Here is a 72,089-nt window from a genome sequence, read left to right on the forward strand (position 1 = left end):
AGCATCTGTAGGCCTGTGCAAACCTCAACACCATTCCTCCTCTCCCACATACTTACTTGCTTGCAGTTTCCCTGTCAAAGTAGGCACATGAAGACAGCTGACTCAGCTCTTCCTAGTGAGAAATAAAAGCATACAGTTTGGTTTTCATTTTTTGCTGACACTATGTACTTAGACATTTTAGATGGGAACAGATGCCTAAGTCAGAAAGTTAGTTGTCAGTAGCACAGAGAAAGCAACTAAAATTGTACTTTTTGGGGACACTGAAAAATTGTGCCCATTTTGCTGTAAAACCTCACATCTCCAAGTTTTGTGAACAGCTCTAACCTGCATGGCAATGGAAAAAATGTATTCTCAGAATCCTTCTACCTTCTTTCAAAAAGTTACATGTGCATTTTTCTTACCTATAAAGTCATTTTGCAGTTACCTAAGGTCCATGGTGAATCCTTCCTCCAACAGTGTTGGTCCTCACGGTCACCACAAAACAGCAAACTAGATGCAGCTCATTATAGAGGACTTGGGGTGGGGGTCATTGAGTCCTCACACATCACTTTGGGATACCTCTCCCAACAACAAAAACAAGTATTCAATCTATAAACAATGTGTTTGCTATGTACAATTAACATGTTTGTAATTCTTCTATTATGAATTCAAAGGCCCTCTACTATATAGATTTCAGAGATTCCATCTCCCTGCAATATTTGGTTGTCTAGGTGAAAGGATAGTTTTTAGAATTGCATAGTAATAGCAACTTCATAGGACTTTTGAAGATTCAGTGCATTTCAGTAGGTCATAAATCTAGTGTTGTTCCTGATAGGTAGTGTTTGTTAAAATTGTTAGTTCTCTAGGTTAGTTTTCCCTAATTTCCCTGCAATACAAGTACCCTCTAATAAGCCAGATCCTTGAATCCATTGAATCAGTTATGTTGCCTGAAAGGGAGCAAGCAAAATCCAAAAGGGGAAGAAAATCAGTTTCCTGATTAGAAATAATTTTCCCAATTACATATAATTGTGGTGTTTAATGGCAATTAACCTTGAAGTATGGTATCATGGACAGTAAAAAAAATTAAGTGAATATATACAGAATAAATTCAATAAAATAAAGTCTGAATCCCTAAGAATGTGTTGATTTATACAATGTACTTTTCATCTGTATTTGTAGATCTTTTGCTTTCAGTTGTGATATCTATTGCTAGCAGTATGAAGAAGGCTCATTCCAGAGTCCAAATGACTGCCAAATCCCAGCTTTGTTGAAGTGGTTGGCAATTTTTGGAATAAAGGAAATTCCTCCTTGAAGGAGCTCATTTGTTCTTAGACTTAAGCTTGTGAGTTGAATCCTGGAATTTGTATATGAAATTACTCTTAAAGGGTAACATATATGGAAAACCAGTTTGTTCAAACTGAACCTAGAGCAACTGAACAGACCTGTGAGTGGAGAGGGGTTGAAAGTCTAGATCAACTTGCCAATAATATCTCAGACTATTCAAACCAGATGAACATGCTCATGGCAGCAGGAATCACCCTGGAGGAAACTAGTTTCAAAAATAATGATCTGACAGTGTGAGGGTATAAAAACCTTATTTTCTGAGGCCAACTCATTTTGGCAAAGCTGAAAAAATTCAGTACATTGTGGAAGTTTGTGTGTATGTAAATTAGAAATCTGGAATACAAATGCTCATGTCTAGCTGAAGATTGCAAGCTTGAAAATGAGTTTCAACAATCGAGTACTCTACTAACCATGATAGAGAACACAGTATATTTTTATTGATACCTGATGATGGGTATATGGTGAATACCAATGGATCTGAAGACATTAGTCTCAGGTTCTTGTATTTTGAGGTTTAGGAGTGTGTCTGTGTGGGTGTGTGTATGTGTGTTTATTTCGATGATGTAATAGAAAATTATTGTTTTCCATTATATGAATGAAAGTTCCTTTATAGTGGTAATCCAAAACAGAAAGTTGCTTTCATAACATGCCTTGGATCAATTTGGATTAAACCAGGACTGGTTGTATTCATGGTGATTTTTACAGAAGGGATTAGTTCTTTATGAGGCCATGAGAAACACTGTAGCCAGAGCCTTAATATCTTAATCCATAAAGCAGAATTTGTGTCTTCTTCTGAAGGTTGCTATGGATGAAATGAAGACGATGTTCTTAAAGCACCTGAAATTTAGTAGGTGTTCAGTAAATGTTAGTTCTCTCTCCCCTCTGAACTTCTGTCCTGCATTTCCTGGAGATATACTGAGATACAAAATAGGTATGGAAAATCCAGTCAAGACAGTTAACTTCTCATCGTAAGCAAAATAGGGAGAGTGGTTTTAACAAGTTTTTGACATCTGTCAGCTATTTAGAAAGTTATACTTAGTTTTGACTCCAGATTTATTGAGAATTTACTCATAAATTTGAGTAAATTTGTGTAACTGGATTGCCTTATTAGTTTACAGCTTTCTGGGATTGACCTTTTCATTAATATCCAAGTAAGAATTATAAAGCCCTGTTTGCTGACAAGAAATTATTATAGATTTCCTTCTCAGTATTTGCTGGCCATTTATTACTTTTTAAAACCACCCTTTCAATTCTTGACTGTCACTGGTCATCTGTCCACCATACTCCTTTACTCCATGTCTACCTTTTCCCTCTTCTTTATAGTTCTCCAAAAAGGGCAGAGCTCTTTCCCTCGTGTCCTAATGGGAAAGTACTATATTACAGTGGTTAACAGAAGAGTTAAGGGATTATAAACTGCCTGTGAAAAATCTCTTCCTCTTGGTTCACTACCCATGCTCTGGAGGGATTTCCAGTTGTTTCTATCCTCTCTCTTGGCACTCCATTCTACCCCTACCAACTCTGAGTTTTTGCTAGGCTCAGCTGTCCTTCAGGCTTGATGTATTTCCTTGCCTTCTCTTTTCCAAGGCCCTGACTTTGATCCTCCACTACTTTATCCACAAGGTTCACAGCATTCAAGATAGTTGGGTCTATGTAAAGACTGTTTAGTGTTTTTCCTCACAGCTTTAAAATTGGAATATCTCCAGAGTAAATATCAATTACAAAATCTGGGTTTTAATTCTTTTAATCCCATTAACTGAGAAATTTTAGTCATTATTTCTATATCATTATTTTATGGAATTTAGGATTGACTAGCAGAGATGTAGATGTGAGTTTTAGGAGATGCAGGTATGTGTGTGGGTATGATCTACATATAAGGAACCTGAAATAGATGCATAGAAGCAGAGAGTAGAATCGTTGGTCAAGCACTAACATTCAGAAATGAAGGGCATTAGTCGAAGGTACAAAGTTTTAGTTATGCAATATCCATAGACCTAAAGATCTATTATACAACACACTGTCAGTTAACAATACTTACAAATTTGCTAAGAGGGTAGATATTATGTTGTGTTTTTATTTATTTATTTACTTATGTAGATAGACAGAGATACAGAAGTGGGACAGTAGGAAACTTTTTGGAGGTGATTTAGAGCATAGATTGTGGTCATGTTTTCTTACTTTTTTACTTATCTCCAAACACATCAAGTTGTACACATTAAGTATGTACTGCTTTTACATGTCAACAATAACTCATAAGGTGACTTAAAAAAATAAAATGATCTCTATGGTTCCTTCAAATTCAGATTCTTTGTTATTCTGAGATAAGATAGTCTCACTTCCTTTGCAGGTGAGGAAATGGCAGGTGGTTGACTTAAGAGTCATCTCAGGTTGCTGGCTCCTTACTAAACCTGATTTCTTCTTATCAGCTCTTGTCTCTTGATTTTTAACTTTTGAGCAGTAAGTAGCAGATCCAGGCTCTGGAAGGATTGAATTTAAAAGAAACAAATGTTTAGCAGAGAAACTTTAAGGTGGCTCCATGACCTCTGCCTTCTGGTGTTCATAATTTGCATAAATCCCTCCATTGAGTGTGAGGGGAATTAGCAAAGGTGATGGCTTGTGTTGCTCAGTTTCTTTTTTCCTCCCTTGCTAGCTTTTGAATAGGTACCCGGCTAGGTACCCCACTATCAAAGGGAAATGTGGCAAAGAGCTGTAGTTGGCTTGTAGGGACAGATAGTGACCTCTAGCTGAAGCAAGTAAGAAATGAGGGCCCTCTGTTCTACAACCACAGGAACTAAATGCTGTCACAGCCTTGATGCTTGAAAGTAGATCATCTGCTGAACTTCCTGATGAGATCTGAGCTTCCAAGTGAGAACACCTTGGTCATAGCCTTACAGAAACTTGCAGGGCCCTGGCTCCTGATCCATGGAAATTATGAGATAAAAATGTGTATTGTTTTAAGCTGCTAAGTCTGTCATAATTTGTCACACAGAACTATCAGTGTACTACACATGTGATGTTTAATCCAACTAATCTAGTTTTAGTATTACGTAGTGTTAAGACAATAAAAAAAAGTTATTCCCTCAAATGTAACTCATTTATTTTACAGATGGGGAAAAAAAGACCACAGAGAATAAACAACTTGTCTGAGAGCACACAGAACACTAGCAATTAGAATCCCCCTCCTGTTTCCTCTTCCTGCTGTTCTGTTACTCTTCCTGCTGGATTCTGCTGCCTTTTAAGCACTACACAAGTTATCTTCAAAAAAACAAACAAACAAAAACCTCTGTTAGTGTGTGTAAATAATTTTCTACAACTTTATTCTAGCTTATTGACACTGAGAAATTTTCTTCTTTTGATCCATATAGGTGAGACTTAGAGTTTCTATATTAGGCCAGAAAAAAAAAGATGAATCTTTTTTTACCTCATCCAGAAGATCTGCTACTGATGGGATTCATTTAAATTCTTAACTTGCTACTTGTGGTAGCTTTGGTGGTGGCAATGACCTTGCATGTTTAGGGAAAATTCTTTCAAGTCACTCATACTTAGCTCATTTTAAATCTTTCATGTCCAGTGAAGGCGACCCTTCTCTTTCCATAAATCTTTCAGAAGGCTTGCCCTCTTCATGTGACTTCTCTTGGGAAACACAGTCACAGTAGGGGTCACTGAATTATTACTATTATTATTATATATTTTTTAGATTTATTTATTTGTGCACACAGAACTGGGGTATAGGCCACAGGTGCAGGGGCGGTGAGAGGATTCACCGGAGACAGAGTAGGATGAAAGAAAAAAGTCAACATCTATGTGTAGTGGACAAGCAGGTATCATTCCATAGCGTATACTGGGAGGGTGAGGTGACATGATCCTGTAAACAATTATGCTTTGGGAAGCTATACATTGGACTCCTATTCAGTTACTTGAGTACAAGCCATATAAGTAGTTACATTTCATGTGGATATTTATAGTAATTCTGAAAATAATTTGAGATTTTTAAGTTTTCTCCATTCTTTTTGTAGGGGTGATCCTTGCACTGAATCTTGGCACCACCCAGCAAAAACACTTTCTTCACTTGCTGGGATCATGAAATTAGAAAATTAAGAATTTTATCCTTTGCTTTTTTGTTGCTTAACTAAAAATTAAATAACCCAGGAATGCTAACAAATGAAGCTTTGTCAACTATACATGAAAGTAACTCAATTTCATTATTTTCTGGATGTTTTGCTGAAATGTTTGGTAGTGGAGGAAGTTATGTGGGATTCATTAGAAAGAATATGTGGGAGTCACACCTAGGGAGGGATGGGTAAAGGAAAACAGAGCTCAGAAGACCAGAATCCAGCTCAGTCAATCATCTGCTCAGCCAGGCATCAGCCTGCTATGATCTCAGCCTGGCATCTCTTCTGATTTTTGGGAGAGATGGCAAATGACTGAACAGGCTCAGAGACCTAAATAACAATTACGTGGTGCTAAAGACCACACCTTGTTACACATTGTTTAGTAACATAAATATTATTCTGTAAAGTTCCATGTATTCAAAGCTTTTAAAAGCACACTGTAATTTCAGGTTACTTAAACATGTCCTATGGTGCTACCTTCTTGACTGATGAGAAAAATTGTCAGTGATATGTAAATTTTGCTGTTTTAAAGATGCATAAATGTAGTTACATTCTCTAACCTGCCTCATGTCTGAGCTAATTTAATTTTCAGTCTGAACATTTTACACTATATTTGATAACATTGCCATGTGATTGAGTTGGTCCATTATCTCAAGTAAATGATTAAGTTAGTAAAAGATTATGTCAATTTGGCTATTTTTTGTTCTGTTGATTAAAACAAGTAAATATAAACAAAATTAATCCAAATCAGAACTAAAGTTCCAGTAAATACTAAGCCTACCAGTTAACTTGGAAGAGTTGTGGTGTAGGCTAAAAAGATGATAGGTAACATCAGTGTGAATTTTTGTGAATCTACCAAGAGCTGAGAGAATTTGAATATGATTAAGAATTAGTTCTTAGAACATATTTTTAGATATGTAAAAGAATTACTTACACAGTTACAAAGTTTAAAATGTCATTATTTATTTGTCCAAACCTGTAACTGTGCAATATGCAGTGGAATTCTTATATAGTATGTATTTTGGATGATAATTATGTGTAAATGTATGTTCAGTTGGACAAATGTATATTCAGGTGGAGATACTGATTATGGGAGGGTCCATATATATGTGAGGGTGGATTGTATATAGGAAGTCTCTATACCTTCTGCTCAGTTTTGCTGTGACCCAAAACTGCTTTAAAAAATGAAGACTATGGCCCTCCCTGGTGGCGCAGCGGGTTAAAGCACAGCACTGAGAATCTAAAGCCACTTCCACATGAGTTAGTTAAAAAGTAAAAATGTTCGTTCTTGACCCAGGGATACTATAGAGAATTCTGAGTACTTGCAAGTACCAAGACGATTATGTTTTGACTATAAATAGATGAGCTTCCTGAAGCTATGCCAAACAATAGGACCAGGACATGTGTGCATGCATACACACATACATTCATCTCTTTATAGGGCTTATGGGTCCAGTATTTGAAACGAACACTAATTGAAATGACAAAATCAAATACATAGCTCTTTCTTGCTTAATTTGTTTTAGCTCCCCATTAGTTAACATAATAAAACTGGGCATTTTCCAGCATGTAAACTTTTGTAAACATAATTTTATTTATTAAAAATAATTTTGCAGCCCTTCTGGTGGTGCAGTGGATTAAAGCACCGCATGAGTTTGATCCCCAGCCCCTGGAGGTGATTCACATGGCATGGCAGACCTCTCCTGACCCGCCTGCCGCTCCCCTCAGCAGTGTACTTAGCCTGTTCTGCTCCCCGCTCTGTCTCTGGTGAATCCTCTCACCACCCCTGCACCTCTACTAGTACCCCAGTTCTGTTTGTAAAAATAAATAAACCTTTAAAAAAATAATTTTGCAGGCCCTCCCTGGTGGCGCAGCAGTTTAAAGCACAGCACTGTAAAGCTAACGCCGCTTCCGCATGAGTTCGATTCCTGCCTGCCCAGGAGGTGACCACATGGCGTGGCAGACCTCTCCTGACCCGCCCGCTGCTCCCCTCAGCAGTGTACTTCGTCGATCTGCCTGTTCTGTTTCCCACTCTGTCTCTGGTGAAGCCTCTCACCACCCCTGAGCCTCTGGCCTGTACCCCAGTTCTGTATGAATAAATAAATAAATCTTTAAAAAATAATAATTTTGCAGGTCACTTCATATCTCTGCTGGGCCTGTTTTTATGTTAACTGTTTTTGTCTGTCATCTCTGTTTTGAACTCTTTAGAATAGTAAAATAATATTCTGTATTAGAGACCACTATCCATCAACCTATTTTTCTGATGTGATACACCTCTTTTCTCCCAAAGAAAACATTTTCACAGTTTTATTACAACTTTGTATTATTTGTAACAAACTTCCACTACAAGTATCAAAAACTAAGGTGACAGAATAGTTTCTTGTTTTCTTCTGAGTCAAAAGCTGGTTCAAGTCTCAAGGTTTTGATATGTGGAATTCCACTTAGTTCTTCCAAATGCTTTGAGTTTTGAGGTAACTTTTCACTGTGGGTTTTCTTAGACTGTCCTCTCTTCCTCACTCAGGTAGCTCATACCAAAGTAGTTTTGTTGTTACAGGAACAGCCAGGTACTTACTAAAATAACTTTCTGTAACTATATAATTTGTTTGAGAAAATTGAGATGCCTAACAGATTTTTTTGTTGTTAATATTTTGGCACAAAATACCCATAGTTATAACTATTAGTTGTTAGTAAGCATACTTTCAAATATCTGGCAGTATACAAATTGGGACAAGTTATATAAATATGACAGTGTACAAATTATCTATGTAGAGATTATTCAGAGAATAAAAACTAGTCTTTCCTCCTAAAGCCAGTTATCTAGTTTTCTCAGATGCTAAATAAATAGTTAATGCCTACCCTTGAATTAAATTTAGAAATTCTCATTTTTATAAGAAACTCTGGCTTTCACTAGCAGCTTTTAATGAATTTGGCCATGTTGGGTGAAGATATTTGAATCTAATAAACAATTAGTCAAAATGTACTCCCTACACAAGGATAGAATTTTTCTTGTTATTTAATTGTGTTTTCTTAATCAGAAGCTTTGTACTGAACAGGTTAACATCATAGCTCTGACCAACTGATTTGACCTTAAAGCTGCACAGTACTGTAATTATAATGTTCTATCCAAACGGAAGCAAGGAGCTCATAATTGTATTTAATTTTAGAACATATATGTATATATAATAATCAGGTTTGTGAAGGGTACAATGAATCATTGGCTACTGATGGTTTCATTTTTTAATAAACAACCATTTATCATGATTAAAAGGGATTATGCTGTTTTTGCTTCCATAGTTAAAAAAGTAAGAAAAACATAAAATATATTTTAATAAATGCAAGTTAATCAAATAATATTTAAAATACAGTTTCTGTGGAGTAAAAATTGCAAAATACCTCATTATTTATCCTTTAACAGGATATTTTTCCCAAAATGACAATCCAGATTAGTTATTTTTTGTAATACTGTCCTTTGCAGTGTGTCTGCCACAGCCCTCTGCATAACTCCAGCCTTTGGAACAAGAAGAAAGAGGAGGGCAGCTGTTAACCATGTCTGTTCCTTTTATTTGAAAAGCAAAAAATTTCCCTCTTGCATATTTCTGCCATATACCCTGCAAAAACTATGTCACATGTGAGGGACTTTGGGAAGTTACTCTAGCTTTTCTTGATTTCTTGATTCTAGCATTGACTTTTGCCTTTTTGGGTTTTCTCTTAATTTTTTCCTTCATTCTAGTAATGAAGACAAGTAGATTTGCATCAATTGTGAACTAGGCCTCCAAATGCTATTATTCAAACAGCTCTCAGGAAGGATGTCTAGAAATGACTGGAGTACTAGTAGCGAAGGCTGACCTGGATCTGAGCAGCAGAAGTGGAGGGAACATCAGAGTATACCATATTACACCTTATTTGAGAGCTTCTGGGTTTTTCAGTACTAGAGAAACGGAATGAATTTCAGTGACTCCTGAGGACGCAGGTTTCTTTCATTGAGTTTTGATGTGCCCTTTGATTCTGGACTTCCTAGAACTACCAAGGGATTCCTAGAATTGACCTAGGGATAGAGATTGCAAGTCTCTGTATAAAGGCTAAAGTTTTCATCATATTTATCAGAGATTGGCTTTAGTAAGCAGAATTAAAGTCACACTGCTCTTGAACTTAATGGCGTTCTAAGACTCTTACTACATTGATCCTTTTACCTGGTAGTATATTTCATTAATTTTCTCAATATAAAGATTTCATTAATTGCAAAAAACATTAGAGACCAGAGAAAGGCTTTAAAAATTGTTATAGTCAAGCCACCTGGGGCTGTGTAAAAATAATAATTACAAATTAGAGCTGTAGATACTTTTTTAGTTCTTAAAAACTATAAAGGTTTTATAAAATTATTGAAATAATTTGATATGAGTGGAAGTGCTTTCAAGTCTTTGGATAAAAGACATCTTGGTAAATATAAAATATGAGTTATTAAGTTAATAATAACAGTGAATTAGCAATTTTATATGAGGAGTTCAATGTATATTAGGTATATTAAATATCTAGTAGAGAGTCTTTCTTCCAAGATGACTAAACAGACAGGAACTGACTCATAAAAGTTCACAGAACAAACAACAACAATATTTGATTTTCAACCTGTCACTTATTCCCAATCCACTTCAATACCTATGACTTACAACTATTAGGCACATTTATTAATCAACATTTATCACATAGTGACCATATACTAAGTGCTGTAATAGTTTTGAATAAAATCTAATTTTTGCCTTTAAGAAACTCACAGTCATTTATTGCTTATCTAATCATCCCACAGTAGCCCACATAGATATTCTGGAAATAACAATTACTTTTTGAATCTTGCCTTGATTTCAACTTAGGAATTTATCATGAAATCTACCTAACAAATATGTTTTAGAACTAGACTTGCTTAGGCTATTATGTATCATACTCCAGAAATACAAGTGTGTGTAAAGGGTATTTAGACAGGATCAAGACTTTTTTTGTGGAGTGTGGAAGTTTCCAAATATTATTAAAAATCAAATAATTGATCTATTTAAAAATATCTTTTATTCTTTACAATGAAATAATAAATGTTCTTTTGTTCTCCAGCCAGTTGGTTCTAAGCCAGGGGTCTTGCCACCTGGTATGATCCCCAGGTTGGCTTCCTTGTATGAATTTATTTTATGTTCATTTCTGACTTTGAAGATCAAAGGTTTTTAGAAAACCTTTTCCCTCTTCTGTGAATTAGGTCATTCTATGATTGGGTGTTAGCTTTTTTGACCCCTAGACTCAGAATACTAAGTTTTAGACTGGAACAAACCTTGGAAATGGATGCTTCTCAACTTTTACATTCTCTCAGACCTTAATCGATGCCTATGGCTGCATTGTGCCTCATCAGGTCCCATGAAGGCTGAGCCTATAAACCTTGAAAGGATGAGGGAAATATCTAACAACAACAATCCCAAGGTAGTAATTTTTACTGCTTATTAACTTTTCATATCATATCTTGATATGGATCTTATACTGTATCCATTCCCAATTAAAATTGTTTTGTAAAAAGGCATTCTGGGTTATCTTTACTAGGGGACAGGTAAGAGATGATTATAGAGTTGCCCATGTCACTTGAATGAAGTTTGGGCTTACTTCGTAATGTAGGAGAGTCATGCTAGAAATTTGCAATAATTCAGATAAAATAATGAAGTTTTACCTTGAAAGCCATAACAGAACTGCCCGTTTTCCATGTCCTGGGCCTTTGCTTTGCTCTGTCTTACTTTTTACATAATGCGGGGGATGGCCAGCATCTTCATTTGCTTTAAAGAAACGTTAACTAAGCAAAGATTATTTCCTCCATTCCCATCCTGATAGCTTGCTATTGGTTTCTCTCTTCTGTGTGTGTTTGAAAGATTGAAGTTTTTACTCTAAATAGAAGTGATTAAAATCTGTTTCCTGGCCCTCCCTGGTGGCGCAATGGGTTAGGACACAGCACTGCAGCCTGGCTGTAGCCACTTCAGTGCGAGTTCAATCCCTGGCCAGGAGGTGACCTTTGACGTGGCAGACCTCTCCTGTCTCACCAGCTGCTCACCTCAGCAGTGTAGTTCATTGATCTGCCTGTTCCGCTTCCCGCTCTGTCTTTGCTGAAGCCTCTCGCCATCCCTGCACCTCTGGCCTGTACCCCAGTTCTGTACAAATAAACAAATAAATCTTTTAAAAATCTGTTTCTTTCAGTTTTTGCTAGTTATGGAATCGGTGGAGGAAGAAGAAAATATCATGAAGCTGTGGCAAGAAAAAATTTCTCTTGCTCCCAATTCTGGGAACAGGTAACATTTATATATGTTCTTTAAATGACAAATAAAAGTATTTTTTTTTGAGATCCAAGTATTTAAATATTCTGTATGTTTGATGGAGATGCAGTGACATTTTTCTTCCTCAATATTGAATTGCTTCTAAGGAAATTACTTAGCCAATTAACAAACTTCTTATCAGAGCTTATCTAAATATGGCTCACTTATTCCAAATAGAAGGCACATCCACTGGAGAATTTCTTTTGTCTCACTAAGCTAACTAAATTTTTCCCCTTTACTTTTGTTTCTCTGAATGTGTGTCCTTTAAGTTTTGAAAGGAAAACAGTCCCCATTTTTTATTTCTTGGATCTCAGTTTCTTTCATTTTGAAGATAAGGGCCAGCCAGTCACTGCTGGAATCTATGCTGTGATAAAAGAACTTCTTCATGCTTTTTTGTTTGTTTTATAAGGAATGTAAGAAATGGAGCGTTTACCTGAAATAGCCCCTCATGCTACCTTAAATTCTTTAAATAATTTTTTTATTTAGGCAATATCCAGGCATTGTTCCCTTTAAGAAGGAAAGATACTTTCCTATAGTATCAAATAATTTCATGTCATACAGTAAATATTAAATATGAAGCGTTTAAAATTATTTTACTAAAAAGCTTTAAACATAATTTAAAACTAGTGTTAATTATTTACTTTTTCTAAAATTATTTCTTGAATCTCACCCATGGACCCAAATTGTTGTATTTGAACATCTCAAGGTATTTGTATAATTTAAAAATTTTATAAACCACTGATTACAGTTCATATTGTAGTTCTATAAATTTAGAATACAAAGCAAGGAGGATATCAGGATTATTCAGTTATCCTCAATTATATCTGTTACATTCACAATCAGCTGGGTGCAAGAGGCTCTGAGGGAAAGTTCAGAGGCTTTTACACAGTGTGTACTCAATAGATGTCAGTTCTCTATCTCCCCTCCACAACATTTCCACTCTGGTAGCTTAACAGATTAATATTTCAAATCATGTGTTTGTTATAGTGGATGTCAGTTTCACGGGCACAAGGATCTTGTCTGTTCTAGTCACGTCTACATTTCTACAACCTGAAGAATGTCTGCTATGGAATAATTGCTGTGGACTATTAACAGGCAGCAGAGATGTGACCTCCTCCAGCTCTGCTAAGGAACCTGTAGAAGGCAACTCTCCACTCCATCCCCAACTCAGCTTATGCCTCAGTTCCCCTCCTATCTTCTCCCAGCCTCTTTGGCAGTTTCAAGATTTATGGGAAAGTCCCTCCCTGGTGGCACAAGGAGTTAAAGCTCAGCACTGTGAAGCTAGCTGCAACTGCCTCACCATGAGTTCCATCCCCAACCTGGGAGGGGAACCACTTGGCCCAGCAGACCTCTTCTGCCTCACCTGCTGCTCCCTTTAGCAGTGTACTTCGTTAGTCTACTTGTTCTGCTCCCCACTCTGTCTCTGGTGAATCCTCTCATTGCCTCTGTACATCTGGCCTGTACCCCAGTTCTGTATACACAAATAAACATAATGTGTAAAAATAAAACAATAAAAAATAAAAACTACACTCTGTATAGAGATTGGTAAGTCTTACCTCATATTTCTCCTACTTTACCATTTTTTTAAAAAATTCTCTCTATTTTGATCAACAGCTTTTTAAAACATTAATAACAGAACACAATAATTGAAGCCGAATTCCATAGTCCTAGTAGCTCCTAAAAGAATTCCATAGTCCTAGTAGCTCCTAAAATGCCATACTTTTACCAAAGCAAAATAATTTGAGTCTTGTTGGTCAAAGATAAAGTTAGCTGCAGGGAATTGTTCTGTTTCTTAACTTGTAGATCTCTACCTTCACCTTCACATGGCCTTCTCCCTGTGTGTCTCTGTTTATCCAAATTGCTCTTTCTGTAAGGGTAATAATCATGTTAATTGCAAATCCTTCTCCCCCCCACCCATCCCCTGCCACTCACTCCATTATAACCTCATCATGACCTACTACATATGCAGTGACCCTTAGACCTATTATATATAAGGTCACATTTTGAGGTAGGTTAAGATTTCAACCTATGAATTTGTAGGGAGGAGAGACACAATTCAATTCATAGAAATTATGACCCTCATTTCCCATTTTCAAAGGCTCATGAGCAAAGAGACTTTCTCTTTGGTCTGTATCTTACTTTAAAAAGCATGAAGAGGCCCTCCCTGGTGGCGCAGCGGGTTAAAGCACTGCACTAAGAAGCTTAAGCCACTACCGAATGAGTTCGATCCCCGCCTGCCCTGGAGGAGATCCACATGGCGAGGCAGACCTCTCCTCACCCGCCTGCTGCTCCCCTCAGCAGTGTACCTGTTGATCTGCCTGTTCTGCTCCCCACTCTGTCCCTGGTGAATCCTCTCACCCTCCGCATCTCTGGCCTGAACCCTAGTTCTGTATGAATAAATAAATCTTAAAAAAAAAAAAAAAAGAAGGAAAAACAGTCACCAAACAAAATAAACAAATGAAACCACTGACCAACTAAACAAACCAGTGCTAGCCCAGAAATTGTGGTGCTCATTTGACAACCTGGTTAACATAAGCTCATTATTTAAGCACAGCTTCAGAAATGCTCTTCTTACATAGATTCAAAGAATCTAACGAAGAAAAAAATGTAGTGTGTAAAATAAGTTTTAAAAGAGACTAAATTAAAAAAACAAACAAAAAAATCAAATTTGATAATCTTCAGATTTTATATAACCTATTTACTAGGAAACTGTAAGGTGCCACCCTTCCTGCACTCTGTGGAATTGTTCCAATCTTTCAAAGGAAATCTTACAGCCTGTGAACTTCACTGTCATATTAACAAATGCTTAATGTTTATTAGCATGGTAACATCAGTTGTTGATTGATGATGACTTTACTACTCTACCATCTCATTTTTGCCTGGTACATACTGTCAAGAAACATGGAAAATCTTCTCATGAATAATTTAATTTGGTGGTTGCCTTTCACAGAGTGTAACATTTAAAAGAAAGTTGCTTTTAATTTTATATGTATTGGCTAGAGATGAAGTAGAGATTAGTGTTTTGGTTTCATCACCCTATTTACTGATATATATATATCAGTGTATATATATATATATATATATATATATATATATATATATCAGTCTATTTTTTATTGATTATTTTATGATTTTAAAAAACATTTATTTATTTATGTGTACAGAACTGGAGTAAGGCTAGAGGTGCAGGGGTGGTGAAAGGATTCACCAGAGACAGAGTGGAGAGAAGAACAAGCAGTTTGACAAAGTACACTGTTGAGGGGAGCAGCAGGCAAGACAGGAGAGTTCTGCTGTGCCATGTGAGTCACCTTTCGGGCCGGGGATCGAAGTGGCTCCAGCAAGCTTTGCCGCGCTGTGCTTTCAACTTGTTGTGCCACAAGGTAGGGCCCTATAACTGCTTTAATGTAAATACATACACATTTTAAGCTGCAGTTGTACTGGAGAATAGAATATATATGTTTTTATTCTTTTGTTCAAATTATAGTCTTTAGTTCTCATTTAAAATTACTGGAAACAAGTGTTCTGGGGGAAGGAGACATTTTACTTTGAGACATCTAACTGTGACATGGTAATTTTTAGTATTTTTGGTGTTTGATGTTCATCAGCTAAATCAGAATATCCAAAAGCTATACAACATTATTTATACTGATAATAACAATTTGGAGAACCTCACAAAGCAGTAAGACTCCATCAAGTCATAACTGCTACATGGACTTCCTAAAACCCTGTACTTCTTGATTTAAACTGAAAACAGTATTTATGAGACTAAGCTCATATTTTCACAAATAATTTCGAAAGCCTGTATTTCACTTTTTTGAGGGCTTTATGATACTCTATAAATAGTACCTAAGGTTTCTGTTATAATAACTTTGAAATTTTCACTTTTTTGATTCTCTATTTTGTTCTTGTGAATGTTATTTAGTAGAACAAATAAAAACTTCAAGATATTCTTGAGCTCACAATAAAAGAAACTTTCAAAATCAGCCCAGATTTTAATTTATTTCTATTTGTTGGTATATGAATGTACTTCTGGTATATCATTAAATCTTATATTGACTATGCCAAGATTTTACAGTCTCTATTCTACTGAAAAAGAAGTTGAAATTCTCCTTTTTCAGAGTTAGTACCTCATCATATAGTTAATAAGAAGTCATTTGGATGAACTCAGATTTGTCTAATGTAGATCAGCTTGTCCCTTTACTATGCTATACCACCTCTTTAAAAACAAGGAAGAATGATTCATGGACTGTTAGGTTAATTCCTTCTGGTTTTATAGTCTTGTTCTTGGAAATAGTTTGAAATTAGTGTCTGACTTATTAATAGCAGAAACAGCCAATTAAAAAAAAATCTAAACTGGTTTAAAAAACTCTAGACTATACATCAGCAGATAATTTCCCTTCTTTTAATTTAAAAACAAATGAATTTAAGTAGAAAGGATTTCTTCCTCTTCAGAGGGTGATAGTCATATAGGGCTAATTTAAACATCTACTTAGCATAGAAGTATTTTAGCCAATAATCCCAATTTACAACCCTTTGTTGATTGAGGAAAAATTTGCATGAATGAGTGGACCTTAAAAGGGTAGTTGTATAAGTGGAACTGTCTTTCTATAGACATGTTTGGCAGAGAACTTAATGTATTTTGAATTGAAAATATCCAAACAACAACAAAAATTTGATCTTTTCTATATGAAGACAATAGCTAATTGATTTGCTCAAAAGTAATTTAAGGCACTTCTGCCATTTGTACTATTTGGTCTTTATAATGCCATTATGGTTTGCAAAGCAGTTTAGAATAGAAAGCATTGACGAGACAAGCAGTCTCTGTAACTGGTGAACAGGAGAAACTACAAGAGTTTTGATATACTTTTACTTTAAGAAATGTCAAAAATTTGAAAGAGAAAATATGCTGGATTTCCCCTGGGGTCAGGTAGCATAGTCATATAAAGATAAATGCCAATTTAATGTTATTCATGAGATTTTAGTGAGAAACTGTTTCCTAAGTATCTAATTACCAGCTTAGTATAAGCTCACAATGGGTAGATGAATACACTTAATTTACTGTGACTACAGTTTGAGCTAATCAAGTCCTTAGAAAATGAGACTTTTTTAGTAGACAGAGACTATACTTAGCGTTCAACTTTAGCTTAGCTCTGTGAAGAGCTGACACATGTTTAGCCATCAAGTTATATCCATCCACATTTACCTTGCACATACAAAGGAAAAACAAATTAGGCATGTCTAAAGTAATTGGTACCATGAAGGTACAACTAAACTTGTTTAATGATACCCTACATCCTCATAAACTAATAATTGTAGTCTAGATGTTTTTCATTTGCAGTTTAAATTAGTCAAAATATTAATGTTTTCCAGTGTGACTTCCTAGTGATGAATTATTGTTTTTTCAAAGGCTGGAACCATCTTAGTGCTGAGGAGAACACAGAGTAGATTATACAAAAAGTACATACCTTGTGACCACAAGAAATGGATACTGAGCTTGCCACAGCACAGCAATTAGGCAATGTCTAGCAGGGGCGGATAAGGGAAGACTCACCGTGTTGTTGGAGGGTCAAGCAAAGGTAAGAAACTAGTCCTTGAAGAAGCTCAAACCTGCCTAAGTTGTACTGCCATCATCAAGTGAAACATAAAAGTTCAAGGACACATTCTTTGAGGTTCATGACCTTGAAAGTATTTCTGCCAGTTGGTTCTTGCAGCATATTTTACATATTTTTGGCAACTCTACATGGTGAAAATCAGTCTTCACACAAATGGTAGGTTCTTGTGTAAGCAAAACTTCAAATATTCACTGCTACATTTCAGATAACACACCGAGTAAACAATTCAAAAAGAATTAAGCACAGAAGCAGCAATATAATTACCAAACTAAGGTCCTTTATTTGGTGATATTATTTTGCACATTATGAATATCTTTATCTAGTATATAAATTGAGTAGTCTAAAACTAAGTAAGAATCATATGTTGCTTTAATGAATACTTCAGGATTCCCCACAGGCATAATAATGGAGTAAATTTAAATATAAATCAAGAATACAAAACTATAACCTATTTTTCTCATCAATGAAATTATATATTTATGAAAGAGTTATTGAAATTTTCTTCAAAACTATTAATATAACTCAGACTATAAGCTGAATTAATATAGGTTCAATTAGTCTAACTAGTGTTTTATAGATGAGAACCCTTGAAAAGAATTTGAAGTTAGCAAGGTTTAAAGGCTGAGACGGCATAAATGGACACTAGAAAGCCTTCTTGTGGTTAAAGAAATTAAAAGCTCAGAAAATTCTAATTAATCTTTTTGTCTATATAATTGTCTTTAGACATTTTTGAACTGACACTTTCTATTAGGCCCCAACTTTTAAAACTGTTTACAAAATTCAGCAGTAAACAGTCTAAGAAAGCAAGCAAGCACAACTTTTATTTTGATTTGTTTGCTCTTTACATATCTAAATATATACAATTGAGCTTTTCTCCAACCAATTTAATTGTTTAAATTCATTTTATAGCCATATGTCACCCTTAAAGAGGGATGCACTATCAGCTGAACTTGGATTGCAGCCAGCACTTGTATATTCTGTACTCAGTGGGTCCCACCTTACCAAAAGAATGGGAAGTACCCCTTACTTCCCTCCCAATTCCCCACTCCCCACAGCTTTATGATGACCTCCTTCATCAATATTAAGTTAGTTCTCAAGATTCTACTGGTACTGAGTCCTGCCATTTTTGAGGGAGCTCACAGAAAGAAAACCCTATTTATGCATAATAGCATCACCAATGTTGTCCCAGTCTTGCTAAATGGCACAGAAAAAAAAAAAAAGGCAGAAAGAACAAGAATTTCATAGACGAGTCTAGATTTAAATCCTAGTTCCACCCTTTTCTAAGTGACCTGGGGTGAATTATTTAACCCCACCCACTCTGTTTCTTTTTATGAACAGTGGGAATAATAACAGTATTTCTTCAGAGGCGTTATAAATATGAAATGAGATAATATCTGATAATTACCTTATTTCTTATCTGCCATGTTTATAGTGCCTTTTGTTAAATTTGTGGCTCAATGCAGATAAAATGCATCAAAGGCCTTTCTGGCAGACATCCTTGGGAAAAACCTGATTTTATTTTTAACTCAAAGTATTGAAACAAGCACTCTAGTAAATCTTCTTTATTACATTGGAGAGGAGGGCTGTATCCAGGACATGTGGTAAGGACTTTATTTCTCATATTAGGGTCTTCTACACTTTTGATCTGAGATCTCAAATCCAGGACCAAAGACGAGGGATAGTGTCTAATCAGGACTTTATGTCTGTAAGACACCATTATCTTTTACAATATTGCACTCATAATTGATACGATATTACAACTTGGCATTTTATGAGATAAGAGGAGTAAATCAGTAGTACTATTTATTGGAGCACTATTTACTAAAACAAAGAAGGAAGCAAAATAAAAGAGCAACACAATGATCACACCACTTAAAGGTTGGAGTAAGGAGGAAGCTGGAAGAAGGTTTCCTGCACTGAACATGTGGACTCTGTCCTACGGGGAACACTAACGAGCTCTGAAATGTTTGCTCCAATTCCAGAATGCAGACTTCATGTGTAAGTATAGCACCAGTTAGCGGGAATCAGTTTCAAGGAGCTGCTTAGTGATAGGTTATGCAGTGTGGATTGTGTGAGACAGAACATGAAGGCTATGAGCAGACAACACAGGAGGCCCTGCTTGGACGGGTGAGACCCTCTGTGCTGTCTTCTGAGAGGGAACTTGCAAGCAAAGGTGCATTTGAAAATGGTGCCAAGAAGACAGATAAAAATGATGGAACAGCTGAGAAATTCATCCCTGTTTATAGATCCTGAGAAAGTCAAGGCGAGGTAAGGCCAAGGAAGTTCTGGAGAATACGAAGGAAATACTGTGGTGATATTACGTGTCTGTGTTCTGTGCTATTGAAGACAGATTACAAAAGAGTGGGCATTGGCCGTCCCTGGTGGCGCAGCGGGTTAAGGTCAGCATTAAGGAGCTCAAGCCACTGAGTTCGATCCCCACCTGCCCCATAGGTGACCACATGAGTGCAGCAGACCTCTCCTGGCCTGCACGCTGCTCCCCTCAGCAGTGTACTTTGTCAGTCGGCCTGCTCTGCTCCTCACTCTCTCTGGTGGCGCCTCCCATCCTCTGCATCTCTGGTCTGTACCCCACTTCTGTATGAATAAATAAATAAATCTTTTTTTTTTTTTTTAAAGAGTGGGAATTATGTTAAAACAGCAGAGGGCTAGTTTAGATGGCAAAAAGAAACTACCCCTGCAAAAGTTGAGCGACCAAAACATTTATTAAACAGAATATGTATTTTCTGGCTATACATGGATAATATTAAACAGTTAACTCACTTCTATGCTTTGCTAGTTTCTGGTAAATGTCATGGGCAAGACTTCTCTTTTCCTCTTTTTCTTTGACTAAGATTTCCTAAGACCTCACTTGGTCTCCAGTTATCCCAGTGAATACTATTATTGGAAAAAATGACATTTCCAGATAGGAATATATTTCTTATCTAAAAATTGAGGTCCTCCTTCTCCTGACCCGCCCACTGCTCCCCTCAGCAGTGTACTTCCTTCATCTGCCTGTCCTGCTCCCCACTCTGTCTCTGGTGAATCCTTTTACCCTCTGCACCTCTGGCCTGTACTCCAATTCTGTATGTATAAATAAATAAATCTTTAAAAAAAAAATTGCGGTCCTCTTCACATAAAGCTTACCATTTTAAAGTATTTATATCAGTGACATTTGGTAAATTCACAATGTGATTCCATTGTCACTGCTATCTCGTTTAACAATATATTCAACATCCTAAAAGCAAATTCCGTATCTATTAAGCAGTTACCACCTATTCTCTCATTCCCCTACCTCACCCTTTCCCAAACCATTAAATGCTTTCTGTTTCTGTGGTTCACCTTAAGAATATATATTTCTTTTGGAAACTTCTGAGTTCTGAGTTTAATTTTCCATCTAGAAAACAGTAGACTACTGAGTGTATCTGTGTGTATATATGAGGGGGAGGGATGGTGGTTGCATTCATAAGAAACTTTGCAAGGTCTAAACTATTTAAATTGTCAACAAAATGTAAAACTTGGGAAGAAGATACTTTTTTTTAAATTAGATGTATCTTAAATGAGATGTCTGAACTTAAATTTATCAAGTATCCAGTCAATTATAGGTCATAGAAACATCAAACAGTTCTTGAAATATACCTGTAACTTGAAAAGGCTTTTGAATGGCAAAATGACTTAATAGCTTTTGAGTTAGATTAAAAAGTTTCATACCTAACAGAAATTCTGTCCTGGATTTGAACTCTTCCTATATTAGCTGATGATAATCCTATTACTTTTCTTTAGAGCAGGTTAGTGGAGACCATTCTGTATTCTGTGTTTGTCCTGGTAAGCACAGCAGATAAAGCAGAGAAAACAGGATGCCTGACAGGTAAGTAAAAAAGCAACTTAATAAAATAGTAAAACCATAAATACTTATCAATTTTAAATTATGATATATTATCTGTGCTGGAATATTTCAAAAGTTAGTTAACCTGTTCACTTAAAAACTTTTTTTTTCACTTAAAAACTTTAAAAAGTTGAAAATGATCTTTAGGGTCTCTATATTTGAAAATTTCACTTAAAACATACGGCTTAGTATGATTACATTGACAGCAAAATTGTGAGTTCTAGAAAAGCTATATATGACTTTTGAAAGAAATCTTAATTTTCAGCAAGTCAGATGGTTCCTTAGGAGAAATAACCAGCTGGGATCTTGTGATTTAAATGGTACATTGTAATCTCCAATGTCAACGCAAGGCAATTACTGTCATTTTGTATTTTGCCTGAATTTTGATGATTTTTATTCCATTTTCATTTTTAATTTCTTTCCATTTCATAATTATTCCTATAAATACTTTGACTTCCCCTGCCAAAGCTCAAACATATCACTGGTTGTGATGTTAAGGATCTTGCTTTTTCTTTCCGATGCATTTTTCCTATATGATCTCTAACATCTCCCATTCTTACCATGCTTTCGGTTTGGGCTTCTGGGAGCTCCTTGATGAGAGTGGAATGCAGTCTCATGTTGAAGTCTACATGACTCAGCTAACTATTCCTAAAGACATTGTTGACTGGAAATATTTTTTCTTTCCTTTTTAACCAACTGAACTTTCTTCTAGCCACTTGAAAGTTTGGGACAGCACTTGGTATGCAAAAATTAATGTAAAGGTTCTTGCTGGATATGCTGTTGGCAAATGTGCAAAGTATCATTATTATCTTTTGTGCTTTGCTTGATGAACTATCAACAAAATCCATCTCTAGTAAGAGCTATTATAATGTAGAGAGATTTAATTTTCTAGTTCATTCTCTGTAGGTCCCTAACAATATGGATACATGAACTTATTTTGCAGCTTCAAAAGACAAAGACAAACCACAATCTCTCTAGGAGTCAAGAAAAAAGCCTTGAGCACTTGAATGTGTTATGATGAGAAAAGGGGAAAGAAAAGCAGTTAACAGTGGTAACTAAACTGCAAATCCACTATCTCTGCCCTCCAGATCACATCCCAACTGAATCCAGGGGCACCCCACCCACCAGTTAGACTTGTGGGGCTCCTGATTGAGAATTCAGATATGGGACATATATTCATGCTGTCTCCCTTCATTACTGAGCGTCAGTTGGGCCTGTGTCAAGGGTGTGCAATTTGGCTGGAGTTTCAATGTGTGGGATCCACTCCTGGAGATTTGGCAAGACTGAGAAGGGTAAGATCACCAGCCTCTATGTAATAGAGGGCAGAATGTCCCAGGGATTTCTGAATAGCAGTAAGGGAAAAGCAGAAACGGCTAGGAGAGCTTAAATCTGGTGTTCTTGAGAGTCATTCAGCTGTCCCCCCCAGGAGGTAACCCAATGGCCTTATCTGGACAGAGACTGACCCAGGGACACACCTGGGACAACCTGTATTCCAGGTAACTGCCTGTCAGTGGGACATTTGGAAGAGAGGTGGGAAAGAGTCTTGAAGGAGGGAGAAGGGTGGGAAGCGGGTAGAGGAGCTGGCAGACTGATGAGGGAAATGCCTGGCCAGCTTCTTATTGCATCTTCAGGAAGGATATGAGCACCTGAGTCCTGGGGTGGGGCTGGTGAATCCCTAACTTGCTGCAAGACCCAACATTTCCAGCCTCCGTTTACTTTTCTGAAAACTCCACTCTGATCTTTGCTCCCCTTCCTGCTCTTTGATTCTGAATCTTTGAGGGAAGCTTTGCTTTGCACTCCTGCGAAGAGAAAACATTTTCTGCCGCCGGCAAGCCAGACTGGGAAGGCCAGGAAACGGCCTAGATAACATGAATTGTGTGTATTTAGGTATCCATATTAGAAGCTATTTTCGTTTAAAAAAATAAAGTAAAGATCCTCCAAGCCTGGCTGGCGCTTTGCAGATTGACCATGGGCCCTGCCCTGGAACGGCCAGATCGCCTGTGCACAGATCCTGCCCACAGCACCTGCCGCCCGGCTTTGGGCACCCCTTCTCCCCGCCAGCCCGGCGCTTCCGCCCCTTGTCCTGCAACACCCAGTCCCTGGCCTCCCTCCTCCGGGCACCGGGAGGGCAGCAAAACCCGGCGAGTGGAGCGTGCCGAGGTGCAGGTCCCCGCAGGCCGCGCAGGTTGTTTGTGGCTGGCCGGACGCTCGCGCCCCGGGCGAGCCACCCGTCCTCGGAAGGGCGTGGAGGCGGCGCGGGGCGCGGGCAGGCCGGAGCCTAGCCTGGAGCGGCGGGGACGCCGGGTGGCTCCAGTCGGGAGGGGCGGCCCCGAGCGCGCCACGGGAGGGAGCTCCGCCCAGGCCAGTATAAGTGCTGGGCGAGCCCGAGGCGGCCGAGGCGGCGGCAGTTGCGCGAGCTGGCACTGCGGCTCCCGCAAGGCTCCGGCGGCCTGTTGAGCCTCCCACCCGCCTCCATAAGGCTTTGCCTTTCCAACTTCAGCTACAGTGTTAGCTAAGTTTGGAAAGAAGAACAAAAGAAGACCCCCGGACCGCTTTCCTTTTGTTGTTTACTGCAGTAGTCTTTGGGGTCTCTCTGCACAAGGCTGTTGTGTTTTTAGTGGTGCTATCTTCAGTCCCGCACACTCCTGTTAACAAGAACCTCAGGAAGAGCAGCAGCAGCAGGAGTAGAGCAAGTCGGGGCGCCTGGTGTCATGACCAGGGCAAGCAAGCGAAACCACCCGGGAGGATGCTGCGGTGAGTGGACCGAATGCATATGGTGGAAGCGCTGGGTGGGCTGCGGAGACCCGCGGCTCCAGGCAGGTTTGGGAGGAATGTGGCTCAGCTGTTAACCAGAAGGCTTTGTCGCTCGTCTGTAGGGCCAAGGTGAGAGAGGAGGTCAGAGGTGTGGGGAAAAGAGGCTTGCACACGGGTAAGGATGGAGTAGACCAGGCAGTTTGGATTCTCTTCTTTAATAATAATAATAATAATAATAAATAACGTTGAAGAATGTTGAAAAACAAGAGCATTTCTCACTGTCTATGAAGAGTTGTGCGGTGGTGATTGACCAATAGGTCATGGTGAACTTGAGGTATATTAAGTAAACGCACTTGGATTCCTAGTGGAATTGATACATGGTTTGTCCCATGAAGTGGTTTTTAATGAAAGCCAATACTATGCGCATAAACCTTAGCTCACTCAAGTAACTCTGCCTTTTATCTTTCCCTTCTGTGTGTTTCTGCAGGATCCTTCACAAACTACCTGACCTCTGCAAAATTCCTCCTCTATCTTGGTCATTCTCTATCTACTTGGGTAAGTGAAAATCTATAGTAATTCTTACAACATACTTGCACAATGTCTTGTTTCCTTCCATTTGGGCAAGTTGTGTTAAGCCATCTTCCAGGTTTGTCGTGCAGCTAAAGAAACAGATCATCCAGATACACACACTTTAATGAAAAAGTTATTTCTCCCCTAAGATATTTTCCCAGAGGTATTAGTAAATACCATTTAATTATTGGGTAGCCATAGTTTATGTAGATTGACAACCGTCCAGAGATAGAATAACAAGGACAGGAATGTTTACATCATTTATATATAGTATGTTTCATTACTAGGTTTAGTAAACAGTAATACCTGCTGCAAAAAAATAGGTTGATGTTCATATACTTTCTATTCTTCCACATTTAAGATATTTTTATGTATCCTTCTTTTGTTAAGATCTAAACTCCAGTGTACTACATTTTAAAATACACTAGAATAGTGGAGTGACTGATTTAGAAAAATAATAGCACTCACATTAATTTAAAGATAACTGACTCCAAGAAGAAATATCTGAGCATGAAAATCTGCTCTTTAAGCATGTTATCAATAGGTAGATATGTGTAGGCTATCTCAGGCTCTTCTTAAAAACATCATCCAGTGAAAATCACCAACTAATTAATAATTTTCTCTCCGACTTCTTGTGTGGTTTTGGAAGTTTCCCAGTTTTGATGGGCCTTGGATTCTTTAATGAATCCCCTACCTCTACCCCAAAAGACTAATCTGAGAGGTTGCTGGATGTTTACTCAATGACGGTTAGAATCTTTAAAATGAAATAATCATTTGTATTGTTTAAAAAATTAAATCTGAGTATATGCTATTCATGCTCCTATATGATACTTAATCAAAAGAACCATAAGAAAAGAGAAAGAATTTTGTAAGTGAATTTTGTGGATGCCATTTTCTTTTTTAACTGCAATCTTCTGTTGGATCATCTTAAAGACATCAGTGCAACTATTGTATCAGGAATTCTGTACCCCACCCCCCTGGGAAATTATTAAGCTACGTTATCAGATCTTCAAGAAATAGATGTTCAAAGATGACTTTTTAAAAAGGCAAGCTACTATCAGGGCTTAGGAAGGGATTACTCTGCAAATACCTTAGAACTAAAATGGAGCTGGTGTGAGTTGGTTTCATTTCCAATAGCTGATGATTCTGAGTGAAATTATCCTTTACTTAATCTAAACCAGCAGTTTGTTCTTCTAATTTAAATCATTAAGTATAAAATATTAAAACAAACACTAACATGGAGATCAGATTTGCAATTCGCATCTTGTATTCTGGACCAGTCTCTGGGGAAGAAATGCCTCACTTCAGATTCTGAATAAGATTAAAGCTTATGTGACCTTTTCTTTATAGGTTGGGAGGTCAGATTTTCCAAGAGTGGTTCTGTGGCTGTTCCAAGAGGAATGCCCACAAGAAAAGTAACAGATACCTTAGTTTTATAGTATGTTGAGCAGAGGGAGTTCTGTGGGAAAGTTGGATTAAAACACACACACACACACACACACACACACAGATATACACACATGAAACTAAGAAAATTCTTCTCATTCAAGAGAGTATAGAAGGGGAATATCTAGCTCTAGATAATTCTACCCTTTGCGTTCTGTCTCCTGCTTGACATTCAGTCTGGTTTTATTACAACAAACAATGTGTGCTTATGTATACACATAGGTATACATATCGGTCCATTCTCTTGCCAACTCTGCCAAATTGTAGTTTTCTACACATGAATATAGAGGTATTATGGAAGAGGTTGTATCAGGTTAAATTTGAGTGGGCTTAAAGGCTTTTTATTTCTGACTTCATTTCTATCTGGCAGTGGATTAATGTGTTTTATTAATGTTTTAATAAAATGCAAGCTGTGTAAAAGTATGGACCTTGATTTTTGTGTACTGTTGAATTTCTAGTGCCTGCAGTAGAATTAAATACGTAACAGCCTCTTAAATAAGTATTAAATGGATTAGTGACGGTGATCATTCATTTATAGATAATCATTTCCCTTTGGCTTTCAGTTCAGTGATATACTTGTAAACAGATCATGGAAGTCTGGTGAGAGCATGTGGAAGACAGAAAATTGTCACACAGAAGGAATGGGTGGACTTGAGGTGGCACTTGGTCAACATTTAAACTTGCTTTTGAAGCAAGCAAGTTTCTTTTGGAAATTGGGGCAACTTTTTGTCAGGGAGGTTACCTTCCATGCAGGGATAAGCAAGAGAGAAAATTTTATTGTTTAATAGTAATTTTTTATAGAGATTTATTTACTTGTGCACATCGAATTGGGGTATAGGCCAGAGATGCAGGGGTGGTGAGAGGATTCATCAGAGACAGAGTGGGGAGCAGAACAGGCAGATCGTCGCAATATACTGCTGAGGGGAGCAGTGGGCAAGTCAGGAGAGGTCTGCAGCTCCGTGTGGTCACCTCTGGGACAGGCAGGGATCAAACTCAGGTGGAAGTGACTTTAGCTTCTTTAGTGCTGTGCTTTAACCTGCTGTGCCACCACGGAGGGCCCGTGCTTGTTTTTTAAAGTCTACTCACTTGGAATCTAAAACAGTTTCTTTTGGGGCCTCCCTTGTGGCATAGGGGTTAAGTCTCAGCGTTAATAAGCTATCACTGCTGTGAGCTGCGTTCTGTCTCCACAACCCTCTATCAACAGCCCTACCCCACCACCAGGGAGCTAACCCACATATGGTACAGCACACTTCTCCTGTCTGACGCATTCGCTCCCTTTAGCAGTGCATTTCAGTAAATCTGCCTGTTTTGCTCCACACTCTGTCTCTGATGAATCCTCTACTCCCCCCACTGCCACTTCTAGCCCAGTTCTTCTATGCATAAATAAATAAGTCTTACAAAAAATAAAATAAATTCTTTTGGGGAATAAATACTCAAGAAACAAACAAAAGCAGTAGTCATAGAATAATATTTATTTTTTTGTGTTAAATGAGAGGAAATTTACTCCTGGAACCAACCGATCATTTAGGGTATTCATGTGTTTTTGTCTTTTCCTTAGGAGCTATTCAGCAGGATGGTGGTATTAGCGTAAAATATCTCCTTCTTCCATCCTATTTTATTCTAATCATATCTAAATTTATTCTCCTGTTAAAGTTTGAGAAAATAACTTGCTATTCACATTGACATCTTCATCTTAATATGTAAACTTGTCTTTATTGATTTCAAATAAATATATATATCATGTTTAATGTTTAATCACTGCAATGGTATTTGAAACTTCCCATTATCAAAAAAAAATTAAAATAAAACAGTTGTCTCAGTATATTAATCATGGTACTGATTAATCTAACTTGTTGAACAGATGTAAGGCAAATCTAATGCCCAATATAGTCGATAAATCAGTCTAAGTATTCTGTATTTTCTTATTCACAACTGGGATTGAATGCTTCCCTACTCTTTGGTTTCCATGATTATTTGGGGGTACACTGAGTTGAGGACTAAGAGTGCAGAAGGTTTTGGATCTTGTATTCCTATTACCTGAGAATCAATTTCAAACATGGTGCTTCCACTAGCTTCAAGGTTGTTTTCAAGTTTATTGCACCATACCATGCTAACACCCAAGGCTTTAATTAATCTTACTTTAATTTTAAATTGCAGTTTTAAATTATGTTCATAATTCCCTACAACAAGTTTATCTGTCTTGACATTAATAGTGTCTTGGGCTGGATAATACTTTGTTGGCGGACTGTTCTGTGCATTGATTGTGCAGATGCCAGTAGAAGAGCCTTCCCCTCCCTCCCCCTCCCCCCACATGTACTAGTGTGACAACTCAAAACAGCTCTAGACATTGCCAGTTGATGCCTGGAGAATAAAATCATCCCTCAATTGAGAAATACTGTTAACATAAAGTTTGTTTATTTTTTTATTTTATTTTTAAAGATTTATTTGTTTATTTATGCATACAGAACTGGGGTACAGGTCAGAGGTGCAGGGATGGAGAGAGGCTTCACCAGAGAGAGTGGGGAGCAGAACAGAGACAGGAGAGGTCTGCTGCACCATGGGGATCACTTCCTGAGGGATGGAACTCATACGGAAGTTGTTGCGAAGTTGTTGCGGCTAGGCTAGCTTGCAGTGCTGCGACCTACCTGTTAGCACACAGGGGGGGACTTTTTTTTTTTAAAGATTTATTTTTTATTTATTTATGCATACAGGAACTACGGTGTAGGCCAGAGGGTCAGGGTGGGGGCTGGGGTAAGAGGATTCACCAGAGACAGAGTGGGGAGCAGAATAGGTGGATCTTCTGAAATATACTGCTGAAGGGAGCAGCGGGCCAGATAGGTTAGTTCCCTGGCCAGGGATTGAACTCATGCTGCAGTATCTGGCAGTAGCTTGATAGTGCTGAGACTAACCCCTGCACCACCAGTGAAGCCCTACATGAAGTTTACTGCAAATGACTAGCTACTGTTTATATGCATCAATTTAAGTTTTAAATGTTATCTTTATTAAACATTTAAATTCATTTCACATACTAGGGTAATACTTTGCTTCTGTACATTACATTTATAAGGAAGATGCTAAAAAATTTGGAAAGAACTAGGAATGTAAGTGCTTTCATGTAGAGTCAAATCATAAAGAAACCTAACCTGGGATTTAGTACCCTGTAGGGATTTCCAAGGATAGGTAGTTATAGAACACTATTGTTCTATTTTATGTCAACATCAGAGGTCAGGGATAGCTAAAATCTCATAATTTGACCCATTGTAGATTTTTTTTACATACTAATTTACTTAATTCACTTAAAAGTTTCTGTTACTCCACATTTTATATTAATGAATTCCAAAATTCTCTCTGCTCAAGGAGTGATGAATCAAGTAGTTTCTCCTCCTTGAAAAATCCATCTGTATTAAAATATTAAAACAGCTGCTTTTCTTTGCATTTATTTATGACATCTTTTTCATGCTGTACCAATTTGCCTGTATTGATTTCACCTTTCTCATTGTTCTGCTATTTTATGACTTTGAAATTTATTTGTAAAATAGAACTTAGGCTTTGGAATACTAGAAGTAAAACTTGAGATCATCAAGACCAGACTTACAATTTTTTAAATTGGGAAACTGTCTCTTTCTTGATATTCATGGCATACCAATATTTGTGAGTTATACTATAGCTTCATTCTGTTTCAGTAGCAAACTATTTTATGCCGTGCAAGTTGGGATAGACAAATTCCAGACCTGACAAAACTTGAAAACCTGAGTAGCTTTTGTCTCAGAAACCTTCCTGGTCTGGAAAGTGCTCTTTTCCTTCTCCAGAATGATTAGGAGTGCGTGTGTTTCATTAATACATGCTTTTTCAGGTTTACTTAGTAACTGGGCAAGAGTTACTAAGGATCTTTCATTGTGCCAGGATGAACAGTTTTAACACCTGGATGTTGACTTTGGAAAAACTCATGATGTTTCTGGAAAGTGCCCTTTTGATATGGAAGCAACATCCTGAGTATAATTGACTAGAAAGTAAAAACATTTTATCCTAACACTTTCTCTTCTTTTTCAAGGGAGATCGGATGTGGCATTTTGCAGTGTCTGTGTTTCTGGTAGAACTCTATGGAAACAGCCTCCTCTTGACTGCAGTCTATGGGCTGGTGGTGGCAGGATCTGTGCTGGTCCTGGGAGCCATCATCGGTGATTGGGTGGATAAGAATGCCAGACTTAAAGGTGAGTGGTGCTATAACTAAGCCTTTGTATTGACAGAACCAGTGCATTGACTAGAGAGAACCCAGTGCGTGTCTAAGTGAGGGAGGTTGAGTGGCTGTTCCTCATTTCGCAGGGTCATGGGGCTCCTGCACAGAGTTGGCAAGTGAGGACCTTTTGCTTATAGATCTTTTTGTTGTTTCTTTGACTGATCATAAATTCCAGTTGTTAATGATTAACACCATGGCACTTTACTGAGAACCATGTTAAACATTAAAAGTTTGCCTAGCTCTGGCATCCTTTCTAATCATGGCTTACACCAGCGTTCCTTTAGTGTCATGTTCCTGGGACAGCTTTAACATCTGTTCTCTGGGTTATTGTTTTTCACACAGAGGTCTGTGAAAACTATAAATTTAAAAGAGCAAGTACAAGTCTGAGTCACAGACATCTAAATTACAAATTGTTGAGAATAAATATGAAATGATAATACTTTACCATTTATTTTAGGGCATCAATAGTGAAATCATTCAGTTGCATATAGGAAAGGGAGAAAGTGAGCAATTCAGTTATTCAGAGTACATGGGCAGTATGAATAATCATTCAAAGAGTATTTCCTGAATTGTTAAGTCTATGTCTCTTAGATATTAGGGAAGGATTGTGATGCCATTAATTTCTTTCAGTGCATGACTAACCCTAGATAGAAAGTGACTAGGTTATCAAATTCTGGACATTTTTCTGCCCAGATCAAAAAGAATGTTTGTGTGTGTGTGTGTGTGTGTATGCTGTATCGTAGACCAAAATTCCTACTTATTTACACCATTATGCAAAGCATTTAGTATATTGTAAAGAGAGACTTTAGCCTTATAATTGCTGAACACTGAAACTGTAGTTTGGCAAAGAATGTTGAACTGGATAAGGAGAGTTGGGTACATGGCAGTCTCTCATGCTGTCACCTTCCATGAAAATCCTTTTTGATGTCTCTAAGTTAAGTTAACCCTTTTTTTCCTTTGTGCTTCCATAAGACATTGTTAATATGTCTGCATTACTCTTATACTCATACAGTTATCTGCTCACATATCTGTCCTTCCTCTGGTCTCTGGGGTCCTGAAAGCTAAGAACCTCATTCACTTCATACTTCATCCTTGAGTCATGAATGAATGAATGCATGAATGAATTATATGTTAGGATTTTATTTCAGATTAATTTAAGAAACATTTTATCTTGTCTTGAGGCTTTGATCTGACCTTCCAAGCTAGCATGAGTTTTAATGTCCTTGAAGACAAGAACTGTAATTATACCTTACACATACAACACTGTATTTTTCAAAGTGCTTTCATAAGTCTTTTATTTGAGCATCATAATGATCCCATAAACTAAGGTATATGTTATTATCCTCACCTTATATATAGAAGCATAAGAGACTTTAGGTACCCTAGCAAGTGGCAAAAGACTGCAAGGTAACTCCACCTGGTATACCCGCCTGTACTCCATTGCTTTTTCTACATTAGTGCCTCACTCTAAGAAAGTTGGTGTTTTCTTTGAGGTGACATTTTCTTTGAGTGAATATGTAGTTTAGAATTTTGTAGTAGAAGCATTAGATGGCCAAAAGAAATGCACTTTTACTGTATTATTGGCAACTTTTTACATGTCCTTTCTACTTATTTATACCATGTTTGTAGATTTAGCTGGCTATATAGGAGGTAGTAGATTTGATAATCTCTCCCTTAGCCTCCTCTATCACCTCCTACTTGTTCTTATTTTAGCCTGAGCGATAAAGAGCAGAGAGATGGACTTTTTTTCTGTATAATTTAGTTCTGTTTATGGTAACAAACTTTTATTTGGTCATTTTTATGTGGTCATTATGAATGGCTTCAACTAACAAAAAAAAGGTGGTACTTCATCACTCTGTGCAGGTTTTACTGGTCTGATGTGATCTGGGTCACACTGAAAGTAGTTGAGGCAAAATTTACTGTAGGCACCTGTTTTTTGGTAATTTTAACATGTGTTAATACAGTATAAAAGTATAAAGCTCGTTAATATGTGGAGAAAATACCATGTTAAATAAAATGGAGCTGCACTGAGACATGTTGGTGTACTAAGTATTTTGTCTCTCCTTTTGTATTATACAGTGGCCCAGACTTCCCTGGTGGTACAGAATGTTTCGGTCATCCTGTGTGGAATTATCCTGATGATGGTTTTCTTACATAAAAATGAACTTCTGACCATGTACCATGGATGGGTTCTTGTAAGTTCTCATTAAGATTCTTCATGGAAGAAAAATGAACTTTGGTGATGGTAAAAGAGAAAAACTCTTTGAAGCTAAGGAGAGTCATTTTGCAAATGGGATCTTTTAATACTGACCCCTGTTTAACTTTAACATTCCCTATGTTTTTTGTTTTATTTTGTTTTGTTTTAAGATAAGGCATTTTAAAAAAAAAATTTTTAAATGACACAGAACTGGGGTACAGGCCAGAGGTGTGGGGGTTAGGGGTGAGAGTATTCAGCAGAGACAGAGTAGGGAACAGAACAGGTGAACTGATTTAAGTACACTGCTGAGGGGAGCCGTGGGCGGGTCAGGAAAGGTCTGCCGCACCATGTAAGTCACTTCTGATAGCTTCATAATGCTGCGCTTTAACCCATTGTGCCACCAGAGGGGCCCCCCTCACTTATTGGTTATAATTTTCAGTTAATTAATATTAGCCTATAATTTGATTATTCTATATAAAGTTGTTATTCTTGTATATTAGTCAGTGTGTGTCCCTTCAATAATAACTGGTATTTTTGTTTGTGGGAGTTAATATCTCACACTGTAATTTCATAATGGCTTGATAAAAAAGAAGAAAGACATGGGGTGTAGTGGAAAACAGTGGATCTGATGTCACTGTTCAATATTGTTGTGTATATTTGGATTGACATTACAGAATTTCAAAATTAGGTAGGATACTCAAATCATCTATTTCCTTCATTTTTAAAAAGAACTTATTTGTTTTCTTACATTGTTGTTAATAATCCCTTCACTTTACTGATGAAAAAACTAAGACAAAATAATATTAGCTGATTGCCCATAGCCGTGCAAGTAAAGATTGTCAGAACTCTGACTTGAATACAGGTCTTCTCCCTTCCCCTACAGCATTTTATTTATCTTACTTCTGTTTCTGTAATCTTTGGGGAAAAAATGGTTTACATCATCGTATATAATTTAGAGGAACAGGTTTTCATCTCCTCAGATGTAGTCACTGCACCATCCTCACCACCAAAACACCCATAGACCATTGGGCCCCTCCCCACCTCTGTCCCCACCCGGCCTCAGTTTTGCAGTTACATTATTTCTAGGGTTTGCTTGGCTTAGTTCCCCATCATTGTTTTTTCAAAAGAGATCTTTTTCTGGGAAATATAAAAAACCCATCCCTATATTAACACTCTGACAATTGTGACATAAATGTGCCAACGCTATTTGTACTTTTGTGTAATGTGCACTACAGATGGTGTGGATTTGGAAAGGACTATGCCCATCATTTGACCAGCAATATTTACTAATTCATATGTGCAAATTAAAGGATTGCTTATAAATTAAATTAAAGTCAAATTTTATCATGCCAAATCCATTTTTAAAGTATAATTGTACAGTGAGGTAGGATCAATGTGGTAAACTGACATTTTAACTCAGCTTTTCCTTATAATTCCTCAGACATCCTGCTATATCTTGATCATCACTATTGCAAATATTGCAAATTTGGCCAGTACAGCAACTGCAATCACAATCCAGAGGGATTGGATTGTTGTTGTGGCAGGAGAAAACAGAAGCAAATTAGCAGGTAATTTGATTTTCTCTTTCAACTAAGTGGGTCATATTAAGATTCACCTTAAATCACTGGTAACAAATGAAATTCTAAACTTTTTTCTCTGAGCATTTTAAAGAACAGTACATTGAAATTAATAATCTTTTGCTTGCCATATTGTCAATATCAGTGTAAAGATCTATTTCTCTGCCAGACATTTAATTTATACAATAGTGAATTTCTTTTATTATCAGATGCAAAATGAAAGAATATTTCTTTTGAGTTCTCTGTTAGCTGTTTCTAAATGGTTTACTTAGTCCTTTAGAGCAGTAAAAATCTGACTTGGCATTTTTATCTTGTCATACTATGGATATATTGTAAATACTAGCTACTGGCCACACCTGTGATATTTTTTTCTCTTCAAATGAAATGGAAACAACTTAGTTCTGAGAGACTATAGAAGTTAATTACTTTTTAGTTGTAATCCATAGTTTACACTCTTAGTTATCCATTGGAAACGTACATAAGAGGCCAGGGAAAGACTGAAGAACATTTGAAAAGCAATGTGTGCTGTTATATCACTGTTGTGTGTGCTTAAAATAACCTAACTCACTTGACATCTTGTATCTACCCCCCTACAACGGTGAAGGAGGGGGGGTGCCCCTATCTGCACATCACATCAGTTGAATCAACAACTCTGTCAGTCACTGAGATAAAGGGTATCACAAACACATTGCCTAACCATCCTGATAGAAAAGAAAATCAATCCTCATGACTTAAATGGCTGGTCTCAGGAGGACATGGGAGGCAAGATTAGGCATTGGGGTTAGCAGGCAACTTGTTTGAACCATGTGGATTTAAAAAAAAAATGACAGAAAGGAGGTGATGATAGAGGGAGAGCAGAATCTGTGAAAAGTCACTACTTTATGATGGCAGTATTACAAACAAGTTAGAAATACTTCATTGTGATTTTATAGGATAAGGTGTGGGGGGGGGATGAATTTCGCTTAGGCTTCTCTGAAGCTAACGTAGTGAATCTCCTTATTTTTCTTCCGGTTATCATTTACTAGTTGGATGTAATTCTGCATCTCTTTTATCACATTGAATTATTGTACATGACTGTCCTTTTTATGTTTTTGTTTACTTTCTCTTTTTAAAGTATTTTAGGTAATACATGTCCAAATCTGAAATTCAAAGGGTATAAAAGTATATATTTTGAAAGTAGAGCTCACTTATATCCCACAAGAGAATTTGGGGGAAAAGTTGACTTTTAAAGTAATTTCTTAACTCACCTTGAAAAAAAAAAGCCCTAATAATGGTATAATTTCTTGGAATATTTAACTTGTTCTAAATATAAACTGAAAAACAAAGACTATAATGGTGTGGGAGCTTTCTGACTATGATATGATTATCCCTGAACAGCACCAAAAAATATGACTGGCCATTTCGTAACTATCCTACTTTATATTAGGAATTACTGCAGAGTGGAAGAATCTAGGCCAACCAGTCTATTTTCTAACCCTCTGAAGTTGCTCAAGTTTCAGAAAGGGAGTAAGCTGCCTGTTGAACTCATGTCCCCGTGAGTTAGCTTTTAATCAGTGGTACTGTCTAGCATCTTGCAAGCAGTGCGAGTTAGTAGCCTCATGCAAGAAAACCTCTATAATTTCTTTGCTCAAGTTTAATAAACTCAGAATTTGTGTTCCCTAAAAAATTATCCTTCCAAACAGAATACTAATTCTGAATTCTGTCATAATGTGAGTCAGAAAAATCTATCATGGATATTTTTTGCCATTTCTAGGCAGATTAGAACTAATATAAGAAAATGGAGGAAGATAAAGGAAAAATTGAAGGGACAAGCAGAACTAGAACTGCCTCGGGTACCTCTGAATTTGTGTATTTGTACACAGATGCACCTGTTCTGGTCAGGAATGGTAGATGCTTATGCAGGTAGATTTTTGAGGTTGCTGTAAACACTTTATGTCAGAAACTTGAGCAGAAGACTGGAAGGGAAGGCTGTGCTGTGTGTGTGATGAGGCTCCAGGGGACCATGCACGTCCCTCTTCCCCTGGAAGAGGAAAGGTGGTGAGGTGGATGCTGATTACTCCCATTGTTATTCCAGCATTTCTTAATTTCAGAGCTGCTTTTAAAATTGAAAGTTGTATTGCTAAGGGTAAAGAGCAAGAGGAAATTATCCCTGGAAGGTTACAAAGTTGTAAAATTTCAGCATATCCGGTCAAAATATAGCTGTTAACCCCTCTAGTTAAGGTAACTCCAGCAAAAGTACTGTTTTTCACAAATGATATGTTTAAGTAACATGTTAGCTAATTTGTCTAGGTACCAAATATAAAGTCTTATTAGAACATTCTCTTGTGCCATAATCCTTAGCATGTCAAACCTGTCTGAAACTCACTTCCTTTTCCCAGACTTTTTAGTCTGTTGTTTTGTTTTCTTCCCTACTTCCTTTGTTAATCATTCTGTAGGTTTTTTTTTTGTTCACCCTTCTCCAGCAGCATCTCCTAATTAATTTGATCAAGTATGGCAGAAAAATGTCTTGTTTGAGCTGTATTGACAAAAAATAATTTTATATATGAGAGAGATCTGCTAGCTGCTGTTTGCTTAGTAAATATGTTTGTTGTTGTTATTTTCTGAGATGTAATACCCCTTTATAAAAGCAAGTCATTATTTAATGCCATGTTCTGTGCCACAGCTGTAGCTGAAATAAACTAGAAGTAAATGAGCACATGTATATGTGTTTACATAAGAATAAATATAATTTGTAAGTACTTTTTGCTAGTACTTGAGTTTTGGATACACATTTTTCAGTGTTTTGAATTAATACTATACATCTTATTAATCACATGAGTTGGAAATTTATTAGTGAGGGGCAGATGGAAGTTAGTGAAGCCTGTGCAGAAACAGCCACAGTAGCGAGCAATGAAAACTGCCTTTGCCTCTCAAGTGAAAGGTGAAGTATGTCAAAGTTCTCCTGTTATCATATATGAGCTTTATACACTCATAAGGCTAATTGGAAAGCAATCGAAGACCAGGAAGAAATAAAGAAGGAATGAAGGCAATTTTATTTTCTCTTAATGTACTTATTAGTCATATACTACTTACCCCTGAAGGCACCTCAAATGATTGATAGGGACTTATCTCATTAATTTTTACTCTACTCTCTAAGATAGAGAATGAGAAAGGAGGTCATTTGTTGACTTCCTCTCTCCTTTCTTCATCTTGTCCTCTACTCTGACTCAGTTGTGTGTCCCCATGGATATATATACACATCTGCCACAAAGGTCTAAATTTTCTTCTATAATCCTCCCTTATGTAATCTTAATCTTAAGCATCCTTGTCTTGAATTACCACCTCCAACCTTTCTAGCTCACTTCTGTTCGCCCATACCCAATAACTTTCCAACCTTTTTGGTACCTACAAGTCATGAATTGTGCTACCTTTTCACTGCTCATAACTTCTCTCTCTTATCAGTTTAAATTCTAAGATCAGTCATTCTGACTTGAATGCCTCTTGGCACATACCCTCAGCTATTGTGGTTTCTGCTTCTTTTGCTTCTTTCCTTTCCGAATAATTTAGTTAAACCCAACTCTCCATAGTAGAGCATGGCTGGAGAAAAACATACAACCTGGTTCACTGTTCTCATTGTGTTTTACTGAGAGCATGGGAGAAATGAGAAGAGTGCTTCTATGTGTTCTGACCTTCCCATTGCTCTCCCTACGTGTATTTGATGCGTGTATCTGGCTTGCACTCTTAACTGCTATTGATAAATTTTGCTCCTATCTAGGAACAACTTTTTTGCAGTGGATTCAGATTTCATCCTTTCTCATCTACTGTATCATTCCCATCATCATATAAATGTGTTTTAATTTTGCTCTTCTTAAAATTCCTTTCCTTGACCACCTACCACCCATTTCTTTGTTCTCCTCTTTAATAAAATTTAACAAAAAATATGTCTGCTCACTTTTCCCAAGAGGTAACATCACATCATGAATCCAGTGAGTGCCACTCACTTATGTTATAAGTGGTTCCCCTGGAGCTGGCACTGAACTTTTAACCAATGTTAGCCAGATATTTGCCCTTACCCTCTACCAGAACTTCTCTTTTTGATGTCCCCAGAACTTCATATGTAACCAATCTACAGCTGCTCAGTGCGTCTCCTTGTAGACATCAGTAGTATGTGCCAGATGATTAGTCCCTCTTCTTTGAAACTCTTACCTCTCCTAGGACGTTATGTTCTGGTTTCTCTTCTTTTGCTAATTCTTCCTCACCTTCCTGACCTCTAAATACTGTCATGAGAAGGACTCAGGGCTTGAGCATTATTTCTTCTCAATCTGAACTAAGCTCTTGATGAACTTATCCAGTGTCATTCTTTGAAAATCTACCATCTGATGACTCCCAAATCTGGCTTACCCTTTTTTCTTATGTTCCAAAATCATATAATTGACTGCTTGCTTTATGTAATCTCTTGAACATATTAAGCCTATCAAAGTCAACATCACTAAACCCAAACTCTCATTCTTTTGCACCAAACCTCATTCTTCTGAATAATTTCCTGAAGAATCTCTGATTCTTCTGATAATCTTTCCTCTCCCAGTCAGTGCCAACTCTGTCCTTTCAGTAGTTACTCAGGAAAAAGCTGTAGAATCAACCCAGTTCCTCACTTTGTTCACAACCCATATTGCATTGTTAGCAAGTGTTCCTGATTCTACTTTTAAAGTAGATTATCTATGTTCATTTTCATTGTGACTATCCCAGTCTCTACCATCAGCTCCTATTTGTGTTTTTGCCTCTGCGCTCATCTCCTGCCTCCCTCATCCTCTCCTTCATTCTACAGTCTTCTCAGCACAGCAGCCAAAACAAACCTGTAAAACCATGCCAGACTGTGCCACCTCTCTTTTCATAAGCTTCCAAAGGCTTTCTGACTCATTCAGTGTGAGGCCAAAGGCCATGTAATCTTCCCAAGACTCTACAATTGGGTCCGTCTGCTCTCCCTCTCTGACCTCACCTTTTTCTGTCTGCTGCTTCCTTGCCAGGGTTACAGCCTTTTACCTGTCTTTCTGTCATGTTGGGCATGCCCCTCTCAGGACCTTTGCCGTTCCCTTGGCCAGGAATTATCTTTTTTACTGATCTCCATATCATATACTCTCCTGCTTCGTGTCTTTGCTATGATGCTCTCTTTCTGTGTGTGTCCTTCCCTGACCTTTACATATTTCAAACAGAAAGTTCTCCTTTACTCTGAACATTCTCTGTGCTCAGTATTTTGCTTTATTTTTCACCATAATGTTAAGTGAACATCTGAAATATGTATTTATGTGCTTATTGACTAATTGTCTATTCTCACAGGAATATAGACTTGACGAAGACAGGGAAACATGGGTTTTCATTTTTTTTTAAATAGTGCCAACCTCATCATAGACACTTAATAACTGTTGGAAAAAATAAAGCTGGAATCACTATTGTATTTATTTTAAAAGCTGAGGATAATTTGCACAATATGAAGGGACTAGTGACTGAGGTGAACTTAATGCGGCTTGCTCTAAACAACTTAGGACTTTCTAACAAGGTGGTTTGCTTACTGAATTCTTTTCTAAAATTTACACTTTAGATTTTTACATTGTGAATGTTTATTATGTAAGTGAGCAATCTCTCCTTGATAGGTTTGCACACTTATCTGCCCCTCCACCTCCCTCTGTAGATATGAATGCCACAATACGCAGGATTGACCAGCTAACCAACATCTTGGCCCCTATGGCTGTTGGCCAAATTATGACATTTGGCTCTCCTGTCATTGGCTGTGGTTTCATTTCGGGATGGAATTTGGTATCCATGTGTGTGGAATACTTTCTCCTCTGGAAGGTTTACCAGAAAACTCCTGCTCTAGCTGCGAAACCTCCTCCTAAAGTAGAGGAAGCTGAATTGAAACAGCTGAATTTACACAAAGGTAAACTCACTGCAATGATCCGTCCTTTTATTCTGATTTTCAGACCTTAATGTTGGTAATGTTGGTGAAGACCAAAACTATTTTGAATTTACATCAGGTTTTATTGCCACTGAAGGTCTTCTTGAGGTTTAATATGTCACCTTGTCAGGAGAGTCAAAACCCAAATAGTTCAGGGTCTGAGAAATAACTCTGGATTGACCCTCCAGGAATTGGAATGGGACCCCTGGCCCTTCACAGAGAGGTAACTGAGAGATTATTGAGCAAGTTTGATTTGTGGGAATGAGAAGAACAATGGGGAGAAAAAAGAACAAGAGAATCCCTGTAAATTTAGTTGTGGGGAGCTTTCTGGGACAGCAGAGGAGTATGAGAATATGAATGTAGGGGAGCATGTCCCAAGAAGCAGGGAAACAGTGTGTTTCTGAGCTAATGGCATCATCACAGGGCCCCAGGAAATAAGGTGCTGTTTTTCTTGAACAGTTTTATATCTGTTGAGTTTTCCTATTGTTTATTTAGATGGGAGTATAATTTATAAAAGAAAGAGAAGGGTATCAATAACATTTTAGCATAAGTGCTACTTTGGAGATTGTTTGTTGGCTATTATTCATAGCTTAGGACAAGAAATCCATACTATTTTGTAGATTCAAGGTCCCTATGGGAGAGGGAAGAAGGGAATGAAGAGTAATGGATGATTGGCATTTCTTTTTCCCAAATAATGATGTCTTTTATTAGCAGAAACTGAGCCAAAACCCCTGGAGGGAACTAATCTACTGGGTGAGAAAGACCCTAACATCCCTGAGCTTGAAGCTGAACAAGAGCCAAGCTGTGCCTCCCAGATGGCTGAGCCCTTCCGCACCTTCCGAGACGGCTGGGTCTCCTATTATAACCAGCCAGTGTTTCTGGCAGGCATGGCTCTTGCTTTCCTCTATATGACTGTCCTGGGCTTTGATTGCATCACCACAGGGTATGCCTACACTCAGGGGCTGAGTGGGTCCATCTTGAGTATTTTGATGGGTGCGTCAGCCATAACTGGAATAATGGGAACTGTGGCTTTTACGTGGCTTCGTCGAAGATGTGGCTTGATCCGGACTGGCCTGATCTCAGGATTTGCACAGCTCTCCTGCTTGATCTTGTGTGTGATCTCCGTGTTCATGCCTGGAAGCCCCTTGGACTTGACTGTATCTCCTTTTGAAGATATCCGATCTAGGTTCATTCAAACAGAGCCCATGCCTGTACTTACACCCACAGAAACACCTGACATCACCCTTACAACTGAAATGCACATGTCAAATGAATCTAACCCTGATAATACTTTCTCAGCAATGACTGCTAACTCTGAGTCCTTGATCTCTGTCAGTCTGCTGTTTGCGGGTGTCATTGCTGCTAGAATCGGTAAGATGTCTTGTTTGGTATATTTCATGAACTGTCTCTTTCTGTGTGTTCACAGAATTCAAAAATAAGTGAACCTAAATATTCCCTGAGGGTTATTTTTAAACATAATCTACTATTTATCCTTACATTAATCCTGTTTTTAGCTAGAAATGTTGACAGTGTAGTTTTGTATATAGGTACATATACTCTCTTAAAACCTGGTAATAGCTGATATCTTCTCTAAATGAGTATTTAAAGCATTACTCTTTTAATGTAGTTTTTAAAATTATTTTAGCTATGATAATTATACTGTTATTTAGTCATTTAGAATCTTATATTATTTTAACTCTACCAAATAGTGTATAGGACTATAATTTAGAGAAAATTCCTGGGACAAGGTGAGTTGATAGAAACAAAGTAAAGTAGAAGAAAAGTCCTTCAAAGGGCATCTCTGATGTGTATTTATTGTATACTTTGCTAAACAAATGATTTTATAGCTCTGGAAGGATTCCTACTATAAAGACTTCTAACAAAGCAATGTTTAAGTAATCATTAATAGAGTACTGATGAATTATCTTTTCCTGAACTTGTTCTTGAAATGAAACCATATTTATCTTGAGATACAAAGCAGTTCATTAATTTATCTAAGAAATTAATATTCAAGCAAGACAGCTTTATTGTAGGGCTTTCGAACCCAAGCAATAAATGTCATAAAGGTTTCAAAGTTTCTTTACACTTTAACCATAACAATATACTAGGCCCATTCATTTTAAACTTTAAAAATATAAGTACTTATTATAGAATGTAATATGTCTCTGATTTGAATTATGCTTTCATCGTATGAATAAACATAGAAAGATAGAAATAAGTCTATAGATTAGGCCTGTTTTTGCCTGGTGCCTATAAAGGTCATTTCTTAACATCACTAACAACCTAGCATTAAGTAATGAAAATAACATTCTAAGGCAAGCTGCGATAAAAATGCATGTATGGTGACTTTAAGGCAGTAGGACTAATGTGTATTTTGCTTACTGGATCTTTAAAATTCTATATTAAAATTCAATCTTTAAAAAATACATTTTTTTCTTATAGGTCTTTGGTCCTTTGATTTAACTGTGACACAATTGCTGCAAGAAAATGTAGTTGAATCTGAAAGAGGCATTATAAATGGTGTACAGAACTCCATGAACTACCTTCTCGATCTTCTGCATTTCATCATGGTCATCTTGGCTCCCAATCCTGAAGCTTTTGGTTTGCTCGTATTGATTTCTGTCTCCTTTGTGGCAATGGGCCACATCATGTATTTCCGCTTTTCCCAAAAAATGCTGGGCAACAAGCTTTTTGTTTGTGGTCCTGATGAAAAAGAAGTTTCAAATGAAACTCAAATTAATGCATCTGCATCTGATGTGTAAGACAGTTATGCTGTTGCTATCCCTGTTACAAGATTCTATAAAGCACATTGTACTTATTTTGTAATTCAGATTTCCAGTAAAAGTCTGGGTGTTTCTCTCTGGTTTTACCATAGCTATATGCTGAGGGCTAAAGCTATTTAGTAAGCAAAGTCAGTAAAAATGGATTGGTTTAGTCCCACATTTATAGAAAAATAAAAAAAAAAAGGAAAGAAAAACTTAGTTTCAATATGGAGACTAAAATGGCCACAATAATATTCCCTAAATAGATAAAATTTTACATAAAAAAAGAGTGGTTAGTCACGTGAATTAAGTTATTTGGCAGATAATTATTATTTGACAGGACTTCAGATGTCACTTTTCCCTGAAATTCATTCCTGTTCAAGCAAGACACTTTTTTTGGTGTCTTATTCTCAGTTACATTGTAAAAACAAATTCTGCTCCAAGTGTGAAGATTGAACCTTGATAACTAGTATGGCCCTTATTGATCCTATCGATCTTTTAAGGGATTTACATACTTAGTTAGAACTTTAAAGAGTGCCTTCATATTTTTCTTATCAGACAGGGCAAACTATTATATTAAGCATATGTAGTACTTCATAAAATGGCTTATCATGTTAGCTTCAGGTAGAAGCAAAGCTGTAAAATAGATTTATAACAGTGAATAATGTGGACTTCAAATATGCCAATAGATGGGTAAAATCTGAATCCTACTCATACAGCACTGTCATTAAGGATCTCTGTCTTGGAATATGAGGGGGTAAGGCTTTCAGGCTGGCATGTTCAACATAGGAAGCGAGCCTGCACTTGGAAAGGTCTTGTTTCATAAATCATTTGATTTACTTTTAACATGCTTGCCCAGGTAGAGCATTTTTACTTTTACTATTTTGTACCCAGGGGTTATTTTTACATAGTTGTAGAGCAAGTCTTTCAAATGTCTAAGAAAAGTAGTTTTTTTTTTTTTTAAAAAGTTTTTGTAAATATTTTTAAGAACTGTTTTACAAGTCATTTTGCAACATGCCTGTACCTACATGGTACTTTGCCTTAACTGTTTATGCACTTTCATGGAGACTGCAATAAGATGCTGTGAGCACTTTCTTTCTTCTTGATGTTTAATCTTTTTCTTCTTTCTGTAGTATGACATAATGATTTGCTATGTTGTAAAATCTTTGTAAAAATATTTCTATATAAAAGCATTTTTAAAATCTTGATTTGTTGAATTTTGTTCCCTAATTATTAAATATTGCTGTTGTTACAGAATATCTCTTTTTAAAAAATGTAATATTTTCTCTCTTAAAGGACTGCAGTTTCATTCTAATTTATAACTTTTAGTCTTCTCTCCTTGTTCCTATGTCTAGTTCATAGTGGCTTATATAAACATATAATCAACAGGAGCCCAGTATTCATTCTTTGACACTGAAGAAGTCACATTCATCTTTCTGAGTTCTACTTCCTTTTCTGTAAATTGGAGGTGGTACTATATATCCAGCTTTCCCTACCTCACAACTTTCCTGTTGAGTCAAATAAGATAAGTCATGTTGAAGCTGAAGCACATTGTAGGGTATAAAAGTATTATTACTAGAAGTTGGACCTAATGACAGTACATTAAAGGTAGATTGCAGCTGATCGTCTAGAGAGCTTAGAGTTACATTCGATAGTCAGCAAACATTTACTGCAGACATAATCTATACCTCAAACTGATTGGTTCTGGGATGCAGAGTTGGCAGAAAGGGTTGATTAGAGGTTCCATTCCTTTATCCTAAAATTGGGAGCTTGAGAACTTTTGGCATCACCCTGTAGTTACTGATTTGCAAATGACTTTTGAGCCGATAAATGCCTCTGCTAGCTTTGGCTGCTCTCTTGAACAGGTCATCTCCTCCCTTCCGGGGTTGGGGGCAGGAGGTGGTCAAACTGGTTGGAAATCTGCCCTGAATGTTTGCAGCTGCAATTGCTGGCCTATGACCTTGTAAAGTGAGTTAGGACCATATTAGCAAAGGAAAGTCTTGATTCTTACATGGACATGTGGCCAGACTATGGACTTGGAGAGAAAGCTGGTGTAGGAGGAAGGAGCATAAATTTCAAGAGTTAATAGGAATGTTTATGGCTGCTTTCCTTATATGAGCAGAATGCTGTTAAGAACTGGAAGAAAAAAGAAGTAAAGGAGAATCACTGCTGAGCTAGAAGCTACTGCTGATTACTGCACCAGGGCACAGAAATAGGGCAGGGGTAAATGACATGTGTGTCTGTACCTGGATATTTCTAAATGGAAGGAGAAACTCAAATACTTAAATGGTTGGATGGCTTGAAGTGTGGTTGTGGAATGACTGGTCGGGCCATGGTGAGCTGGAGCATGTGCACGCAGGCTAAGGAGGCTGCTGTAAGCGCTCCCACTTGCTGTGTGGGAATGTTAGCCCTGTGTAGGAGCTGGGACCTCTCAAGAGAGGCTGGGAATCCTGAATTTTGCACTAAGTCTCAATTACTTAATGCTGGTGGTTAATTCGCCAAAAATATTTCTAGCCAAAAAACATACATCTTTGGACTAGCTATGAGCAACCCATGAACTATCAGTTACTGAGTATTCCTTAAATAGGATTGTATTGAACAAGACAATGATATTTGAATAAAGTATAAAAAGAATTATCTATGCAAAAATCATGGCATACAGTGAATAAGAATGGCACAAACATTTGTGGTGAAAAAGATCTTAGGTCTCCTCTACTGGAGATAATTTAAAGTTAAATAACCAATCCATTTATTACCTACCATATTGATGTCAGTGAGAAATTACATATTGTATGTCTTGCTCATACTGTTGAATTAAAGGATAGTGATGATTTTTTAAAAAAAAAATGGCTTTAAAGTTTGTCAGAATTATAAACACAGTGTGTCCTGATTTTTAAAATAGAAAAGAAAATAATGTTTCATTGACCAAGGCCTTCCACAACTCCTATCCTACTTCCTAAATCCTCAGAACATATCCTATGAATAATTTAGGGTATGTCCTCATAGATAATTTAACAAGATAGCTTTATATCTTCATTTAGCTTGTTCACCAAATATAGATCAGTCATAAATGACCCCTATCAGTAGGATATATACTAAATCATACCTGGGCTCATTGTATGTGTATTCTAGAATTGTTTATTTCCCCCAAAATATACAATTTGGAAAAATTAATAGTTAAAGTCATATTTGCATTGAGTATTGACATAGAATTGAAAACACAAAACAAAATTTACAAATTACCAAGTCTAATATACTTATTGTAATGGAGCAATTTAGTGTGAAATTCCTTTCTTTTTACTGTTTATTTTTAATTTTATTACCTTTTAATATATATTTTACATAATTTTTCCTATTTGTACCATGCATGCTTTCCCCTCGCAGGTGTAGTCCCCACCACCAGTTTACCTGTGCACCACCACTGTTGTCTCTTTATTCTTCCCCTCTATTTTGAGCCTCTCCTAACCACCCCCCCAGAAAAATTCCTTTCAAGTAAAGACAAAATACCAGTTTTCTTCCCTCTGGAATGGCACTTACTCTATATTAACTTAAACATTGCTTTTTAAATAATGTCTCCATTTCTCTTCATGAACCACCTTTAAGAATAATCTTTGCTATCAGAACATTTTTGTTTTACAAGATAGCAATTTAAGTTGAAATAGTAGAAGAACCTTGTGACAACACATGCATTTATCACAAACAAGTCTGAACTGGCTACATTTAGTGACACTTTAAAAGTCAAGAGACTTTTTTTCCCCCTTATATGGATACTTGTTTACATTTTCCAAGTCCAAAAGGGAGCAAGTATTTTATCTAAAGACTGGGTAAATGAGAGCTCAAGGTACAAGTAAATGCTGTTTTCCGCATTCTTTGCCCTGGCCTCTGTGATTTAGAACATATTTTCTTATTTGAACATTTTCCTGATTGGAGTTTACTGTGAGAAAGTGTACCACAAAGCTTCAGAAGCAGTTGTGTTAAAGATTTACGAAGTAGTTGTCCTTAAATCATATTAGCAGGTGTTAGGATGATAATACAAAAATTAATCTAAACAGATTGAAGAAATAATGGGATAAATATATTTTACAGTAGCAAAACACTTCAGGAGAAATATGTTTTAAAACTAATGTTTAAAGGGCTTAACAGTAAATGTGCCCTAATAAACAGCACATAGTCACATAATAAATTATACATAAGGAATATTTGATCTTAGTGTTTTGTTTATTTTATAGAAAGAATGTCCAATGATAGATTTAATTTTTTCTTTAGCACTGTTTTGATAAAAAGATACATATCTATTAATTCTAAGATATTTAAATAAAATCACTTCCATAGAAAGGAAATAACATTTGAATATCTATTATTTATCAGCACATTACTCACTTAGTCTTCTCTATAATTTGGTAGTGAAGGTACTACCTGTGTTTTGTAGGTGAAGAAACTGAGTATTTTAGACTTGTGTGCTTATATAGCTATGAAGTAGCACAAATGAAACCAAAACTATTTCAGTGTTCTTTCCTTCATACCTACCAACCTAACATGATGTTTTTCTAATGGAAATATCAGAAAATCCTTAAAGTTCTAAATATACTTAAGTAATGTATTTGTAGTAAGTAATTTATTTGTAGTAAGTATACACAGGGATGGAGGTATAACTATTAATTGACTCATTGAAATTAACTGTTAATTGACACATAAAGTTCTGAAATAACTAAGGGAAGAAAGTTTTTCTTTTTCCATTCAAGTTAACACCCTCAGATTCAAAAAGGAATACTCTGATGTAAGTGCAAGTTTTATGCATAAAAAAAGAACAGAGGAAATTGTTGAGTTAAAAATATGTTTTCCCACTCCAACAACAAAGGGATGGTTTTAAAAATAGAACAGAGGCAAAAATAAAGTATGAGAGAAAAATAAGCAACTTTAAAGATGAGTCCAGGTTGCCAAATATCTTTCTACTGAGAAATCAACAGGTAACAGAAGAATAGTTGATAAATAGGAGGGGACAAAAGAAGAAAAAGAGCTGATTTACTTTGATAATATTGTGATGAAATATTCATGTTTCTTGTAATATAGAAAAAAATGTACAAACTTCAGGGGAAAAACCAAAGAACTTCAATAAAAAGTAACTTCTATATGTGAAAGAAAGTATATTGTGACATGATCTAAGGAATTGTTGGCATCAAAAAGAGTTAACTTCATTTTAAATCATTTTCTTTGAGTGGCAAATTTTTACTTATATTTGAATTTACATTTATTTATATTAGAATTACGTTTCCTTCACCCGAGGTGAATTGACTCTGCAATGAGCAATATCAACATAAAACTGTTCCATATTCTGTTTATTATTTTATTAAGATTTTTTTTATGGATACAAGAACTGTGGTGTAGGCAAGAGAGCTGGGGTGGTGGTGGTGGTGAGAGGATTTACCAGATAACAGAGTAGAAAACAGAACAGGCAGAGCCACTGAAATTCACTGCTGAGGGGAGCAGCAGGTAAGAGAGGAGGGGTCTGCTGTGCCATGTGGGTCAGCTCCCTGGCTGGGGATCGATCTTCTGCCGCATGTGGCTGGTGATAGTTTGATAGCATAAGATTTAACCTCAGCACCACTAGGGAGACCCTATTTTTAATTTTTAGAATTAATCTTTAAGCAAATCTCAGAATCTTTCAGATAAAGTTATAAAACAAGAATAGGATGGCTATAAATATAAATACTATAAATACTATAAATTTAAAACTCCTGGCATAACTGGCAAAAACTGTGAGTTGTGGGTAGAGAAGAGGTGAACTCTAGTGTAGTTATTATTTCCTCAATTTATAGACAGGGGATAAAGATTCTTAAAATTATGAAATTAGAGTAAGCATATTATTTGAAATTATGAAAGGTAATTAATAAAAGAATTATAGGTTGTTCTGCTACAGTCTGTAAAATTTTCCTATTTGTAGGATTTGGAAGGTTAGTTTTGAATGGGAATGTTCAAAATTTTTTCCATATAAATTAATGATACTAGCATTGCCAAACCCTAACCAAGTCATATGAAAACGGAATGTTCTACTTTAGGAAAGGAGGAGAACCTGTAAAAAGTATAGCATACCCAAAAAAAACCTGGGAGAAAGGTGAGGAATAAAGCAGGAAATAGGCTAAAATAAATTACTGGCAATAATGCGTCACTGAGAGATAGTCTCACAGGTTGCAAATCACATAAGGATTTATCAGTAGTATTGAGTGGTTCTGAGAATTAAAGTTGACTTAACATCAGTCGTTTTAGTGATATTACTACCAACGTTTTTTGTTTTGTTTTGTTTTGTTTTGTGCCTACAGAACTGGGGTACATGCCAGAGGTGCAGGGGCAGTGAGAGGATTCACCAGAGACAGAGTGGGGAGCGGCAGGTCAGTGAAGTACACTGCTGAGGGGAGCAGCCTCAGGAGAGGTCTGCTGCACCATGTGGTCACCTCAGGGGCTGGTCGCCTCAGGGGCTGGTGGGATTGAACACGTGGGGAAGTGGCTTTAGCTTCTCAGTGCTGTGCTTTAACCTGCTGCGCCACCAGGGAGGGCCCACCAAAGTCTTTTTTTTTTTTTAATTAGTTATTTAAAAGCTCATTTTTCTCAAATACGATTCTTGATTGAACTATTGAAAGAATATTTTATACTGTTTGTTTGGAAATAGAAGTTTTGGAAGGAATGAGTAGACATTTTCTAAAGTCTGTATATATATATATATATATATCACTCTTCATTTTGCACATTTTTTTCATCTTGGTTGTAAACCCCATGGACTTCCCACCAACAATTCACCCATGTGCCATCACCATAGTCCTGTGGGCTCTCCCCGCCCCAGTTTTGATCCTATTCCCTTCTCTACCCTCATAGAATGTCTCTAGTTTATAGATGTTTTTGTTTTTGTTTTTTACTTTATTACAATTGCTTCCCCCACCCTACCCCACCACACCACCCCATCCCTTACACTCTTGCTATGAGTGAAGCTATCCAGGATTTTTCTTTTTCTTTCTGGCTTATTACACTAAGCATGATCCTTTCCAGCTCCATCCATGTGCTGCAAATGGTATGAGTTTAACTTTATTGATTGCTGAGTAATATTCCACTGTGTATATGTACCACGTCTTCTTGATCTAGTTATCTATTTTTGAACATTTGGGTTGATTCCAAATCTTCCCTATTACAAATAGAGCAGCAATAAATATATCTTCCCTATTACAAATAGAGCAGCAATAATTATAGGGATGCAGATGTTTTTGAATTAATGTTTTTGTGTCCTTTGGGTGGATACCTATTTCTAAAGTCTGTTGTTGTGTTGTGTTAATGTTACTGACTTGACAAAATATGTAACATTTTCTTATTTTGAAAGAGAAAGGCATATTTGTGTAAAGTAGAAAATAAAGACTGGTGATAGTCCGTTACTTGCAGTATTTATGACATGTAATAACATGTTATAAATTTTGTTACACTATTTTTGTCATACACAATTGTGTTGATCTAGCTTATAGTTATTTGCATTTTTTCTACTCTTTTCATTTTTCATAACCCCTTCTTTAATTTTCCTGCTCCTCTTTCTCTTCTTTTCTGGGTAGTGTGTCATGCATATTCTGCAACGTTTCCCATTTCTTAAAACTTTTAGATCGCTGATTTTAAGTAAGCAAGGCATACGCATTTATAAACAATATAATGTAATATATTTTAAAATGCTGAAACATGCTAATACAACTCTTAGAAATTCTAAGCTTAAATTCCAAAAGATTAGTAGATAAACTGTCAGATCGACACTGACTAACCTGTCAGTGTCAATATTTAGAAAATGTGATTCACAGTTTTCTTGTAATCATTAAAAACTGCTGCCTTCATCAGCTAGAGAAATGCATGAAATTACATCTGCCTGGACACCAGAAGCAAGCCTAATGATGAGGTAACTCCCTGAAAAACCCAAGAATAATGTGAACTGACTATCTCTACTTGTATAGCAAAGGTAAAGTTATCAACTAGTTAATGCAACTCTGTCCTGTTTGAAATTTTAACACTAACTTTTGAAATTAACATTAGCACTACAAAACCAACACCCTAATTTAGAATAAGGTTATGATACAGTAGCAGCTTGGATATGGAATTTAAGTAATTCAGCTTTTTGACTAAAAATCTTTACATATCATCCATAAAAAACTTTACATATCAAGCAGATGGTGATAAACATGTAAAGTTAAAGGATCTTTTTAATCTCTGGGTGTTTGATATGTTATCTACTCCCCTTTTCATGCACTTTACATTTCATGTTAATAACTAATAATAGTGACTAATCAGAGACCATTTTGACCTGCAATTTATATCTGTAACTATAGTTCAAAAGCACAAACCATCGAATATAATTTATGATCTGGCAAAAGGAAAACTCACATGGTGATGTTGACAAACCGATAAGGGAAACTTATTGTGAAATAATTTTGAGGTTTGTTCAGTGCCAAAGCATTGTTTTTCAATGTCAGAATAGAGACAGGGTTCACTGGGAAATTTCGAACTGAAATAAATCATACCTCAAGCAGAGCCCTTAAACAATATTTTGCTATTTTAAATAATGCTTATTTAATATCATGATATCTATAGCTTTGGACCCTGGGCAATAACCTCCAAAGATAAGTCTCTGGAAGAAATACTTGATCACATTGGACACATTTGAAATTTTGATTCACAACTGACAAACTGCTCTCCAGGAAAGTTACACCAAATATCCATGTATTTGTCAACATGAGTTCTGTCTTTACCTCTCTGATACATGAAAATTTGTCTTTTTATTCCAAAGTGCATGTCTTTATTCTTTAGTTGGTTTAAACATTCTTGTAGCCTATTTTTATGACTTATCCATGTGTGTTTTTCATTGGCATGTTTATCATCATCTGGTTGATTTGTGAAAAAAATCTGTGTATGCTAGGAATGTTAATATTTGCCTGTTATGGACTATGGTTATTATTTTCTTTATTTAACTGACTTTAATTATGGTTTTAAATGTTTGAGTCAGTTTTATCAGTCTTCTACTTTGAGTTTAACTTTTGTGTAGGCTCTACAAAGGCCTCTCCACAGCAGATTTCTAGAAGTCCATATTTTCCTCCATTACCCTGGTAGCTTTATTTTTGTATTTAAATATTAAAGGTATCTGGAATCAGTTATGATATAAAAAGTGGGCTAGTGTTTCTCTTAGTCAGGGTTTTTAGTTTTTTTCATATAGATCCTTCTCATTTCTTGGTTATGAATATCCTGAGTAAAGTCTGAAAGGTTGAACAGAAATAAAACAGACAGAGAAGGAAAAAAAAACTTTTGCCAAAAGTTCTTGTTATGCTTGGAACACATCTTCTTCTAGAAATTATGTTCCACACATGATCCAAGTAGTAAACTCAACTGAGGGGAAAAAAAGTGGTCTTTCCTGCAAAGAAGTGGAATGAGGCAGGTAGCCAATGTAAGAAATATTTATGCAGCTGTTGCCTGAATTAGTCCAAGAAATGTCTGGGGACTGGCAGCAACACACAGGCTCAGCATCTTCTGAACCCACTGACTTTTTAAAAGTCCAATATGCTTCCAATCTATGAGTAAGAACTAAGGAGTTTGAATATGGATGTATGTATGTTGTGAGTGTTTTGAAAAGACCTTGACTGAGGCAAGTTCTATGAAGTGGTTCCAGTTTTCTTTCATTTGCCATTTCATTTGATATTTTCAGCCTATGCTTCTTGCCTCTCCTCAATTTCAGTTCCATGGCCTTAGAGTATCATTGCAATGGTTTAATGTCCTTCCCAGGAACTTGTATTCTGTACCCTGTTTTAGCTAATACTAAATAGAACCCTCTTCTTCAAATGTCTATTCATGAATAATTGGTTTTAGTCTGCACTTACCCAAGGGGTAAAACCAACAATATACTCTGTGTCCCCTACAGAATTTACCTCTTATTTATTAATAAGTGCACAAACTAGAAACATAAATCTGTAGAGAAATCAGAAATAGAAGTATTCACTTAGGAATTGAGTACCCTAAGCGTAATCACTGCAGCCAAATCCCAAAGATAAGAAGAGGACAGGATTGGAATACAATATGAAAGATTTCTGTAGTTATGACTAGAAAGAGAAGGGTAATATGTAGGCAATGGTAAAGTGTGAGAATAAGGAAGCAGAATAAAAAGTGGACAACATGGCATGGGAGTCAAGATTTTAAGGAATACAACAATGGCAAAGGTGACATGGTGATGAGAAAGTTTCTAGGGATGTTGTACAAAAAAATACTCTTTAGCCAAATTATATAACCTTTAAGAAATAACATTGACTGATTTGAAATACTCACTCTTTAATATCAACTCTTAAAGTCTAACAGTATTACTTTGCCCATGTCCAATTTTTGAAAATTAATTTCTAGAAAATCCTCTTACAATATCTAAAATATTGAATTAGCTTTCCCATAAATTTGACCTTGATAAAATCCTCTCATTCATAAATGTGTTTCCCTTCTCCATGTGCCAAAAAGAGAGATGGCATTTGCATGAAAGAGAAGTGAGGGAAAGCATTAGCTTACAACCTGTCTCTTTCACTTTTAATATGATTTTCTACAAATTTGGTCCAATTGATACAAAACATGGCTTGGTCCTCTTGGTTAAATTGCATTCCTTGCAATTTGTATGTTAAAGCATCAACCCCGAGAAGATAGTCTTTATTTGGAAGTAGAGTCATTGCAGATATAATTAGCTATGATTAGGTCCTATCAGAGTAGGGTTGATTCCTAATGCAATATGACTGCAATCCTTATACAAGGGGAGATTTGAATAGCGACACACAGGAAGAGAACACTACATGGCACTATATGACAGTGAAGGTTGGAGTGATGCAACTGAACTCAAGAAGTGGCCAAGTTTCCAACAAACCACCAAAAGCTAGGAGAGAGTCACATGAAGCAGGTTCCATTACAGAGCCATCAGAAAGAGCCGGTTCTATAGACACCTTGATTTGATCTAACCTCTCGATTTGTGAGATAAGTTTCTATTGTTCTTCTAGTTTGTGGGGCTTTGTTATGGCAACTCTAGTAAATTAATGCAGATCTGAAACAAGTATGTCAACAATATGTTTCCCCAGATGTTGCATATTGCAATCTCATGCAGCACAAAGAAAACAGATGACTCCATTCACTCTGAAAATCATGTGTTCACAAAAGCAGTTTAAAACTGCCTCATTTCCCAGAGACTTTGACTAGAGTCTTTGACTAGCGTTTACATTGAGAGTGAACAGCCTGTTTGGAAGAATAAATCTCTGTCATTATTCCACAATATTTAGTCTTCTAAACCAGTCTAATAATAGACCAGGCTGGCTCACAATGGTTGGCCATTGTACAGTTGAACCACCAGAAGTGTTATAAAATAAAACCAGATGAAGTTTCCCATTACCAAGAGAAGGTTCTCACTAGGTGTTTTTAATGGAGGAAGTGATTGTAATTTCTGGAGATGAACTGTTGGTACTGTCACTTGATATTCAGTGTTACTGGAAAAAAATATCAACTGCCATCTTATATATCAATTTTGTATATAACTTTAGAGATTTATAGTTCGTTATGTTTATAACTAGTGTGCTAAAAGATCTCCCTAAACAGGGCCCTCCCCGGAGGCACAACAGGTTAAAGCACAGTATTACAAAGCTAGCTGCAGCCATGTTAGCATGAGTTCTATCCCTGGCCTGGCCAGGGAGGTGACCCACATGAGCAGCAGACCTCTCCTGTCTCACCTGCTGTTCCTCTCAGCAGTGTACTTCATTCATCTACCTATTCTGTTCCCACTCTGTCTCTGATGAATTCTCCACTGCCTCTGCACTTCTGGCCTGTACATAAGTAAATAAATAATCTTTTTTTAAAAAAAGCTCTCCCCAAACTTTCAGAACATTTGGCAGTCAGGTTGCTGACTGGGTGGCCTCCATTTACTTTGGGTACTATTTAAGCACATTCAACATTATGCATTTCCATTTACAACCCTTTTCATTCCAATGCATTTCCATTGAAAATAACTTTAGAAGTTGTTCTGTAGCCAAAGCTTTTTCTTTCCAGAAAAAAAAAACCCAGATTCTGGCTAACATCTTGATTTAAAACACGATTTAGCAAAACATTATATAAACCCATCAATGACCAAACTTTTGCTAAATTTAATTTAGATTTCTCTCAAGGTAAAAGAATCAGACGATTCAAGTGATTGTAATTTGAGAACCATTATGTGTGTGATCACTATAAATCACACCTGAAATACTATTGTCAAAATAAACCTGTCAGAACCCCAAAATATGGTGCTTTAATACACCATGATGATCCTGTCCCTCCTTGCAACTTGTTTACAGACAGTTTACCTCCTTTCATTATTTCCTCCCAATTCTCAGTTCGCTCACTGCTTTTCAGAGATGAAGACCAACACATTAGTATTCCCTTGGAAAGTGTTTAAAATTTGAATGACTCTCCACTTAAGCAATTGTTCAAGTCATGAAAAGGGTAGGGGAAGAATAATATGGCCACCTATAATAACTGGAGTAGTGAGAGAAAGAAGTCAGTCATCAACCATAACCACTAACCAGGTGATGATCAAACTGTACCTGGTGCTTGGCTTCAGCATTTAAGAACAAAGGAAAGGCAAGGATGGTGAGCATCATAGACCCCCATTCTCATTCTGAGAGAGGCAAATGCTACTAAACTGAATTCTGCCATGGAAAGTGGGCCAAGTGTGGACACATTTCTTGATTTGCCAAAACAGATTGGAATTATTTTTTTTAAATATCAAACCATTTAATTTGTAAATATCGCAAACTCTATTAACTCTTTATTGGTGCTGTAACAAATTATCAAGACTAGTGACTTGAACAATATGACTATGATCTGTATCAGAAGTTTAAAATGGTGTTCATTAGCTTGAAATCAGTTTTTTGGCAGGGCTGTGCATTCCCCAGAAGCTCTAGAGAAGAATCCATTTTCTTACCTTTTCTATTTTCTAGAGGCTGCTTGCTTTGACTTGTGGCTTCTTCATCTATCTCCTCTTCCTAGGCCAACAATATCTTCTAATCTTTCTCTCTGACTCTGACCCCTGTTTCCTTCATTGCATCTCTTTTGCAGGTTCTTCTGCTTCCCTTGAAAGGGCCATTGTGATTATATTGGACCCACCTGAATAATCCAGTCTAATCTCCTCAAGATCTTTGTCACATTGTAAAGTCTCCTTTGCCTTGGAAGATATAGTCACAGGTTCTAGGGATTAAAACCCAAACATTTTAGGAGTGGAAGAGGCATTATTCTGCTACCCTGGAAACAGGTTCATTTTCTTAGGTAAAAGCCCATATAAAACACATTTATAACCATGATTTTGTGATTTCTAGCTAAACTCTGGCTATCCTGTATCTGAGAGTGAATGTTCTTTTAAGATCTGTTAAACTAAGCAAGCAGTTACTTGCTGAATATCTAAGAAGGAGGGATGTCTGAAGATCACATGTCCACACCCCTCTGGGTTGCTTTACACAATGGAGAAGTTCACATATGCTCTGGACTGTCCAGCTGGAGCACCTCAGTCATTTACTCAGGATGGAATGACTTGGAGTAATGAACGTAAGGGAATAGTGCCAATAACCAGGTTTCTAAAAGATGGAGACTTTCATAGCAGAGATTATGTAAAGTGCAGTGTCCACAAGAAAGGTTCAGAAGGTAACAGGGTCAGCAGTTAGGAGGATCCCTATAGGAATAGCTAGGAGGACTTAAACTTGTTTTTTTTTTTTTTTTTTTTGTCTTGGGTCTATTTCTTTTACTTGAATATATTTTTCTTGTCCCATGATTTTAGTCACCTCAGCAGGTTGACACAGATGATTACACCAGAAAACTCTATGGGATGCTGAGGAAAACAAATGGGTTGAGCAGCAAAAAGAATGGCCGTCTGGTCTGCTGTTCCCACGGGAAGGAGTGGCAGCTCCATCCAAGGCGACTATGATCCCCAGGTCCAGGACTCTCAGTTGCAAAATGAGCTATGAAGGATGCCAGAGCTTAGAGAAGTAGGGAGCGCAGGTAAGATATAGAGATCAAAATCTGTTTTCAAATATACCATAAGAAAGCATCTCGGCCCTCCTTGGTGGTGCAGTGGGTTAAAGCATAGCACTAAGAAGCTTAAGCCACTTCTGCATCAGTTCGATCCCGCCTGCCCTGGAAGTGACCACATGACATGGCAGACCTCTCCTGACCCAACCGCTGCTCCCCTCAGCAGTGTACTTCATCTATCTGCCTGTTCTGCTCCCCACTCTGTCTCTGGTGAATCCTATCACCTTCCGCATCTCTGGCCTGTACCCCAGTTCTGTATGAATAAATAAATAAATCTTTAAAAAAAAAAAAAAGAAAGCATCTTAGTGAGGGGGTGGGCGGGTGCAGAAGGAGCGGCAACGTTGACACAGGTTTCAGTCATTTGCAACATTTTACATACCTGATTCCCCACAATCAGACTATTACTTTTGCCATTAACCAACCATTGGGGGTTTTCTGACAATAGTACAGCAGCTACTAGTTCATGTCATTATGATCCATTTTAGATTCTAGAAGGATCATTTTCCATGTGAATATTCCTGAGTGATGGCCATGGGTGAAATTTTTCAGGTCTTGGTTTCCTCTTAGTTACTGCAACTTCAAGATTTGCCCCTATTTTTCTAAAGGAGACTCTTGGGCACAGATGCTACCTGGTACAATTGTAACTGGGTGGTCCCTAGGAGAAGGGAAGTTCCAGGTTCCCTGCCCCACCCAGAAGGAGGGTGGAGCTGAGCAGAAAAAAAGGAGAAAGGAGAAGAGAGAAGAAGAGAAAGAAGCCAGATGGAGAATAAGGAGGAGACCTGAGGAAGCCACATGGAGCAGCAAGCATGTGATGAAGAAACCGGGCTTGTTTCCTGACCCTGGACTGGTTAAGGCAGATGTGGGTGAGATAAGTGTAGGCAGGTGACCATGACAGTGTTTATATTGATTTTGATTTTGCTCTTTTCCTCTCAGATTTGTCTGGCCATTTCTGACCCTTTTCCATGGGTCCCGGCCAGAAGGTGCTTAGTCTTGTGGCAGGCTTTCAGGCCTTGCTTTGGGCCAATCCCTTTTGGGTTGACTTTTGCCCACAAGGGGATGGGTAACTTCAGGTGTTTGATTTAGAAGTTATATTCTTTGTGTTCCATATTGTATATTCACTGTATTAAAGTCACTTTTCATTAAAGCTTTATATGTTTTGTCTTGTTGCGGCGGATGGCAGAACCCACTTAGAGCAGGCAGGTTTTGGGGCTTCAGGGGAGCCTCTCTCTGAATTGAGGTGCCCTATAACACAATGAGCGTGACATTAACTATTCCCATAACAACAGTCTGATAAATCAGATTGCTTTTCAGTTTTGCTGCCAACTTATAAAGATCTGACAGAAATAAAACAGTATGATGACTGAACAATCCTTTCCCTGTGATTTATGATCTTTCCAGCTTAAACCTGAACAGGGCAGTTAGACTGAACTGGAATCGTGCCTGACTGGGGTTTGCTTGTCTCTTGGCTCAAGGACTGTTTTTAATCACCTTCTAACCTGAGCCAGACCTTTTATTGAGACTACATGTGCACACATGACAAACAAAATATTAATAAATAAAGAATAAAGACACCATTGTTAAAACCTGACTCATCGTTAAAACCTTAGCACCTAAATATTGGCATGAGATTTGCCCTCCATGAAAAAATAATATCTAAATGGAGTTTGTCATGCAATGTCTGTTTCACCTCAGCTATGCCACTCAACCTGTTAATTAAGAACATCTAACAAGAATCTTCTGAAGACTAAGTGAGATGATGAATGGAAAGGTACTCTTGTGTCTCATGAGAGTATTGGGTTATTATTTGTGCAATTTGAATTAAATTTTACCTTTACAGTGTACTGTTCTTTGAGGAGAAAAACAGGAATAATCTCACTGATTATCTGGCCTAGATATTTTCTAAATGATTATAATCCATATAAAAGGGCATCCCAGCTAATTAAGCTTGGAGACCAGATGCTACTAGTTTTTAAAAAGTTCTTTTTGAACTTTTGTTCTTGAGTTTACATTCATATTCATTAGAGTATGTCATACAAGGTAGAAAAACTCATATATATCTGTTGGAGTTTTAAACAGTAGGGGTTTGGGGTTCTTTTATACATTGCCAATTCTGTGGAAGGACTGATCTTATTAAATAAATTTTGGGCAAATCTTTTCCTACTAAAATGAAGTTAATTTATTTGAAAGAAAAATGTTGATGAGATATTGTGGAGATACAGCCATTGTTGAAATATTTCCCCCACACAAAAGATTGATTTACTGGTTGGTGAAAACAACTGGACACTTCAAGTTTCGCCTGACTATGATACTAGAACAACAGTTATATAAAACTCCTCAATCTGATTACGAAATTGGTAAATCATGGTTGCCTGAGTCTGGCAGAATTTAGATAATTTCTTCTTTTTTTTTTTGTCAATTTTTCACCATTCAAATTCTCTTCATGTTGTAACTGCTATTAGATTGGCCATTTGACAGCTTCAATTGACTAAATTGTTTTCACTTTACTCCTCTGGTCATCAAGAGGGAGTTAACTTGTGTTTTCTGGGGACAAAGAGATAAGATTCCTTGTTGACAAGTTCACTTTAGCAGGATCCTTAAATTGCCCGAAGCACAGTCTTCTGCCCACAGAGGGACACCCTTCTTCATGGGACCTCAGATTTGGTGGGAACAACAGTTATTGCTACAGTTCTGTCCCTAGAGTGAAAGGAAGCTCAGATGGTAAAGAAAGAAATTACATACGTTTTAGAGTCTAGAAAAGTTATCTTGAATCTCAGATGCCATTTTTGCTTGGAGGAACATTGTCATATTGTTTTATATCTTGATTTCAATAGATCTTTTAAACATTCCTGAGATATGGAAACTCTTAAATGCAAAAATATTCTTGGAGCATTTCTGGAGAATTACAACAAATAGGAGAGAGGTGAAAACAGCAAATTCAAATTGAAACAGAAACGTTGCCAATAGTCCTGTCTCTGTCACAGGTTAATCAAATGCTCTACTACTTAAACTCCAAGTGGACATAGCTTCAAATGGCTGTTTTAGAAAAATTAAATTTCTATGCTTTGGAAATTCTTGGTAAGACCCAAATCTCCAATGTTAAATTTTCAATGGCAAGCATCTACTGTAATATTGACTTCTTAAGCTTTCAGTAAGCCATAAAAAAATGTAAGTAGGTGAAATTTAAAACATGGTATAATCAATAATTATGAGACTCCCCATTTCCACAGAGTGTTTATTAGATGAGTGAGTAAATTGGTAAGAGAATTGTTTCTCTTCAGGTAAAAGTGCAATAAGCATGGAGGATCTTATTTCCCCCAGAACTCTTCAGGCTTATTCCCTTTTGGAAATTATTGGTTTAGATGAATGCATTGGTCCTGTGACCATATAAGGAAGTTAGATCACAGTTGTCCGTTCTCTCCTTTCTCTTCGCCATTGTCTATAAAATAAGATTTGTGTTCATCCACAGTGTGTGTGTATGGGAGGGGGGTTGGGAGAAGCATGTTCTTTTAAAAAGGCATCTTCTTAATTTTAACTGTATTTTAGTTAAAAATAATTTAGTGTAGCTTAAAAGATGTATTACAGAATTAACATAAATCCTACAGTTAAGTAGAAAATAAAGCATATTAAGAAAGTCAACAATCCTAGATTGGCTATATGATGGGTCATGTGTGAAGTTGCATCAGCAGGAATGGCCAATACAAGTTTCCTATATCATGTATAGACCATAATTCCTTTCATGCACATATGACTTAATCAAAACATTAAAAATTACATCTATTACTTCTGACTAAATCTAGCAAATGAGCTACAAACTTTAATTTTAACATTTACTGAAGTAAAAGTAGGGACATTCACAATAAAACATAAACAAAAGGAATGAAATTGAAGAAACATGATTTTACAAATTTCTCAGAGACTGAATGGGGAATGAAACAAACTGAGAAAATTATAGTTTTATAGATGATAGAGAGCTTCATGAGGAGAGAGAGGCCAATCTTTTTGTAGAATCCAAGTATGTCTCTGACCTCAGAGTCAATAGCAAGTGAATGAGACTAGGGCTGAGAGCAGAGGATTTATTTAAGATTGTACTGAAGCCACTGCCAACAGTGGGTACTTCAGACCCTCTTCCCCAAATCCCGTTTGTATCTTTTTGGATACATGACACTTAAACTCAGACACAAAACACCTATATTAAACCAAACAATATTTGGGGAAAACTAAGATGCCTAGCCCTAAGTTACCAATGAACAAGACATAGAAGTCTTTGCTGTGCTTTACGGCAATACCTAAATATTAATAACCTTACAATGTGAAAAAGTAAAATCAGAGCCTTTATTTCTTTCACTTTTCTTGAGGTAGTATTGGTTTACAACTCTGCCTAGGATCTAGGGGAAGTAGGTTCACACCTCTTCACAGATGAATAGCTTTTACTGTTAGGAGGAGGGAAAAGACAAGTAGTTAGTTGAGGCAAAGAAACCAATAAACTAATGCCATTAGTGCAGTGATTTGTTCACCTGGATATTGTGCTGTTCTTGGGACTTAAGATACAGAGGAAGGGAAAAATCACTTAGAACTCCTTATCTGTGTGGAGCTCACATTGTTTATGCCATGAGTGAGCCTGCAAGAGATGCCATAAAAACTGATGAAATAAAAAATAGATTCAAATATATTCTTTAAAAATATAAAGACAGAGACACATGGAGAAAAGACATGTGAAAAAGTCCTGCTTGCTTCTTGGCTTTGGATTTGCAATAGGAATTTGGTGTGTGTGTGTGTGTGTGTGTGCTAGAAGGAGACACTGGAGAGTAGAGACACTTGGAATAGACATGGGTGAGGGACCCATAGGGAGGTTGACAAAGAAAGCTGTTAGTTTGATTTTGTCCCAGAGTTGCCTGCCCCTTTCCTGTGGCTTTCTGCCAGAAGGTGCCTTATACTTGTGGCCAGTTTGGGAGGGAGGAGCTGAGGGAGTCTGCTTTGGGCCAATACTGTTGGGCAATTGGATGGTGAACATAAGTGGATAGAAAACTTTGGATGTTTTCCCGGGAAACTATTATTCTTTCTTCTACTTTTATGCATATTAATCTTATTAAAGTTATTTTAAAAATGAAAGATAACTAATAGAAGAACTATGATGGTGATGATGATAATAATAAATAGGGAAAATAGTAGAGGTGAGTAAGTGACCTGAACCTTAGGTTCTTAGATATGGTATTTATTAGACACAGTCTAAAGTAGATAAACTAAAAAGAGCTAAAAATCCTGATAAATATGGGGGGAATCACCAAAACTAAAAACAGAAAATTGAAAGAGGCGGAGTTGATGGTAAAATGAGAGGATGAGAATGTTATTTTTGTTTTTCATCATAGTCTCTATTTGCTTTGTTACCAATACATTAGCATATTGATTGATATACATATATATTTAAAATTAAATGACTTTTAAAAGTTACAAGTAAAGAATGAAATTCTTTTTTTCATCTACCAAGTGCCATGAGATTAGGCACAAAATCATTAGAAACAGATTTTCCTTTCTACATCTGTTAGTAAGTGTTTTTACATGATGCTATTTCAGTGTCTCTTGTCTCTAATGAAAGGTGTGGCTAATAATAGGTTGTGAAGGTAAATGCTAGAAAGGAAAGATAGCAAGAAATTTGTAGAATGTATTATAAATAAACTACTTAGGTTTATTTCCCCATTATTTGCCTGTAAATAGCCAGCAGTGTTTAGGAAAGTAAAGCTAATGTTTATTTTATATAAAGTGCCTTGCATGAGTCACTTAATGTAGTCAGCAACCTTTTAAAATTCATATTAATTTTCACATTTGGTAGATGAGGAAAGTGGAGATTATTTACATAACAAAGCTTGCTAGTGATAATGCAGTGTGTGAAAGGAAAGCTGGATTTCCAACTTAGGTGTGTCTAATTCCCCAAATTTCTTTTTTCTCTTATCTCTTGGTTTTTCTGGTGCACACTTCCTTAGAAGCCAGATTTAAGTGAACTTCCATTATAAATTTTATATTACTTCATAGGACAATATTTTCTATGAGGTAAATTTCTTTACATGCCCTGTTTTTCTAAATACCTAAGACATTTAATTATTCTGGTAACTATTTCAGACAAGTTGATAATAAAGATAAAGGAATGTTGTAGAGTTTGTATTATTTTCACTCTAACCAATACTGTTCTTCCTATTTTATGCTGTATCAAAAAATACTCAAAATTGGCTTATCCTTGCAAGGATACCTTTGAGTATTTTTTATGACTCCTTTGCATACATAATTTCTTATGTTGCTATTTTCAGTGTAAGTGCTTTGGCTTTCATTCTGAGTAAATGGAAAATAATTATGCAATTTAAGCTGAAGATGTGATCTGATTGTTCTTTTCTTTTAAAGTATTGCACTCCTTACTGTATGGGAGCAAACTGTGTTTGGTTGGAGGAGGATGGTAGTAAGAACATCAGTTAAGATAACTTGTCTGCATTAATCCAGGCAAGAGACAATGGTGGCTTGATTGGCATAGGATGGAAATAGGATGGCAAAATGAGGAAGTTGTTTGAGGGGAAGCAGGGTCAACAGGGAAGTTTTAAAATAGGAAAAACTTTAGATGCATACAAGCTGTTAGGAATATCCTCAGAATAAATGCTTTGTGGAAACACCTAAGTAGCTTTAGATAAGAGCACAAATATTTCACTAAGAGTGACTAAAATAAAAACAGAGTAATTAGCTGAGTAGATGTGAAGCGTATGTAAGATTTCTTTTGATAGCTCCCACTTTCTCAGTGAAAATGAGACTTGGGTCATGAGCCAAGAGTGGCAGTAGAGGCAATAGAGGTGTTGGAAGAAGTTTAATGAGGAAAGGAAAGCTGGGCAGACACGCAGAGGGCTCCTATAAGGAAGGTGTAGACGGATGTGAGACTCAAAACTGCGGGGAACACCGAGGGTCTGGGAGAAAAGTGACTTTAGAAGAGGAGCAGGGAGCACATATTTCCCACCTTCAGGCCCAGAGGAGATAGAAAATCAGCCCCTGAGAGAGTGGAGGGAAAGGAGTATCATCAGGAGAGGCAGTTTTCAGTGAGAACACAAAGATAGGCACAGTCACAGAGATTTTGAGAATTTGGGGATGTCAGTCATGACACTGAACACTCTTGAGGGGACCACAGATGTTTTAAGGAGTTGGGAATAGAAGTGAGGACTGAAGACACAGTCTTGAGGAGATTAAGCTTTGGGTTTGTGGGTCTTGTGAGAGATCTGGGCTTTTTTCTGTTGACTGAAATAAACTGGGATATGGTACAGCTGGGGGGTAGGGACATTGATCCTCTTGGGGGAGTGAGCAGAGCTCCCCCTTTTTCCCTGTCAGTGGGGGAGTGGAGGACAGAGTGGTCAGTCCAATGGGGCACTGAATGGCCCTAGTCATCTCTTAACTCATGTGTAATTATGATCCATTCAAGAGCGTGTGTTTGTGCTCTGTGTCTCTCTCTTCCACTAGCTGCTGAATGACATCAGGGCATTTTTCTCTCTTTTATATCTCCAGGGTCTTGAACAGTGCTCGGCACATAATAGGACCTCAATAAATATATGCTTATTAATGAAAGAATTAAGAATTTTGATTGATACAAAGATCAATATAAATAGTGTGATGAGTCTGCCAGTAAAAAGAACATGGAGAGATTAATGCTCTCTCTTCCTTATGGGACAATATGACTTCTGGTATTTCATTCATTTCTGGCTAATACACTAGAAGATGGATGTAGTAAATTTAGAGATGTTAGAGAGATTTGTTTGACTATTTGGGCAGCCAGAGAGAACAGTATGATTTCACAATATACCACCGACTGAGAGATTTATTATAAATATTTTTGCATAATATGCAATAACAATTTCATAGGCGCACAGGAATAGCCCTATAAATGGACTTCATGGGAGCAAAGAGCCAAACTTTGGGAACTGAGTTATTTAGAGTATCTCTGAGTATCAACAGATTAACATTCTCCATTGTAATGTTGATTTAACTTCTCTGGCCACGGATTCTACTGCTCTTGACACTACTAGGCAACTTTGTTATCTCTAACCCTAAGTACTATTTTTTCTACTTTTCACTTCCTTGAGTTTTTGCTTATTCATTGTTTCTACTTAGTTACCAAATTAGGTCTTAGTATTTGAGACTGACCTTCCTCATCTCCTCTCAGATCTGCTGAGATATTCTGTAACTACTTTTGTGCACTTTTCCCAAAACTTTAAGTTGCCCATTTGCTTTTTGGTCCCTATGTGTGGCTTTAAGATGTTTTTCAATAGTTTTCTATCCTCACAGATTTGTGTCTCTTCCTCTTTGTTATAGGAAGTCACAACTTCTGATCTGATGGCAACTGACCCATCTTCCCCTTTTCCTAAAATATCACTTAGGTCTGGGAGCATCCTTTCTCATGTCACTGATCTTTAAGACTTCATTTAAATATTCCTAGGTGTTAACTAAGAGCTCAATCTTTTGTCTTAGAAAAGATTTTTCATCTTTCTGGTTAATGAGCTTAACTTCCTTTATTTTGTATCTAGATTTCTCCTGTTTCTGTTTTGATAAGAAGATGAGAACATGTTTTCTAAACACTATGGTTTCTAGTGGATTTCCTAAGCAATCATTTCTGGAGGCTGATGATGTCATGCACAATTTTCTGACTACTTTTAGCTTTAGAATTTGCATTGATTTTTTTCAGTTATTTTTCTACTCAGTTGAAGAAGCATATGTGAATAATTACACATTACCTCATCTAGGAGAAATTTCTTTATTTTTAAAGGCTGAATAACCTTCCATTATCTATGAACACATTTTCTTTATCCATTCCCCCGACTGTGTACATTGTGGCTCATTTTCCTAACAGAACCCATGATCCGTTGTAGGTAACTCCATGAATGGTCTGTAAGTGAATGGAATTCATCTATATTTCCCTCTCTTCTTAACAGAATTTCTTAACCAGAAAATAAGAGAAGGAGTTATAGAGAGATTTGTTTTTGCTATCACCTAGCAGATCATATGAAGGTGTAGAAGACTATAAAATGGGAAAAGTAAAAAAAGATGGTAGGTGATATGAATTTAGTAAATAAAAATATTCATGAGACTCACAATTAAAAGAATGTGAAGGGCTTCATCTGCCCTTGTTCCTATCTTTTTCTATAGGATGTACATTAACAAATAGTCAAGGCAGAGAATTTAGCCAGTTTTAAGGAATGAAAAAGAAGCACTGAAACAGGGTTCAGAATCTTCAGGTACACCTTGTACTTCTGGACCCTGGTGAGAACTCCATAAAGATTGAAAAGTCATGTGAAAATTACAGAACTAGTTCCATGGCTACTTAAAGCAAATCTTTTTGTTTTCTCCTCTACAGGTCATGCAGTTAAAGAAGAGTGCCTTCTTACTATTCACATTGGAATGAACGCAAAGTAATTTTCAGGCAACCGCTGTTAATAATTACAAAGAGTGCATTTTATGACTGCCCCTAGCCAGAGCACTTTTTTTGTGTTTGAGATGATGACATGTTGGTTGAGAGCTTCTTTTCATACTTCACCTGTTTTAATTTTCATACCTTCAATGTACTTATTTCTCGGACAGATGCCACACCTGTCCCACTAAACCATCACGTGTCCTTTTCTTGTTAGCTAAAGACTCCACTAAGCCTAATATATACTGATCTTTGGTCTCTGAGCTGTCAACTGATCTGACATCAGCTGCCCAGGATTTAGTAGGTCAGTTTGAAATCTGCAGTCCAGAGGACAGCCTGTAGATTCCCTGGAGTGTCTGGAGAAAAAGTGTCTATGTGTCATTAAATATATGTAACTTATGTCTGGTGGTCTTATATTACTTTGAGAAGGAATAAATAAAATAAATATTTTTGTGTCAGGCAGTATATTGAGAATGTTTATGTGTGCTCACTTATTCAAATTTCATGTGAAGTCAGCGAGATGTTGTTTTCTGAATTTACAGATAGAGAAAGAAGTTCACTGAAGTCACATAAATAATAAGTGGCAAGACAGGGGTAAAAACCTGGTCTGACTTCTGCCAAAACTCCTGCCTGTGCAGTCTGTCACCACGCTGTACACTCATGGTGATTTACACTAGGAAGAAAAAGCTATCTGGAAAGGTACCATGTCCCATCCTTTTCCCTGTCTTAGTTCTGAGCTTTCAGTTTGTGGGCCATCCCCAGAGAGTTGGATCTCTTTTGACACGTGACAAGCTGCCCTCTGCCAGCTCTTTCACTCTGGTTGCTCCAGTCTTTTCTTTTACTACTGAAGTAATTAAATATTCAATAGTATGTTAGTATCAGGTAACGGAATTAAGATTTGCTTGAGGCTCTACTTGCATTCTTCAAAGCATGAACTTAGATAAACTATCAGTTTTCCTGGGACTCAGTTTCATTATGTGTAGAGTGGGCAGATTAGATGAGATTGTTTGTTTCCTGATCTTCCTGCTCTGCATATCACTTTTATTCCTAATTGAGAGTTCATGAAATGTTCACATTGGGTTCTAGGTGTCTATCAAAGAAATGGCAAGTGACTCTCATTGAGGAAATTCAGGCTATAACTATCTGTTGAACAAATAAATGAATGAATGACTTTTTTTTTTTTGGCTCCACTGAAAATTGGTCATGCTTGAGGACTAGCCATCTGGGTAATTTTCCCGATTCAGCCATCTTTACAAATTATAAGAATTATATAAGTCATATTGTATCCTAAATTACTCACTTTTCTTCCTGTCTTTTATTTATTCTTGCATAAAATTTACTATGTGCCAAGTACAGGGGTAATAAAAGTAAAATGACAAGCAAGGTATGGTGAACAAAAGCATCCATAAAGATACTTTTTTCTTAATGACTTAAAGTAAATATTTACTCATTTGAGAAGTAACCCTGCTTTAAATTTTAGTTTACCAATTCTCCTAAGATATGTATGTGGGCTGTGAGATTGCACTGAGATTTGAAAGATGATTGCTGTGGCTACTGCCTTGTGTTCCTTGGTGTTTGAGTTACAGTATTTTTTCAGTTTGCATATGCTCCATGCCCAAAATGTCGATGATTCTAAGAAGCTAGTCTAACTCTTCTAGAAAAATATTCTTATGTTGATGATTGTCTGGAGCTTGAGTATCTTGCTTTTCTCCTCTAGACTTCTAATATGCTCTAAGCCCTGCTCTAATATTGTAAAAGGAATGTAGTTAACCTTTATTTTATAAGACCATTTAGTGAACTAAATCCCAAATTGTTCATTATTTAGCTAACATAGAGCTATTTTCATTAGATAATCCTACACATGAGGTTGCCTGAATACCTTGTATCATTGTGATTCAGCGTTTTCAGTAAGTGTGCACTATTGGGCTAGTGGAAGGGATGAAATGACCAAGGTGGGGATAATGGGTAGAAGAAAATCATGACATTTTTAGTTCATTTAACTAAAATAAAACTACATTTAAAGACTGGTAAAACTGTCAGGAGTTAGTAAGACATAGTTATCATTTGTATGATGTTGTTTTTCTTCACAGCACATCGATACTACTATCAGCACTGGACAGCTAGCGAATGACTGATGTGAAAAATGTCCAGGACCACCTGTTTACTTACATTATTTGCTGATTCTTATGTATCCAGTAAATCAGCACAGTTTGTTCCTGAAAAAATTAAAACTTCTCATTTTTGCATCACATCTATGGTTTCTTGTACTAAGAATGTTTAGCAGGAAGAAGTTGGTGTTCTTGGACTTCCATAAATTTTGTGAGTTTTCTGTAAGTTAAACAGAATATGTAACATTAAAATACTGCAAAGTCTAGACTGAAGTTGAAGGCAAATTTCAAATCCTTTTTTTTCTTGACAGACTCTGTGTGTTTCTATTCAACTACAATACTGATCCTTCCTGGGGCTGTCCCTTAAATGCTTCTTTGTTAAAAGCTTTATTTAAGCCTGTTTTAAATTTTGAAAAGATTATCTGGGAGGAAAATTGAGACCATGACAGTATAACAAATTTTAAACATTTTACAGAGCAGTCATTTACTGTTAATTAATCCAGGGGGGAAAACCCCACAATAACCAATGTATTAGGTGACTGAAACTGCCTATTTAGTTATATCCTATAGATAAGCTTGTGAATACTATAATTATTTGAGCTTAAGCTTGTGTTACTGAGTAATTTGTAAAATCGAAGTTTCCCTTTTCCTTTATTGAGTGGGTAATAGAACAGACACTGTAGTGTCTTTAGTCCATGAGTAACCTCTGAATTCCTTCCTACTGTGTCTTCCAGGTATATATGGGTGCGCACAGACATCAGATGAACCCCATACCCAGGTGACCTAACTCTCTGGTTGTTGCTAGAGCTCCAGCTGCACTAGATCACAGTGCTGATCCTGGAAGGAAAAACTATGGTGCTAGGTTCTTTAATTTTTTTTTTAATTTCCCAATGTCTATTTTGGCAACTTTTCCAGGAATTCCAAAAAATTCTATTCCTGAGACTGGCCTCGGTGGAGCAGTTTAAGGTACAGAAAGGAATCCAGATGCTCTGCTTTGTCTTTGTTCTGATTCTTCAGCACAATTTTGTAATTCAAATTAGAATAACAGAATTTTGAAAATTAGAGGCTACTTTGAAGAAGTAGCCCATCCTCCTCCATTTACACATGAAGAACAAGAGGTCCCAATAAGATGGTGAAATGTGCATGCTTACGTGGCAACCTACTGACAAGGTGGGGTCCTCTGGTTCAATTGGTTTTCAGTCTTCCACAATGACAAATACTAGAAGGGATATTACTTGATTTATGAAATCTACAAAGTACCTGGACTGTATTGATAAGAACTTTTATACAAAATTCTAGAATACCAAGAATAAAAGTTATCTTAAAGTATGAAGAAATTTATTTTAAAACAAAAAAATCGAACAATTTTTTAAAGGCCAATACCCAACATGGCATTTGTAAGGTCACTAATCATGAAAATCCTTTAACTAACAAGACAGCCATTGGGTAGCCACTCTGTTTATAAAAGCTAGAATTTTGGGGGTCTTTAGATCTGAGAAAATAGTTGGGTCTCCTATGATTACATGCTAAATTATAAAAAGTAGTTTTGCAACCACCTCAACTATCATTGAGTCTCATGTGTTTTCATATCCTCTAAACAGGTTAGTCTGATTCATGAGTAATCCAATATTGAAGAAATCAGAAAAAAGCTGATCTCTTAGGGCATGAGTTTCACTGTTAACTGCCTATATTCTGTTAAGTGTGCATACTTTCTTGTGTATCCATGGACCTACATTCCAGTACGAACTTCGCAAAGCATGTAATGGATACTTGCTATTTCCCCATGAAAGATATTCTCTGGTTGGTATTTTATTTCCAGGCCAAAATATTTGTTGAAAATTCTATGGAACTTGTACTGAATGAAACTAAAAGTGACTTGAAGGAGGGAAAGCGAATGGATTAGGTTACAGAATTGGGATTCAGAAAGGTCTCTATGGACTGACTGAATGAACACAATCTGACAGATGTAATTCAGTGAGGGTAGAAAACTCAACTCCCTGTACCTGGCCACAGTACAGGATGGAGAGGGAGTACCTTCTCTGTCCAGCATTGAAGTGTTGTTATTGAAGAGGGTTTCTAAATCTAATGTTCACACACTACTTATATGCCTCGGGGGTTCTGTAAGTCTCCAGAAATTGCTTGTAAATTATTTGTACATATTTAATCTACACTGTACACATTTAATCTACATTTTTCCTCTGGGGATAGAATCCTTAATGTTTATTCAACACTCAAAATCGGATTAGTCTTAAAGATTGAAAATAAAAGGAAACCTCAGTTTTCATCTCAATATGAGAAAGAAAATTTTTAGTTAAAGATGTCCTGAGATGAGAGCTTTCAAATCATTTGTCAAGAATATTACAGGGGGGGTTTAGATAACACATGCATGGTTGGATGTGGTTTTTTTCTGTAACACAAACAGTTGTGCACATGGAGAGAATGCCTGAATGCAGCTAAGACAAGTGCTGGTGGAGTTATGCAATCTTTGTACATCTATGCCTTGACCAGAGAGGAATTGTGGGTAGTGGGGTGCCTTCTTTAGGCTGACGTTGGGTCACAGATTGTTAAACCAAAAGGCATCCTTGTGGTTCTGTTCTGCTTTTTGGTCTAGAGGGAGGATTCACTCCACAATTCATTTATGTGTCTGATAGACAAAATAACTACCAACTGTTTCCACTCTGAGTTAGGAGAAGACATAAAGGGTGAAGTGTGGGTTAAAGGTAAGGGGAAAGGCTCACGGCTAAAGATTTGGGTAAAGGGTCAAAGTTTAAGGTCTGGGTATATGGCAAGGGGCAGAGAGCTGACTAAATTTTGCCCCAACTTCCATATTTTCTTGCTGTGTACGGTCCTGGTGAAACAGTAAAGTCATTCTATGCTTTGTTTCTTTATATATAAAATGAAGACAACAGTAATAACTATGTTAGAGTTTGAGACATAAAAAAATCATGTAAAGAATTGAAAACTATGAAAAATGTTAGTTATACAATTATTGTTATTTCTGGTTACTAGTTGAAGATATTTGGTTTCTTTTACAAACATTCCCTATATGATGTAGGAAAAAAATCCTTACCTGTCTGACTTCCTTTTCCTCACCTAAAAATTATGGGAAACATTAATAGCAAATGAAGATAATTTCATTTAACTGTCCCTTAAGTACTAAAAGAAAGTCAAAATACCCTGAAAAGTCTGTTAGGAAGCAGAATTCAACAACAGTGCGTAGACATTTAGGTTTTAATTTGTACATTAATTTTTAATTTGGCAGCAACAATTTAAGTTTGGTTTTTAAATCATTATCAGTGTGTACTGATGTGTTCCAACATCAAGCTTTGGTAGAAGTTCCTTTATGTTTTGAGTTCTACAAACTCAAAAGTAGAAGTGTCTACAGCTCTACCTAAAACTCTTATTCAGAATACCGGAGAGATTTTTTTGCCAGGTAGGTGATCTCCACAACTTCACAGTAATTCCTATTTTGGCTCCCAGCCAGAGCTGGGATCCTAGATCTGGAGAGGAATTCTACTTTCTAAGTAGTCAGAACGTTGGGCTCCTCAAAACAGGTTGACTCTCGCTGCTGGAATGCTTTTCAACAGAGAGAGATGTGCTAATTGGTTCATCATGTTTTATAATCTACTTATAAAGTTTTCTTGTTGTCTTAAAATAAGTCTTTATATATAATGTATTTAATGTGTAAGAATGCATCCTCTTTAATTAATAACTGATGAAGGCTCACATGAAGGGCAAAAGGCTTTTGCTTTTAAA

The 72,089-nt window shown here is 36.8% G+C and overlaps 1 protein-coding gene across 2 annotated transcripts; it reads left to right on the forward strand.

Annotated features, from left to right (window-relative positions):
• The first annotated feature begins 23,642 nt into the window (after positions 1 to 23,642).
• Positions 23,643 to 43,933, forward strand: SLC40A1 (solute carrier family 40 (iron-regulated transporter), member 1). Of its 2 annotated transcripts, none has more exons than XM_004674447.2 (8): positions 23,643 to 24,007; positions 24,495 to 24,562; positions 30,075 to 30,234; positions 32,340 to 32,455; positions 33,899 to 34,025; positions 39,700 to 39,945; positions 40,678 to 41,334; positions 42,406 to 43,933. In XM_004674447.2, exons 1-8 carry the CDS (start codon positions 23,965 to 23,967, stop codon positions 42,723 to 42,725), a joined length of 1,737 nt encoding a protein of 578 aa, XP_004674504.1. In that variant the 5' UTR covers positions 23,643 to 23,964; the 3' UTR covers positions 42,726 to 43,933. The 2 variants fall into 2 exon arrangements, with proteins under 2 accessions (XP_004674504.1, XP_012579956.1); XM_012724502.1 differs by having other exon boundaries at positions 23,689 to 24,007; positions 40,675 to 41,334.
• Positions 43,934 to 72,089: the final 28,156 nt, after the last annotated feature.

Source organism: Condylura cristata, unplaced genomic scaffold (assembly GCF_000260355.1).
Source record: "Condylura cristata isolate star-nosed mole 26May11 unplaced genomic scaffold, ConCri1.0 scaffold00002, whole genome shotgun sequence".
Lineage (NCBI taxonomy): Eukaryota > Metazoa > Chordata > Mammalia > Eulipotyphla > Talpidae > Condylura > Condylura cristata.

Coding starts and splice junctions, on each gene's coding strand:
- SLC40A1 (XM_012724502.1), top strand. CDS start 23,965: ATGACCAGGGCAAGCAAGCGAAACCACCCGGGAGGATGCTGCG. Junction 30,235..32,339: donor TAAGAATGCCAGACTTAAAG/GTGAGTGGTGCT, acceptor TGTATTATACAG/TGGCCCAGACTTCCCTGGTG. Junction 39,946..40,674: donor ACAGCTGAATTTACACAAAG/GTAAACTCACTG, acceptor GTCTTTTATTAG/CAGAAACTGAGCCAAAACCC.